Source organism: Leiobunum rupestre, chromosome 9 (genome assembly GCF_980474605.1).
Source record: "Leiobunum rupestre chromosome 9, qqLeiRupe1.1.hap1, whole genome shotgun sequence".
NCBI lineage: Eukaryota > Metazoa > Arthropoda > Arachnida > Opiliones > Sclerosomatidae > Leiobunum > Leiobunum rupestre.
The window spans coordinates 15,394,954-15,467,042 of NC_143392.1; the positions used below are offsets into that span (position 1 = coordinate 15,394,954).

At 34.7% G+C, this 72,089-nt stretch overlaps 1 protein-coding gene across 1 annotated transcript; it reads right to left on the minus strand.

Annotated features, from left to right (window-relative positions):
• Nucleotides 1-4,585: 4,585 nt before the first annotated feature.
• On the minus strand, nucleotides 4,586-37,720 carry Cad74A (cadherin 74A). Its single transcript, XM_090157729.1, has 35 exons — nucleotides 37,526-37,720; nucleotides 24,462-24,686; nucleotides 24,310-24,393; nucleotides 23,116-23,405; nucleotides 22,896-22,994; nucleotides 22,680-22,814; nucleotides 22,482-22,607; nucleotides 21,915-21,993; nucleotides 21,530-21,864; nucleotides 21,299-21,466; nucleotides 20,236-20,484; nucleotides 20,043-20,104; nucleotides 19,714-19,966; nucleotides 18,827-19,069; nucleotides 17,603-17,984; nucleotides 17,392-17,537; nucleotides 17,182-17,329; nucleotides 16,794-17,024; nucleotides 16,500-16,657; nucleotides 16,284-16,436; nucleotides 16,102-16,224; nucleotides 15,355-15,544; nucleotides 15,058-15,284; nucleotides 14,804-14,998; nucleotides 14,628-14,738; nucleotides 13,679-14,054; nucleotides 12,637-12,749; nucleotides 11,000-11,170; nucleotides 8,951-9,039; nucleotides 8,796-8,888; nucleotides 8,605-8,737; nucleotides 6,702-6,858; nucleotides 5,604-5,631; nucleotides 5,503-5,532; nucleotides 4,586-4,942 (listed from the first exon to the last, which is right to left on the minus strand). The coding sequence occupies exons 2-35, from the start codon at nucleotides 24,508-24,510 to the stop codon at nucleotides 4,858-4,860; spliced, it is 5,511 nt and encodes a 1,836-aa protein (XP_090013855.1). The 5' UTR covers nucleotides 24,511-24,686; nucleotides 37,526-37,720; the 3' UTR covers nucleotides 4,586-4,857.
• Between the last annotated feature and the right edge of the window lie 34,369 nt (nucleotides 37,721-72,089).

Here is a 72,089-nt window from a genome sequence, read left to right on the forward strand (position 1 = left end):
TTACGTCTGACACCGTGCTGCCTTGCTCGGGAGTAGTGGTCGTTAAAGGCGTTGCTTCGGTTACGTCTGACACCGTGCTGCCTTGCTCGGGAGTAGTGGTCGTTAAAGGCGTTGCTTCGGTTACGTCTGACACCGTGCTGCCTTGCTCGGGAGTAGTGGTCGTTAAAGGCGTAGCTTCGGTTACGTCTGACACCGTGCTGCCTTGCTCGGGAGTAGTGGTCGTTAAAGGCGTTACTTCGGTTACGTCTGACACTGTGCTGGCTTGATCGGGAGTCATGGTCGTTAAAGGCGTAGCTTCGGTTACGTCTGACACCGTGCTGCCTTGATCGGGAGTCATGGTCGTTAAAGGCGTAGCTTCGGTTACGTCTGACACCGTGCTGCCTTGATCGGGAGTCATGGTCGTTAAAGGCGTAGCTTCGGTTACGTCTGACACCGTGGTGCCTTGCTCGGGAGTAGTGGTAGTTAAAGGCGTTGCTTCGGTTACGTCTGACACCGTGCTGCCTTGATCGGGAGTCATGGTCGTTAAAGGCGTAGCTTCGGTTACGTCTGACACCGTGCTGCCTTGCTCGGGGGTCGGGGTCGTTAAAGGCGTTGCTTCGGTTACGTCTGACACCGTGCTGCTTTGATCGGGAGTCATGGTCGTTAAAGGCGTAGCTTCGGTTACGTCTGACACCGTGCTGCCTTGCTCGGGAGTAGTGGTCGTTAAAGGCGTTGCTTCGGTTACGTCTGACACCGTGCTGCCTTGCTCGGGAGTAGTGGTCGTTAAAGGCGTTGCTTCGGTTACGTCTGACACCGTGCTGCCTCGATCGGGAGTAGTGGTCGTTAAAGGCGTAGCTTCGGTTACGTCTGACACCGTGCTGCCTTGCTCGGGGGTCGGGGTCGTTAAAGGCGTTGCTTCGGTTACGTCTGACACCGTGCTGCTTTGATCGGGAGTCATGGTCGTTAAAGGCGTAGCTTCGGTTACGTCTGACACCGTGCTGCCTTGCTCGGGAGTAGTGGTCGTTAAAGGCGTTGCTTCGGTTACGTCTGACACCGTGCTGCCTTGCTCGGGAGTAGTGGTCGTTAAAGGCGTTGCTTCGGTTACGTCTGACACCGTGCTGCCTTGATCGGGAGTCATGGTCGTTAAAGGCGTAGCTTCGGTTACGTCTGACACCGTGCTGCCTTGCTCGGGGGTCGGGGTCGTTAAAGGCGTTGCTTCGGTTACGTCTGACACCGTGCTGCTTTGATCGGGAGTCATGGTCGTTAAAGGCGTAGCTTCGGTTACGTCTGACACCGTGCTGCTTTGATCGGGAGTCATGGTCGTTAAAGGCGTAGCTTCGGTTACGTCTGACACCGTGCTGCCTTGCTCGGGAGTAGTGGTCGTTAAAGGCGTTGCTTCGGTTACGTCTGACACCGTGCTGCCTTGCTCGGGAGTAGTGGTCGTTAAAGGCGTTGCTTCGGTTACGTCTGACACCGTGCTGCCTCGATCGGGAGTAGTGGTCGTTAAAGGCGTAGCTTCGGTTACGTCTGACACCGTGCTGCCTTGATCGGGAGTCATGGTCGTTAAAGGCGTAGCTTCGGTTACGTCTGACACTGTGCTGCCTTGCTCGGGAGTCGTGGTTGTTAAAGGCGTAGCTTCGGTTACGTCTGACACTGTGCTGCCTTGCTCGGGAGTCGTGGTTGTTAAAGGCGTAGCTTCGGTTACGTCTGACACTGTGCTGCCTTGCTCGGGAGTCATGGTTGTTAAAAGCGTATTTTCGGTTACGTCTGACACCGTGCTGCCTTGATCGGGAGTCATGGTTGTTAAAGGCGTAGCTTTGGTTACGTCTGACACTGTTCTGCCTTGCTCGGGAGTCGTGGTTGTTAAAGGCGTAGCTTCGGTTACGTCCGACACTGTGCTGCCTTGCTCGGGAGTCATGGTTGTTAAAGGCGTAGCTTCGGTTACGTCTGACACCGTGCTGCCTTGCCCAGGAGTAGTGGTTGTTAAAGGCGTAGCTTCGGTTACGTCTGACACCGTGCTGCCTTGCCCAGGAGTAGTGGTCGTTAAAGGCGTAGCTTCGGTTACGTCTGACACCGTGCTGCCTTGCCCAGGAGTAGTGGTCGTTAAAGGCGTAGCTTCGGTTACGTCTGACACCGTGCTGCCTTGATCAGGAGTCACGGTTGTTAAAGGCGTAGCTTCGGTTACGTCTGACACCGTGCTGCCTTGCTCGGGAGTCGTGGTCGTTAAAGGCGTAGCTTCGGTTACGTCTGACACCGTGCTGCCTTGCCCAGGAGTAGTGGTCGTTAAAGGCGTAGCTTCGGTTACGTCTGACACCGTGCTGCCTTGATCAGGAGTCACGGTTGTTAAAGGCGTAGCTTCGGTTACGTCTGACACCGTGCTGCCTTGCTCGGGAGTCGTGGTCGTTAAAGGCGTAGCTTCGGTTAATCCAGACGCCGTGCTTGAAATAACGGTACTGCTTCTTTCGCTAGATGATGCTTCCGTGAATAAGGTAGTCATTTCAGTCGGTGTATCTGTCATTTTGGTTGGCTCAGTAAAATTACTTTGACTGGTTGAAATCGACTCTGTTGTTATTTCCGATTGAGCCGTAGTAAGATTTTCTCTTTGTGTTGTAAATTTGGTAGTTTTCGCAATTTCGGTTGTGTAAATGCTAGTACTTGTTTCCAATTTTACGTCACAGTCTGTGCCACTCCACCCTTTAAAACAATCGGAGATATAAGCTTATCGTTAATTGCACGCAAAATAGTTTACCAGTTTGACATATTTTCTTTCCTGTTTCTTTGTCGCATGTATAATTCGTGTGTCGGCTCTGTTTGGGGATACACTTTACGTTGCATTCTGGCCCATAGAAATTCTTCTCGCATTCAACTGACATCCCAAATCGAACACTGCGTATTTTATTTGTTAGGTAAACTAAACCACGAATTTATTCATATGAACAGAGAATATGTAGTTGCAACTAGGAGCAAGAAACGCAAGAAGAACGCAGCTAGCCTTTAAACACGCTAACGCAGGGATGTGTACAAATTTCATTGGACGAACCTTTACGGAAAGGGGGGAAGACAATTTCCGGATTTTCCCCTTCCGATGGCAGCAGGCGCTAAAGTGTCTAACCAATGAAAAATGTACACAAACAAATACATTATTTTTGACGGGTTGCGTTCTCCTTGTGTGGGGTGTTGTGTTTGTTGCTCCTAGGCTGCAACTATGGCCTCGGTTTTCATGACTCCCGGGGGAGAGCATGCTATCGTAGCGCGATAAAATGGGAAATATTGCATAATAATCAGCTAGGCTTATACCTAACGCACCATTTTAGACGCAAAAAATATAGCGACTTTTAAAGCCCTTCATGCTACTTCCTAAATTACCGTTAACCTCAACAAGATTTTACGGAAAGGGGAAACGGAAGAACTGTGGGAAAACCCCTCCAATCAGTGAGGATAGAACTTGCAAACTCAACGCAAAAGTAGTGGTTCTGAGGTGCCACCCAGTTCTTTAAGCTGGTATCTAAATTTCTAATCACTCTGGCACCTCACCCAAGCCTGAGGCATTCACATATTCTCTGTTTAGCAGAATTCATACTAGACCAATTTTTTATAATATTATATTTATTAATCTTACCTCGATGCTCGGACGATTGTTGCTGTAACCTCAGAACCGGCCTTCACGTAGACATCAGTCGCGAGGTTATCTCTAATATGTCGACTAACTCCATTTTCAACAAATCCATCAACGAAAACTTTCACTCTGGCACCTCCCTGAAATTATTTCATTTCTGAAAAACTGCCATAATATATTCACGTATTTAATATTTACAGGCCACATATGTGTAACGTAGTTTTGCTTATTTATATCAGGAAAATCTTTAGCAAAGTCGACGTAGGAGCTTGTCAGATCTTCCAAGAGTAAAGTCTGATACCTGCATATTTCGTCTTCAATGTCCACTCTTTATACGTTAAATATTAATATTAAAATTTATCATTCATAGGTATATTTATTTTCTAAATACTTACGTTTTTAATCCATCTACACAAATGGCTAAACTATACGTGCAATATTTTCCGCATAAATCAGGGTAATTCCATTTGAAAAATTGAAGCTCAAATTTTAAAATGGCGCCACCGTGGACCAATTGTAAAATCTGAAAGAAAATATTTTAAAACTCCGGAACTACGAATTAACTCTAATTTTGTCTAATACACTTACATAAGTTAGACATAAAATTATTAATTCTGTTTTCGCCATATTAAACGTGTGTTTTCTTCTAGTTACTCGGTTAAAATAAACCGAAATATTTTCAATAATAAATTTTCCGTCCTTTGAAAGGTTTATCGTATTGACATTGTCACGGACATTTCCGTTCTTATCTTTTGGGGAAATTTCACTTAGTAGAAAAGTCTTAATTGAACGTAGGAAAACTTACAATTAGTCTTATCTTCGAATCTGTCAGTGGAGTTTATCAAAGAGTTTATGAACTTGAAATAAATGAATATCAACGAAATCTTATTATTCTTCCAACTATAGGCTTAATCAGTAAATTGCGAAATAACAACAATGATTAACAATGATAAAACGGTATTTATTAGATACACATAATTCGCGCGCCGAAATCACTTAATTACAAAAATAACTATACAAAATGCCGCGATTTATAAAGTTCAATGAAATTGTTTTTGTGTTTGAATAAATTAAGTTATTACCGCTTAATTGATCAAATCACCTTTGACGTGTGTTCACCCGTGTTAGCGTACTATTATTAGACTTAGTTATAAAAACCATTGCCAATTATGTATTTTTGGCATGTAATGTTTAGGGTCCCTCTATAGCAATTTCTCACCACGTCTTTCTTGGCACCAATGACTATGAGGAATGTGATCCCGCTAACGGAGGGTTGGAAAGCTTCTGTAAGACTGGGCGTCCAGCGGCACTGGGTTGGTCTCTTGCCAGTCGTATATTCTTTGGTGCCTGCCAATAGTAAATACCATCCGCAATGGTCGAAGGTAAGCATTTATCTTTAATCATAAGTAACATAATAACAAAAAGTATGACAATTAACGAGATTTACAACCAAACTGATTTTCATAGTTATTGCGTAATCAAAATGTTTTCTCAGCACAGAGCCCTCTAGTGTCTAAAATACGCGAGACTTCCGTTAAGCCGAAATGTCTTGTTTCCGATAGATAGGCGGAATACTAGGCTAAATTGATCAAAATTAATAAAGTTTTCTCGGCGCCGCGAGCTCATATTTTTTTTTATCACGCGTGATTCGCACGCGGGTTTAGAAACAAAGTCAAAGACCCTCGCGACTCCAAAACGTGCTCCCCGATATTAGGCTTAAATTTTTTCAAAAAGTAGTCATCCAAAATGGTAAGTCGCGAGTCCAAGTCACAGCTTGAAGAGAGTATCAGTGCCGAAAAAAGGTTCGGTTAGGAAATTAGCATTAAAGCAATAAGAAGTGTCATACTTATTGTTATTATGTTACTTATGCTTTATTTCATTTTATCAAATGCGTAATGTGTACTTACGGAGAGTGACTAATCACTACGGATGCGTTGCTGGAAACAAATGTAAGATTAGTTTCTAAATGGGCCCATTTGGCTTTGATTCAGCTAAAAGCTATACTTACGAGGGAATTACAGGCCCCATTGTGTTATCTGCAAAGCAATTGGGTGATTTTTGCATTAGTATCAAGCTATATTTGGCTTTAAAGCGCTAAGCTTCAAGCGTAGGTTTCCAAAGGCGCTTGAAATACCGAAAAAGTTTAGCTTCTGCGTATTAAGATCAGCGAACGGCCAAACTGTTACGAAAATCATACGATCAAATGTCCAAATTTGAATCTAACTGGAATAAAGGTACATCCAATTCGGTTTCGTTCAAATAATTTTGATCAAATCGAAATAAAGTATAATTTTATGCATTATAATTGGATCAAATATAAGATATTTTTCGAACGAAGTTCAATTGAACCAATTTTGGATATAATTTTCTAATCAAATTTGATGGGACCAATTTTGGATATAATTTTCTAATCAATTTGATGGGACCAATTTTGGATATAATTTTCTAATCAAATTTGATGGGACCAATTTTGGATATAATTTTCTAATCAAATTTGATGGGACCAATTTTTGATATAATTTTCTAATCAAATTTGATGGGACCAATTTTTGGATATAATTTTCGAATCAAATTTGATGGGGCCAATTTTGGATATAATTTTCGAATCAAATTTGATGGGACCAATTTTGGATATAATTTTCGAATCAAATTTGATGGAACCAATTTTGGATATAATTTTCGAATCAAATTTGATGGGACCAATTTTGGACATAATTTTAGAATAAAATTTAATGTCACCAATTTTGGAAATAATTATCGAATCAAATTTGATTAGACCAATTTTCGATATAATTTTCGAATCAACTTTGATGGGACCAATTTTCGATATAATTTTCGAATCAAATTTGATATGACCAATTTTCGATATAATTTTCGAGTCAAATTTGATATGACCAATTTTCGATATAATTTTCGAATCAAATTTGATGTGACCAAATTTCGATATAATTATTTGAAATCCCGACTTTTTATAGTTTTCGAACGCCTTTGGAAACCTTTGGTTTAATGGTTTTGAGTTAGTTTTCAAATTAGCGATGATGTTGGAGTTATTTGGGATGGGGAGTATTTTAAATAAATGAGAGATATTTCCACGTTCATAGCTTACGTTTCTGAAGTCGCGCTGCTTTCCGTTTGAACCTAGAGAATAACCAACAAACTAAGAAAGTAACTGCGGTGGCCACTACGGCGATCAAAGCGGCCAGAATGATTATGAAAAGCTCTGCCCAGTTGATCGCGTACGGCGTTTTACTTGAAGCGCAAGACTGTAAACAGAATTGAGTCGTTAGTTTCGACCTTGCTTGCTTGACCTTGGACAATTATCTAATGGACCCGAACCATAAGCAAACATAAGTATATGTATTTGTACCCCGCTGCTCCGCCTTAAGCACTACAGCGGCCACCTAAAACAACCAGCCCCGGACAAAAGTGCGCTTTGCGAAACAACGTTCGGCCAGTGAGACAGCCATTTTGACCGCCTCACATATAGCAAACAAACGCCCTCATCACGGCCCAACAAAAGGCGACACCATGGGCTGCCCGAGACCCACCCTCGCACAGCTGAGGACTAGAGTGGCTTCCTCTTCCACTGCAAACTACCCTCCTTAGTAGGTCACAGAATGACGAGTGTGGAACACCCATGAGGTTCCAGTGACCCAGCGCCTCGATCACATGACCTTGAGAGCCGGGTATGGAGCCCCCCACAGGCTCCAGTGACCCCATCACACCACTAGATAGGGACAGTGGGAAACCATAAGCAAACAGTTAAACCAGAAGTAAATGAACTAGAGATCGGCGGAACAAATAAATTAACCGGAAAAATTTCGATTAAGGGGGAAGACTACTGTGGCCATTGTCTACTTTCGCGCTATTTCAAGCTGAACTCTTTTAATTTTTTATTTTAACTTATAAAATTAATATTTTAGTGTAGAACAGCCTCTTGTTTAGTGCTTAAAATAATTTTTACAATTTTAAATTTAAAAGTAATTAAGTTATTACGTTTTAATTCGGACCCCCGGAGCTAAACAGGTTGGGCAAGCGCCCAAACTACCCTTTAGTTAGGACCTTATATCTCGTTAACTATTAATATTAGAATTATCAAAATTATTTTAAGCACTAGAGGAAGATTCAGCCAAATAAGAAAAATTTAATTCCCCCTTAATCATAAAAATATTGGTTATCTGTTTATTTATGAACATTTTATACGAATAAACAACGATTTAACATGCAAAAATAATGGGTTTGTTCGGATATATTTTGGATAATTGTCGGTTATAAATAAATATAAATAATTGGATAATTTCTTATTCAAACGCCGATCTCTAAAATGAACCGAAGTTATCGAAATAGCACTCAGAATCGGAGGGCGTTTTCTTTATGAAAATGATGAGAAAATCGAGTCAAATAAAAGCTAATTTCCACCCCCATCTTTTGACGCGATAAATTGCACTTGGGAATTGTGGGTATAGCTATTTCTATGTATAAAAAATAGTTTCATGAAAACGAAAACTTTTTTTTCTGCCTAGGAGCGCGCTAAATTTCAAATTTGAGGTCAAAAGAAAACGCCTCCAACATGGGGAGTATAGCAGTCTGATATCTTCGGTTCATTTACTTATGGTTAAACTGAATCGCGAAACGTTTTCACCCAAATACAAAGCGCGTGCGTTAATGATATTAATCTTAAAATTAATTAAACTTAATGGCTTTAAAAGTCGCTCGATGACTTAGGCCTAAGGTGGTGCCTTGGGTATTAGCCTAGCTGATTATTATAACTTCAGGGCTGATATAATAATGAGAATAATATGGGAATTTGATCGAAGCTGGACCTTCTCTACTAGGGTTACACCCCCTTTAATATTTGAGTGTACTGAGTGGAAATCTTTCCAGTATCGAACACCGTGGCGCTACAAGCTGCGCTGCTATAATGAAACCAAGCGCGTAATCTTAATTCGGATTCAGAAGTTTATTTGTCCAAGATATGTCAGCCCAAGTACGCGTTAAATGATTCTGACCTCAATCTTCACCACGCTATAGTTTTTGAACAGAACGTCCAGTTTTGGCGACGTTTTCACGTCTAATACTTTGAGGACCTTATCCGTGGGCAGGACAAGGTCGTTTTGTATCACTTGGAAGCAGGAACCCGTGCTAAGGAAATGTACATTAGTCATTTATTAACTCTGTACGTAGGATTTAAATCAGGTACCTTTCAAAATCCAAACTTCCATCTTTTCTGGCGTAGTATTGAGTATCGTAGATGTTGACCATGGCTGGTTGGGGTAATGCGGCCCGAAGTTCCCTGGTCAAAATAAAAGATTTAATATTACCGAAAAGAACGAGTAATCTTTATTTGACCAATACCTTTGAAACCTAGATAAATTATCCTGAACTTCATTAGGTTGCTTTCCAAACACAAATTTCATTAAATCTCTGTCGTGCAGAACATAAACCTATTGGGAATATAATATTTGATAAAGTTGAACTACCTTCAAATAGCTATTATCAGAAGTATTTAAAATATTTTATAGTTAAGTATCCATCTCTCTTGAAACATGGACCTTTGTAAGCTCAGACTGAAGTGTTAGAATTATTATACTAGAAAAAGTATTTTTATAAAGAATTAGTAAATATCTCTATGGAGTGTAATTTCTATATTGTACATCATCACACGTGGTAAATGTAAAGCCAAAATGCAGTGTACACATTCGCGGTTTGATGCCAATAGTTCTTTTTATAAAATAACCTTGGCCATCTTGTTGAAATGTTGCCTCACCGCTTCAGTTGTGGATCCGTTTTCTCTCCCACTAATGAGCTTATGAACTCATTCTTAGGCATTGGCTGAACTATTCCAGGGCAACATTTCAACAAGCTGGGCGAGCGTAAAGACATTTTATAAAATCAACTATTGACCTTTCTATAAAGTACCATTTGCCTTCTTGTTTAGATGTATCGGGCGCGTGACTCGTGACGTTTCATCACTTGTGACGTAGAAGTGACGTTTCATCACTTGTGACGTAGAAGTGACGTTTCATCACTTGTGACGTAGAAGTGACGTAGAAGTGACGTTTCATCACTTGTGACGTAGAAGTGACGTTTCATCACTTGTGACGTAGAAGTGACGTTTCATCACTTGTGACGTAGAAGTGACGTTTCATCACTTGTGACGTAGAAGTGACGTTTCATCACTTGTGACGTAGAAGTGACGTAGAAGTGACGTAGAAGTGACGTTTCATCACTTGTGACGTAGAAGTGACGTAGAAGTGACGTAGAAGTGACGTTTCATCACTTGTGACGTAGAAGTGACGTAGAAGTGACGTTTCATCACTTGTGACGTAGAAGTGACGTTTCATCACTTGTGACGTAGAAGTGACGTTTCATCACTTGTGACGTAGAAGTGACGTTTCATCACTTGTGACGTAGAAGTGACGTTTCATCACTTGTGACGTAGAAGTGACGTTTCATCACTTGTGACGTAGAAGTGACATTTCACTATGATAGCCAATAGACGCTAGAATAAACTTTATTTATGTCTTATTAAACTGGTTAAAAAGTTCCACGCGCGTCTTGATATTTTAGCGCCAATGGGCTCGAGCGATTTCGCGCGTGCACCCTGAAATCATAAGTAACATAATATAAAAAAGGATGACACTTCCTTTTGCTTTAATGCTAATTTTCTAACCGAACCTTTTTTCGGCACTGATACTCTCTTCAAGCTGTGACTTGGACTCGCGACTTACCGTTTTGGATGACTACATTTTGATAAAAATTTAAGCCTAATATCGCAGAGCACGTTCTGGAGTCGCGAGGGGCTTTGGCTTTGTTTGGAAGCCCGCTTGCGAATCACGCGTGATAAAAAAAACATGAGCTCGTGGCGCCGAGAAAAACTTTTTTAATTTTGATCATTTTAGCCTAATATTCCGCCTATCTATCGGAAACCAGACATTTTGGCTTAGCGGAAGTCTCGCGTATTTTAGACACTAGAGGGCTCTGTGCTGAGAAAACATCTTGATTACGCAATAACTATGAAAATCAGTTTGGTTGTAAATATCGTAAATTGTCATACTTATTGTTATTACGTTACTTATGCTGAAATAAATAAAATGCGCGAGCCTTTTACGCTAAAATATTAAAGTGCGCGTGGAACATTTTAACAAGTTGAACAAGACGAATTGAAATTCGACGAGTCGCCCTTCTTATAAAGATCGAGCCTTCAAAACTGAACTGAACTCCTACGTACCTCGTGACGAAAGCGGTACATTAAAACAAGATCGGCAAGCGTAATGACTTTATAGAAAGACTTATTAGAAACTGCCTAGCGTAGATAGTTACTTCTCACATAAGGAAATATTATATATACTTCTACTATTAGGCATAATAGTATTATGCGATACTAAAATGTGGGATACTCGCTTTAATGTTCGCCACCGCAATATTGAGTTTACTGGCCGAGCTTTGCGCCTCGATTTTAACGTTGAAGAAACCTCCGGCAAACTTGCCCAAGGACTGGCTGACTTTGACGACGCCCGTCTTGGGGTTAATTTCGAAGAATCCCATGATCTCCGTAGCCTCTTTGGACGCAAACTGCAACGACAAACAATTACTGTTACATTGTTTGACCTAGTCAAGATCTTTTTATTGGTAGGTCAGCGCACTCTCGGAATTTTGAGCAACTCGTTTGTCAGTTTCAAGCTGGGAAATAAATTATCACTGTACTGTTATGTGCCATCTATAGGCTTCGAGGTTAGGGAATATAGTGCCATCTGCCTTAGTATCCGTCAACTGAAGAAGAAATAGCAGACGACTTTTCAATGTCTAGAATTTTCGTTTGAAATATTTCATGTTTCATATATTCAATTTAAAACTCGATCGGTAGGCAGCGATACTTATGACCAAAATTTAAACTACGCACGAAGCCTATATTGGTACTCCAAACTACATCGAAGAAATTTTATTAAAATTATTTTATTATACCAGAAGTAAATGAACCGAGGTTATCGAAATAGCGCTCAGAATCGGAGTGCGTTTTCCTTATGAAAATCGAGTCAAATAAAAGCTAATTTCCATCCCCGTCTTTTGGCGCGATAAATTGCACTTGGGAATTGTGGGTATAGTTTCTATGTATAAAAAATGGTTTCATAAAAACAAAAATGTTTTTTTTTTCGGCCTAGGAGCGCACAAAATTTCAAATTCGAGGTAAAAATGTAACTTCATAAGGAAAACGCCTCCAACATGGGGAGTAAAGCAGTCTGATAACTTCGGTTCATTTACTTCTGATGATACTTATATAAATATTTTGTCTTCCTAATTATTCGCATTAATACATGTTTATATAATCAGAAATAATATAATAAATTAATATGTTAATTTTATATAGAGGCCACTCCATAGTTTAAGTCTGTCATTATTTATGCGTTAAAAATCGTATTAGTTTCACTAGCGGTCGCTAGGTGGCACGGTGAGACACACGAATATTTTCCCCTCTACGTACTCTCTTCCCTCCCCCAGCAGGAGCAGACTTTGCTTGTGGCGATCGGGCTACAATAGACTGTAAAATAAATGGGGGTGGAATTTTAAACCGTCATTGCCACTTAAAAACTGGACAGTAGCCAGGGAGGGAACACCGGATGGTTGGTATTGGAGCATGCGCAGAGACCAATTTTTGACTGTCGCCGAGTAACAAATAACTTAATCGTGATCTAAGTAAACTGACCGTTATATTTCGGGAATAAAAGCTAGACAAAATGGTTGTTTAACTGTAAATTTACCTATAACTTGAGCTCTTTAAATTAAAATACAAATTATTAATTGAGATTAATCTTAATAGACGTGAAAAACGGTTGAAATGACTTCAGTGACAATTAAAGTCGCGAAGCCGGGAGGCTGGCAGCCCTGCTGTCACGAAACGTTTCCCCTTTTTTCGTACCCCCAAATTCAAAAACCCTTCAGAGGCTGGGAAGCCGTTGGAATTTATTTTACCGTCTATTCTATAAGACAGAGATAGGTGAGTTCGCTAACCTCTCACCATAAGATCCTGTAACATTACGTACTTGGGTGTAAGACGTGCTTTTGACGCTGTATGTGACGTCACCCGATGAGTAGTCAGGGTCGACGGCTTTGACGGTTATAATTTCGGTGCCTACTTCCGCAGTCAAACGAACTCCTACAATCATCATCGTAATAGCAGATCAGTTATTTAGTTCAATGTACTACCCGAGTGATTTTCACCGATTTCGTCTAAATTCGGGTGATAAGTAGACTCATACGTGTATAATATTATTACATAAGTGTGACACTTCCAATTCTTCACATGCAAAAGTTTAACTGAGAGCTATTCACAAGACAGACTTCATTACGGGCTTCGTCACAGTTTTGCGTCCACTTGCTAACGCGTCACACGTAGCCTTTGACAGCGCCTCGCTAGAGGGATATTTTCTACCTGTGATGACGTCACTCCGTTACTAGCTCTTTGTAAAATATTCCCCAAAGTGACAAACTTATGGAACAATATTAAAGACTTATGGTAGACTTTATGTTACTTGAAATGTCCCAAAAGGAAAAGTTTCGACGGGCTTTAGATTTGCCATGGCAACCAAAAATGTATTTGATTACTTTAAATCTACTTTTCCCCATGGAAATTAACATAGAGAAATCATTGATTTTTAGAAAAATATTAAATATTAAAAAAAATGTACATTGGGTAAATTTTGTCAATTTACTTGCATATACCTAATTTACACATTTTACTAATATTTACCGAAATGAACATTCATATACCCATTTTTACCCATTTTAAATAATATAACCCAAATTTACTTGTATTGCTTATTTTTTCCTAAATGTACACGCATTTACCCAAATTAACCTGAATTTACCCAATTTTTTTAATCAAATTTATTTTTTTAATGTTTAAAAAAAATTAAACCGTTAAATCTGAGATTTAATCAAAAACATTTTTGGTTGCCATGGCCAAACTTAAGCCGGTCGAAGTTTTTCGTTTTTAGAAATTTCAAAATACATAAAGCACCCCGAATTTGAACAAAATCGTTGAAAATCACCACTAAAATCCTTGTGAATATAATCCAAACTTACCAATGTCGTACATGCTTTGTTCAAAAACGGGAGGATTGTCATCGATATCTTCCACTTTTATTTTAACTTGGATCTCGGAGTGGTCTTTAGGGTCGTATTTTTTACTGTGCTCGCGGTTAGTTTTGGATGGTTTGTTGACCTTGATGGTCAGCAGATAGTCCCCTTTCACTTCTCTGTCGAGCCTGTTCTTAATGTACAATTCTCCTTCGTTAGTAAAGGTTCTTCGAACGTCAAAGACGTCATTTTCGTTTCCGTCCACAATGTGGTAGTCTATTATGGCGTTGTCTCCCTTATCCGGATCGTAGGCTTGCACTTTTCCAATGACGGTTTTAACCGGTGTTTCTTCCTTGACCACGATGTCGATTGGAACTGAATTCTGTACAAGGGACAAGCTTGGTTTCAAAGACTGATTATTGGTGGTGGTGTGGGAATAGACCATTCAATAAATGCCACTCTATTTTTGTTTCTCCTTTTACGCGCATGCGCGAGTCACTGAATAAAATAGTCACGTTTTGCGTTAGTTTTATTTGTAAAGCCGGCTGCTCACATGAGACGCGAGGCGAGCGACGTGACGTGAAATTAGAAAAATTCCTAATTTACCACACGCTTGGCTTGCCCGTGCGCTAGCTTGGTTTTGAAATGACGCATGCGTGTGCGCTCAAAATGTGTGCATCCAGCGCAGAGGTAAAGTTGATAGCACACGCATATTTTTTCCTTTCGGGAGATATTGAACGAGCTTTTCTATATTTTGAAATATTGAGCAGCACGCGCTTAAAATATATCGTTTTTACATGTATGTCCTAGCTCTCTGTATTACTACTTCTATTCAAATCGCTGAACAGGTTTTATTAAAGTGTCTATTGCTTAGCTTACGTCCTAGTTCTCTGTATTACTACTTCTAGCCAAATCGCTGAACAGGTTTTATTAACGCGTCTATTGCTTAGCTTACCTCTGGTCGTTTGAATTTGGGTTCGTTGTCGTCCACGTCCAGAACATAAATGTACAGTACTTGGTGGGCTTCTTGAGGTGGGTATCCGAAATCTTGAGCGACCACTATCATCTAGATATGTAAAATAAATGTTATTTATTTTTACATCTGTGTAACTAACGTTGGTCGAGGCATACCGTGTAATTTTCTTTTCTCTCCCTGTCGAGTTCCGCGTTTGTGGTTATGATTCCGGTTACGGCGTCTATAACAAAGTCCCCATTCGATGAATGTTCATCGTCTAAGAATCGGTAACCGACTCGACCCTTGGTGGTGTCCACGGTGTCGGGGTCAAAAGCTATTACGTGAAACACCACGGAACCGATGGTCGCGTTCTGATACGAAATTAATAAATTAGTTGGGGTTCCAACGTTTCAGACAATAAATTGAATACCTCGTGTACGTGAGCCGCCTCACCGGCTGCTGGTTTGACAAACTGCGGTACACCATCGTTCGACGATACGTCGCCGATTAATATCATAGCAACTACGTCGGTGGACAGTGGAGGACTTCCGTTATCGGTAGCTCGGATTGAAACCATATAGGCTTCTTTCCTTCCTTTGCCAGTCAGAGGTCGCACCACCGACACCATTCCGGATTTTGAATCGATTGCGAAGAACCCTGTCCGGGATAATAACGTCATAATTAATCCAAAATCTCTCGTGACAAAATGGGCCATGTTGAAACATACGAGAAAGCCCTTCATTATCGTCATAAACCACGGAGTAACGGACATCACCGTTCCTTCCTTCATCGGGATCCGTAGCCCCTACTGTTAGGACACTAAAACCGGTTGGAACATTCTCTGGTACAACTGCCGTGTACATGGGTCGGTTAAAGAGTGGTGGGTTATCGTTCTCATCCGTCAGTTTTATTACGACCTAAAGATTAATTATGTCTTACTAAAAGATTCAGTTTGAATAAAAGGTTTTATTTAGTTTGGGCTATTTTAAATTTTAACTTAAAATGGTGGCTTATACCAGTTATTATTGTGAATTTTAACCTTTTAGTTGGGTAAAATTTTTATTTTAACCAAAGTATTGGGAAAATACAACTACCCGTTTCTTAGGGTTAAATGTAGTTCTTGACCAATTAATTGGGTAATATTTACATTTTACTTAAAATATTGGGTTAAAAAACGAATCGATATTTTGTGGGTCACAATAGCAGTTTAATCCTTCTTTTGTGTTATTTTCAATTTAACCACTTTTTTGGGTTATTTAGTTTCTATACCCAACCATTTGGGTAGTTGTATTTTGACCCAAGCTTGAGTAATTTTGGTAACCCATTTTTGGTTGTTTTAGGTTAATCCAAAATAATGACCATAGATTTGGGTCAAATGTGACCCAATTTCGGTTAAATTTTACCCAACCTTTTTATGCGTGTAAGTAATGTTTGCCATTTGGAATCGAGGGACGTTTTTAGTTTTTTTTCTCACCAAAACAGAAGTTTTCCTTTGACTTTCAGTATCGAATGGGCTGTCACTAGCCGTTACTAAGAGATTATACACTGCCTGCGTTTCTCTATCCAAACTGACTCCATCTTTTACTTGAATGGTACCCTGTTGGAAGACACACTATGAGACTACCGCCTATTTGGTGTCTTAGCAATAGGCTATACCTTTATTTCGTCTATAACGAAAACGTCGCTTCCGTCTCCAGATAACGAGTACCGGATGCTACCAAACTTCTTTTCAGAGTCCAAATCAGTGGCGTTGACGGTAATTAAAACAGCTGGATGCTTCACAGCTTCTGATACGATCGTCTCGTATGACTGCAATTTACGAATAATAAGGGCTGTTGTCTACGACCACATGTCTTAAACTCTAATACGTACATCCTTTGAGAACACCGGACTGTTGTCGTTTATGTCCGTTATGTTTACAAGGACGTTCTCGATGCTGTTTCTATTTTCAGCCGACGCTATTATTTGGAAGGATATGAACTGGTCGGCCATTTCTTCGTAGTCCATACGACGACTTAGCGTTACTGAACCTGATAATCGGTTTGTTAGTCGTAGAAAAGTCTCTTAACATATAATAATAATAATAATAATAATAATAATAATAATCAGCAAGGCTAATACCCAAGGCACCACCTTAGGCCTAAGTATTCATCTACGATTATCTACCTGTTCTGGGATTGAGTTTGACGTAACCAGCTCCGGAGGAACCCGGTGCGATTTGGAAGTTGGTAACTGGCTCGTGCCTGACCGGATCGTAGGCGGAGATAGTCAGCAAGACGGATCCGATGGCCCCTTCTTCGGGAATGCTGAGTTCGATATTCGGACTGGTGGCGGACCAAGGTGATGGAAAGATAGGATTTGTTTCCGTCAACGATTGAATGTAGATGGTTAAATCCGCTGGAATATGTTAGAAATACGTTAGAACAAGTCCATTTGTCAAGTATTCCGCTTTTCAAAGAGCGCCTGTGGTATTAGCTAACATTCCAAATGGAGGAGCGAGCTACAAAATATGGTTTTGCCCATCTCTGCAAGTGTTTCGGTAATATTTTCTTACCAGTCGCTTGTTGCTTTAAGTCTTTTTCGTTTGGGATTGCGTTCAGATCCTCCGCCATTAGAGTAACTGAGATGACAGCCGCAGCGTGGTAATCCAATGGTTTGTTAACAATCACCTGACCATTCGTATTGTTGACTGCGAACGATGTCTATAAGTAGAAAGAGTTAATGTACTTATGGTCTTTATAGATTAATTTTAATACTTCAATACCTTGAAGTTCTTTTGGGCGCTGGGTGATACGACAGTACCAGTTTTGTCCCGAGCTGTTATGGGCTCTACAATCGAGTACTTCAGTTTGGCGTTCTCATCCGGATCATTAGCGTTTATGGTAATTACTGGGTCACCAGGTTTCAAACCTATCAAATCCGATATTAACTTAGACCATTCTACTTAGCTTATTACAGTTTATTGTACCAATTACCTTCCGAAATATACTGGACGTAAGACTCTTGGGTGAAAGTTGGTGGTTTATTATTAACGTCTTCGACCATTACCGTCACGGTGGCCGTGGCCGTTTGTTGCACCGGAGCTCCCATATCGACGGCGTACACGATGACCCTGAAACTATCTCCGAAAACATCTCGGTCTAGTTGCGCCGTGGATGATACTTGAACCAACCCGGACTGCTCATCTACTACAAAGTTGTCTCTGGATCCACTGGCTGTATAGAACCTTATGGATGAGTCTGGACCATCGGGATCGGTGGCGGATACTTTAAATATTTTAGTTCCAGGCGAGGCATCTTCCTTAACGGAAGCCTTGTACGGTTCTCCAAAGAACTCGGGAGCACCGTAGTTTTCTTTCTGCAAGCGTTATTTCAACTTTTAGAATCCGCCATGTATCACCGAAGTTACAACGAGTTTTCACGAGAGCGAAAAGAGAAGTGAGAAGAGCACCGATTTCATTGCTCCAAAAGTGTGAAACGAAAATGAGAAGAGTGCCGATTTCTTTGCTCAAGAAGAGCGAAAAGAGAAGGGAGAAGAGTGCCGATTTCATTGCTCCAAAAGTGTGAAACGAAAGTGAGAAGATCGCCGATTTCTATGCTCAAGAAGAGCGAAAAGAGAAGGGAGAAGAGCGCCGATTTAATTGCTCCAAAAGAGCAAACGAAAGTGAGAAGAGCGTCGATTTCATTGCTCCAAAATTGCGAAAAGAGAAGTGAGGAAAGGCGCTGATTTCATTACTCAAAAAGAGTGAAAAGAGAAGTGAGAAGAGCGCTGATTTCATTACTAAAAAACAGCGAAAAGAGAAGTGAGAAGAGCGCTGATTTCATTGCTCAAAAAGAGCGAAACGAAAGTGAGAAGGACGCCGATTTCTTTGCTCAAGAAGAGAGAAAAGAGAAGGGAGAAGAGCACCGATTTCATTGCTCCAACAGAGCAAACGAAAGTGAGAAGAGCGTCGATTTCATTGCTCCAAAAGAACGATAAGAGAAGTGAGTAGAGCAACGATTTCATGGCTCAAAAACAGCGAAAAGAGAAGTGAGAAGAGCAACGATTTCATTGCTCAAAAAGAGCGAAACGAAAGTGAGAAGAGCGCCGATTTCATTGCTCAAGATATCCATTTTAGGCCTAATAGAATATTTTTGCGTCGATGCTCAGCGTCTCGGCGTTTTTGCTCTAGTGAAAACCAGCCTTTATTCAAATCTTACTCGAACTTTGATGATTAGTTTGGTTTCGGATGTTAAAGTGGGATTTCCCGAATCCGTCGCCTCGATTGTTAAGACAATTTGACCGGATTTGTCCGGCGTCTCGTCGTACTTTAAGTAGTTGCTCAAAGTAACCTCACCGGTTCTTGGGTGAATACTGATCGGGCTGGGTTCGTACAACTCTCCGCTTTTGATTGTATAAGTAACTTCTCCTCCTCCCTGAGTTGGACCGTCGATATCCGATGCCTAAATACGAGAAGAGACAATAAAATCATCCACTTTTCTTACAGGATTCCCGTGATATCTTACAGGATTTCAGTGATATTTTACAGGGTTTCAGATATCAGTGATATCTTAAAGGGTTTCAGATTTCAGTGATATTTTACACAACTTCCGTGATATCTTACACGATTCCCGTGATATCTTACACGATTCCCGGGATATGTCACAGGGTTCCAGGGATATCTTACAGGATTATCGTGCTATCTTACAGGGTTCCAGTGATATCTTACAGGATTATCGTGCTATCTTACAGGATTATCGTGATATCTTACAGAATTATCATGCTATCTTACAGGATTATCGTGATATCTTACAGAATTATCGTGCTATCTTACAGGATTATCGTGCTATCTTACAGGATTAACGTGCTATCCTTCAGGATTATCGTGATATCTTACCGGATTCCAGTGATAACTTACAGGATTACTGTGATGTCTTACAGGAATATCGTGATATCTTACAGGAATATCGTGATATCTTACAGGAATATCATGATATCTTACAGGAATATCGTGATATCTTACAGGAATATCGTGATATCTTACAGGAATATCGTGATATCTTACAGGATTATCGTTATATTTTACAGGATCCCCGTGATATCTTACCTTAATAAACAATGGCGGGGTGAAGTTGTACACTTTCTCTTGAATCTCCCTGATGTACTCTTCATTTTGGAAAACGGGGTAGTTATCGTTCAAATCCAGTATTTGTACGAAAATATTAACGGAGGTAATTTTGCCATCCCCATCTTGAGCGTCGTAAGTCAGGGAATATCCTTGTTGAACTTCGTAGTCCAAACAAGACTTCTCGGAACATTCCGCAACAGTGATAACCCCATTTTCGGGATCGACGGTAAACCTACATGTAGATAAGGAAACCCGCTAAGTCAAAATTCACGCGTCGAGAGGGATTGAAATAATTAGAAGGAACGTACTTGTCCGATCCTTTTAAGGAATAGCTAATGCGTCCGTAACTTCCACTATCGGCATCCGTCGCCTGGGAGGGATTTTAGAAATTAGTGAAAACTAATTAAATAATCCATCGGCGTGGCCCCTCACTTCCGATGCTTATCGCTTAGACAAAGCGAAGGGTCCTAATGAATATATTTGCCAAGAGAGGGAACTTACTCGCAGGGTAAAGATCGGCGTTCCCGAAGGGGTGTTTTCGGGGACCTCGACTTGGTACTGTCTTTGGGTGAAAACTGGAGCATTGTCATTGGCGTCGAATAAATTGATGGTAACGTCGGCGAACGTCGTGGTCATATTTTCCTGTTCGGCTTTTATCTGTTGAAGGGATCGAAACGAATTGTAAATTCGCCTCTCCTTCCCACAATAGGCTTGCCTAATCTTTTCCCAAACTTCCAATAATTTCGCTTTCTGATTTTGGAGAAGCCAAGCTAATCAAATACATTATTCATAACGTGATATTGCTTTTTATGTAAAGTATAATTTTGTCGAAACCCAAATTTCTCCAGTACATTAATTTTTACGAACTGACGTTTTTTGTAAAATGTAATTTCTTAAGAAACATACATTAATTTCTACAAACTGACAATTAATTAACTGAACCCTCGAGGGTAAATATGAAGTTGCTTAAAGGGGAACGGCCAAGCTTTTCCAAATATGGCCTTATTTCCGTATCAAAAGATTAACAAGATGTTCAATATACTAACACGTACCTTTTTTTGTCTTGAAAAAATAGCTTTTGGCCCAAAAAGTTGATACGAAAAATAACGCCAGGTGTTTGGGTTTGAATTTTCGCCGCCATCTTAGGGGCTGCCGCCAGCGCCCCTAACCCCGTATGAGCGATTTGCGAACTATCCTAACTTTTAACATCGCACAATTTAAGCTTAAGTCTCTTATAACTGGAACGCGCCGCACGTGCAAAACATATTTTTTCGTCTTCAGCAGCGCGCGCTTTTACGTTGTTTTTCAGTCTCACCGACGTCTAACCAGGTGTCGCGGCGGACGCGCGCTTTTCGATTTCACGAATTTTCTTTATTTTATTAGAAATTAACCACTCAATATTTTTGATGCGGTTTTCGCCATAAATTTTAGTTTTTAATGGGCTATAGGGCTATCTAACTGGTTAAAGCTAGACCGTTCCCCTTTAAGAATTAATTAAAATATATTAAACCACCATCGGTTAAAATTCAAACATTACGGTATATATTTTCTAAAATATAATTACCCTAAATTGAAAAAAGCGCTTATCAGGGTCCTCGTAATCCAACTTGGACGCGTCGATGACTTTAATAACAACTGGAGTCCGACCAACGGCCATCGTTGGAAAGATGGAGAAGGCTCCGTCCGAATTGTAAACATTCTCGATTGTTAGCGAAAACTTGGCGTTGTCTCCCTGTAATCACACGATAGATTAAGTTCCGTGTCCGATTTAGTAGCTAGATTAACGAATACTTACGACATCCCCGTCGCTAACTGATATTTCCAGTCCCGGTAAGGGGGTGTTATTCCCGATGTCCTCCGACACGGTCAGATTGAATTCGTCCTGATTAAACACGGGTGGCTGATCGTTAACGTCCCCGACCACGATGGTCACGTTCGCCAAGGAGGAATCCCCGATGGGTTTACCATCCACGATCTCCGTCGCTTTGATTTGAAACAAGTAGAGACCCCCGTTGTTTAAGATTTCCGGATCTTCTCGATCGAAGGGGAGACTCGACGTCTCCAAGACGGCGGAATAAACACCCTTCCCGTTATGAGTCGTCGGTGAGATGGAAATGTAACCTTTGTGATCTGGAATGTTCGTTTTAATAAAATGCATACGTAACCTTAATGTAACCTACCATTCTCGGTGGTTATTTCTAGAGGTCTGTATTCACCCGTATCTCCGTCTTTGGCGAACACTTTCAATATTTGAGTACCCTTATGAAAATGAAGTTCTTAATTAATATCGTGTATGTTAATTTTACTTACAAGGAGACTACCCGAGGTGTTACCCACCAATTTTGTTCAAACTCGGGGGATTGGTAAACCTTCGTGTAACTTGAAAAATCCTAAAGGGATTTTATTCAATGGGCAACAGGTTTGCCATGGCAACGAAAAATGTTTTTGACAACATAAAATAACATATGTTTTTGACCGATTTCCCTGTAAAAAAAATTAAAAAATTGATCAAAATGTGACCAATTTTGATTGTTTTCGTCAATTTTTATCAATTTTTTTTATAATTTTGGTATTTTCATTTTTTTTTTCTATTTTGTAAAATGTTTCACAGGGGGGACCCTTGGAATGGGAAAATTTCAATTTTATGTTGTCAAAAACATTTTTCATTACCATGGCAAACCCGAGTTTGAACAAAATCGGTGTGTAACACCTCGAGTAGTCTACTTGTTAGTCTCTTATTATCATACCGCTGAGTTTTCTTGAACGGTAGCCGAGAAGGGGGCGTTGGTAAACACCGGAGGCTGATCTTGGATATCCTTAACGGAAATGATTACGGTAGCTGTTTGATTTAGTCTCTTGTAATCGGCCAAATCCTAATCAAATCAAATAGTCGTTATATAAATAGTTCCTGTCAGTTTTTTTAATTTTTCAATTTCTTCTTTTACCTCCGCGTATAACACCATAGTATAACTGGTTTTGACTTCGTAATCTAACTTCTCCTTTAAGATTATTTCGCCTCTGTAACTTCCTTTAAATAACCTCACCAAATGAATGTTGAACTTATCGCACGCTTCTGGCGACTGCGGGGTGTGTGTGTTATTTTAAAATCAATCGATTGTGATAAAATCAGTCGTTAAAAAAAGGTTTTTAAAAATGTTTACCGCCGATTTGAGGCATGTGAGTCGAATATCCGAGTTGAGTCCCTCGTCGGCGTCTTTAATTAAGATGCCGGTGTAGATGACTGAGCCGGCGGTCGTGTTCTACATTTCAAGAGTTCAAGGAAGGAAGATTAGATTTTCCGATTCCGCCGGGAAATCGATTTGCCATTACTCTTTTATTTTTATATTCTATATTAAACCGTGTTTTTCCCTAAATACTTACTTCAGGCATTGAAAATGAATAAGGAACGTTTTGGAAAACGGGGGGGTTATCGTTGACATCGACTACCGTGATTTCGCGTTTGACGGAAACAGTGTTGGAATCCTTTCCTTGAAAAGCCTGGTCGGAAACGCTGGCTATGACGTCGATGGTCTGTTCCTTCTCCCTGTCTAACGCCTTTATCAGGGTGACCACTCCCGTGTCCTTGTTGACCGAGAAGGAATCTCCGCTGATGTAGTACGACACCCGGGTGTTCTCCGGGTCACGACCTCTTAGCGTATATACGGGAGTGCCTAAACGAATGATAACATTGGTTGCATTCCAAATTTGGCGCTTCAATAAAACCGATTCAAAATTCGATACACAGACTGGACTTGCAAATTACTCTTTATATGGTCTTTGCCGCTTGGGCTTAAAGCGGTGCAAGAAATAAGGATTTACTTTTCATTGGGGCCAAAGCATCGAGTCGAACTATAAATTAGGCCTAACTAACGTTTTTGCGTCCGACATTAAGGAAAAAATTGCGTCTGTAAGTGACTGGCGAACTTACAAGGAGAGTACCCGAGGTGTTTATTGCCGATTTTGTTCAAAGTCGGCCGTAATGTAGACCTATATGAGATATGAAATTTCCCAAAAGTAGACGTTGCACTACCCATTCGATTTGCCATGGCAACTGAAAATGCTTTGGACCACTTAAAACAAAAATAAGATTTTTTACTTATTTTACCCAAAAATTGTAACAATTATAACCCAAAAATGATCCAATTTACCCAAACTTGATGACATTTACCTAAATATGGTCCAAATTACCCATTTCGTTATATTCAAATTAACTGTGAAACCGAGAAAATCCCATGCTTTTTTAAATTGAGATTTTATTGTTTTAAGTGATAGAAAACATTTTCGGTTTCCATGGCAAATCGAATGGGTAGTGCAACGTCTCCTTTTGGGAAATTTCATATCTCATATAGGTCTACATTACGGCCGACTTTGAACAAAATCGGCTATAAACACCTCGGGTACTCTCCTTGTTAGTTGATTTGTTTGGACTTGAGAGTATGGATTGTAGTTAGTTTATTTGGTTAGCCAGTCTAATCTGGTAATCAAATATAGGTTAGTATGAACTCAACCCATGACGAAGTAACCATACCAATTATATCTATATTAAAAAACAGAATTAAATAAATTAACACTCACCAACTGGCGTGTCTTCTTTAATTTTGAATCCCTTCAAATCGCCTCCGGTTACAAATACTGGTTGTCGATTAATTTGGGCTGCCACTGTATAAAGATGATAAACTTAGGGTTTAAAAAAGGGTCCTATTGTCCATGGATAGCGTCACACTTACCGGAACATAGCGTGGCAAGTAGGCCAACTATGAACCCACGAATCCACATTGTGTTTTTTTTTAATGATTTTTTGTGTGGTCGCTCTGTCACGCGTCAAGCCATCTTTTTTGCGGCAAAATTATTTTTAACAATTTCCGACACGGAAGAATAAATTCTGCGCAAACTCTCTCTCTCTTCCGACGTTCTCTTTTTAAAGTTCCTTTTCTTTATCGTAACTCAGTTATCTGCGGAAAAAATAAAAACCAACTCGATCATCGCAGAGCTCGGAGAAAGTGTACCACTCTGTTATTAAAAAGCTTATTCTGTCCTCGGGATTAATTCTCGCTAAGTCAAAAATCTGTTTTTACTCGAAATAATCCAAGCGTTAAGTTTGAAGAACAGAAAATTTCCCGAAATAAGACTTAGGCCTATATAGAACTTTCTAAAGTTCTTGTTACGGTCAATATGAAAGCGTTAAAATTATTTTAAAGGAATCTACTCGATAATTGGAATTACACTGTTGTTAAAGCGATTTAAATTTCTGGGTCGTTCGCGATGGGAAAATTGGAAATAATTAGTTCGTATTTTGGACGTGATAAATGGGTTCCCAGCCACGCTAACTCGCCCTTCTATGTCGACTTCGATCTGATTGAAAAATGATTATGAACGCTTTGATCGGTAGACTTTTCAATTGGCGTTGTTTTTGGCCTTGCATCGTCCCAATTTCCGAAACTTGGTAAACCGGGTTTTGAGTCTCAGGGAATTCCATTTGGCAAATTCATTTTAATTTCATTTTCGTGCGCCGTTATATTTGAAGAGGGTGCCATTTGTTTGTTTATGAAACGTGCGCTGTCGTGTTTGAACCGTTTGACTTTTGTTTTAAGTCGTCTCTCTATTGAAACGTGTTTAGAGTCGCTTTGTTGGCGGGTTAAAGGTTGTAAAATGGTAATTAATTTATAACCAATTTTCACGAATATGAGATGTCATTCTTCCAGTTTTGTGACCCTTAGTTACTTTGGGTCGGAAACGTTTCCAGAAACGTGGATCTTTTCGCGTGGTATCGCGTGTGATTTTTAGGCGTTAAGTTTCAGTTTTGTTTTTCTTTTTGTAAATACTTATTGGTTAAATAAAGTATTATATACTTATAAAAAAAGGAATTATTGTATTTTGGATAAATTTGATGGATTGGCGAAGAGCGGAATAAAATGGAATAAAATGAATGAATAATTTGAAACATACATTCTTATATGGACAGGCTTATACAAATATTAGCAAACAACATGTTGAATATTCTGGTTATTAATGAATTTGAAGATTAGGAAAAATTGTGCAACTCCAGTAAAACATTCGTCTCAAAAAAGCCATTTCTTCATTAAATATAAGTATGATAAGATTTATAAATTACTCCTGTTTCTTAGTACACCATATTAAAACCTAATATGTGCCAAATGTATATCGTTTAATCATTTAATATAATGATAAAATTAATTGTTTAATTTTATCAAAACAATAAATATCCCACTTAATTGGTTTCATAATTGAAATATTGAAGATTCTGTTCTGGCCAAACAAAATAGTTATTAACTTAAATTGATTTTAGCTTTTGAATATTGTTTTTTTTTTCCTTTTTAAAATGAATTTAAACAATGTGAATTACATAAATTGGGTTTAGACACGGGAATGTTGAATTTTTTGTTTTGGTGAAACAACACAATTCCAACGTAATAGGTTTTACCAGGAAAATATGTTATTTTACTTGAAACCAATCTATGGAGGGTTAATAGCCTGATTAACATACCATTGGTTTTTTAGCGCAATCTAGAGTCTGTTATCAGGTATTACCTAGGAAGTACCACTAGAATTATTTTCAGCAATAATTTAATTAATAAATATTACTTTTGACGTTTATAAGATTTCACCATAATAATTAAATAATTAAAGATAATATTAGTACAATACTTTTTCTATTTATTTAAGCTATAAGTATTTATGATGTTTAAAAATCCTTGCGCATTTCAAAATTGGAATTACAGGCTTTGTAATATTAATTACATGTAGTAATTTATTATTTTATAACTATTGAAACTAAAATATTATAAATCTTTATCCTTAGATGAACTGTAATCTTAATTACAGGTAATAATTTATTTATTATTTTATTCATTTCACTATAATAATAACTATTAAAACTAAAATATTAAAAATCATTATCCTTAAACAACCTTTAATCTTAACTACAAATAATAATTTATTTATTATTTTATTTATTTCAATATAATAATAACTATTAAAACTAAATAATTACAAATCTTTATCCTTAAACAACCTATAATCTTAATTACAGGTAATAATTTATTTATTATTTTATTTATTTAAATATAATAATAACTATGGAAACAAAAATGATTAATTTTTATTCTTAGATGGTATTTGCGAAAACGATCTAAAAACTTCAAAACCGAACTATTCATTAACTTAATTTAAATCAGAATATCAAAACAAGGTCTTTCTTTTAACATTCCTAATTTATCCGACTTCGTCACTGAATTCGTTTTAAAACCAAACTGCCCTTCGTAAGAATACCCCGCTATCAAAAACTAGGACAGCGAATATTTTTTTCATTTTCAATCTTTATACGGTGCGCTATAAAGTGAATTCGCCATAATACATTCCATGCAGTTTCTAAAATACCCATTGTGTTTATAGCTTCATTGAGTTTAAGGACGGCGAATTTAATGAGGGAGAAAGCGGGGCGTTTTATTCCGAGTCTACCCTTCAAATATTAAGTCGTTCGCTTTTCTTTTGATTCGATATACCCTCGTTAAAAAAAACACAAGTGGACCGGCTTCTACGGCTGGAAAACCAAACAAATCATACGGTTCCACACATATTCATCCTTGAACTTATTACATTAGAAATTTCATCCACAAAGGATTTACAATTCTAGCTGGATTTAAAGGAAAACTATCGAAGTATTTTGTTTATACAGGGTGTTTCAAAGGGTTATGCAAAAATTTGAAGGAGTTGTAGGGGGTGAGAGAAGTATGCCTGTTGTTTTCCCATTTTCCTACGATGAGTTAAAAGAGCGCCAGAGAGTCTCAAAGTGAGGCCTACTAACCCCTGGAAGTAGGCTGCAACAAACGCAAAACCAAGTAGCAGGGAAATGCCAACGTTAAGGTTTGGGTTCGTGTGATAGGTAAAAAAGGACTTTGTAAACAAACCTAGGTAACCAGCGTAAAAAGTTAAACTTAAACAGTATTTAAAGTCCCTGCTTCTGGTTTTCGGCTTGAGGCAGCCTACTTCCAGTGGCTAGTAGGCCACACTTTGAATCTCTCTGGCGCTCTTTTAACTCATCGTAGGAAAATGGGGAAAAACAGGCATATTTCTCAACTCACCCCTTACAACTCCATCCATTTTTGAATAACCTTTTGAAACACCCTGTATTTTCTTCCCCGATTTTTATTAGAAAAATCTAAAGGCGAATTTCTACGATGGTATATTTTGTATAAAAGCAAATTGGGCCAAATTTTGAAATGTTTATTTTTTTATATCGTTCGAAAAGAGGTGTGGGCATATCCAAAAATTGGCCGACCAGAACTTAAACCCACATCCGGTCATTTTTTGTTTTAAACAAAAATGTGCTTTGAGTAAAGTGATATTGGCGTGTGTATTTAGGAAGGGTATATAACGGTGGTTTATTTCCTGTTGGAATTTTGAAACAATAGCGTCTTGTCTCAATGTCCAGGGGTGTTTTAACAAAAGAGATTGGAACTCCGGGAATCGAGAGACGTACGTTGAGGAAGTTGTCAGGTCTAAATTAAAACTCTGGGCGTCGCGCTCTCGCGCTTCGACTAAAGACGAAATCGCGATGAACCGTGAAGAGATAAAACCTTTCTCGTTAATAAGCCAAATAAGAGCCCGGTATTTCCCTCGATACGCGACTTCTTCAGACTTCTATAAAAAGGGGGTTGTCGAACGGTCGTAGTCGTGCCTACATGGGCGCCATCCTCTCATTTTGAGCGCGGTTTGTCATTTTGAAAGTGAGAGGAGCACAGATTTCATTGCTCAATAAAGAGCGAAACGAAAGTGAGAATATTGCTCAAAAAAGAGCGAAATGAAAATGAGAATAGCGCCGATTTCATTCGTCCAAAAAAGAGCAAAACAAAAGTGAGAATAGCGCCGATTTCATTGCTCAAAAAGAGCGAAACAAAAGTGAGAATAGCGCCGATTTCATTGCTCAAAAAGAGCGAAACAAAAGTGAGAATAGCGTCGATTTCATTGCTCAAAAAGAGCTAAAAAAAATGAGAATAGCGCCGATTTCATTGCTCAGAAAGAGCGAACCGAAAGTGAGAAGAGCGCTAATTTCATTGCTCAAAAAGAGCAAACCAAAAGTGAGAATAGCGCCGATCTCATTGCTCCAAAAGAGCGAAACGAAAGTGAGAAGAGCGCTAATTTCATTGCTCAAAAAGAGCAAACCAAAAGTGAGAATAGCGCCGATCTCATTGCTCCAAAAGAGCGAAACGAAAGTGAGAAGAGCGCTAATTTCATTGCTCAAAAAGAGCAAACCAAAAGTGAGAATAGCGCCGATCTCATTGCTCCAAAAGAGAGAAACGAAAGTGAGGTAGAGTGCCAATTTCATTGCTAAAAAAAGAGCTAAACGACAGTGAAAAGAGCGCCGATTTCATTGCTCCAAAAGAGAGAAACGAAAGTGAGAATAGCACCGATTTCATTGCTCAAAATAGTGAAACAAAAGTGAGAATAGCGCCGATTTCATTGCTCCAAAAGAGAGAAACGAAAGTGAGGTAGAGTGCCGATTTCTTTGCTCCAAAAGAATGAAAAGAGAAGTGAGAAGAGCGCCAATTTCATTGCTCAAAAAGAGCGAAACAAAAGTGAGAATAGCACCGATTTCATTGCTCAAAATAGTGAAACAAAAGTGAGAATAGCGCCGATTTCATTGCTCCAAAAGAGAGAAACGAAAGTGAGGTAGAGTGCCGATTTCTTTGCTCCAAAAGAATGAAAAGAGAAGTGAGAAGAGCGCCAATTTCATTGCTCAAAAAGAGCGAAACAAAAGTGAGAATAGCACCGATTTCATTGCTCAAAATAGTGAAACAAAAGTGAGAATAGCGCCGATTTCATTGCTCCAAAAGAGAGAAACGAAAGTGAGGTAGAGTGCCGATTTCTTTGCTCCAAAAGAATGAAAAGAGAAGTGAGAAGAGCGCCAATTTCATTGCTCAAAAAGAGCGAAACAAAAGTGAGAATAGTACCGATTTCATTGCTCAAAATAGTGAAACAAAAGTGAGAATAGCGCCGATTTCATTGCTCCAAAAGAGAGAAACGAAAGTGAGGTAGAGTGCCGATTTCTTTGCTCCAAAAGAATGAAAAGAGAAGTGAGAAGAGCGCCAATTTCATTGCTCAAAAAGAGCGAAACAAAAGTGAGAATAGTACCGATTTCATTGCTCAAAATAGTGAAACAAAAGTGAGAATAGCGCCGATTTCATTGCTCCAAAAGAGAGAAACGAAAGTGCGCTAGAGTGCCGATTTCATTGCTCAAAAAGAGCAAAAGGAAAGTGAGAAGAGCGCCGATTTCATTGCTCAATTGAGCGAAAAGAGAAGTGCACCGATTTCATTGCTTTAAATGAGCGAAATGAGAAAAATCACTAATTCCTTTGCTCATAAACAACGAAACGAAAGTGAAAAGAGCACCGATTTCATTGCTCACAAAGAGAAAATCGCCGATTTAACCTCTTCTAGGAAAAGAAAAATAGAGAACAGCAGCAATTGGCAATTTCACCACTCAAAAAACAACGCCGATTTCATTGCTCAAAAAGAGTGAAGAGATAATTGCACTGATTTAATCTCTTTAAAAAATAGATTAAAGAAAACAGGACCAATTTCACTGCCCACGAAAAGAGAAGATAATTTAACAGCTCAAAAAAGAGCCAAAGAGAAAGGGAGGAGCGCTGATTTCGCCACAGAAAAATGCGAGAGCTGAGCGGCTCTTTAACCAAAATGCCCATCACTGCACGAAGTTGAGTTGACTTTAGTATCTTCAGTATTCAATGCTACCTTTACCATTTCGTTGAAAGTTCAGTTTTACGAATCATTTAGGCTTGCAAAACTCGAAATAGGATACTTTGAATTGAAAAAGGGAAACTCGGCACGTGAGGATAATTGGAAATCGTTTAAGCTGTCTCGCATAAATGGCTCGTTTTGTTGGCGCGTTAGACATTTTGACATTTCGAAACTTGTTCTCTATGACCCACTATAAGCGCTTCTTTACATATATGCTCCAAACCCCATTATTATGAGTCTTAATTTTGTACTTGATAACTACAAATTAATATCGCTAATGATCATTTATTTACCCCTCCCAATAAGGCAAGAAAAGGTTTTGCTTTAAATATCACAATTTGCTGTTAGGACCTCCTTTTATCAAAATGCAATACCATAAGGTTATAATGTATATCTCTTAAAAGAGAAGTGTTCATCTAATTTATTAAAATGCAGGATTTCATTTGGAGTATATTTCCGGCAAATCGCATCCCGTCTGAAATAACCTCGTGTAGGATGTAAAATATAAAAATTAAACTTTGAAGGGATTTACATTTGCACAGTTAGCGAGGAACAAAAATTGTACGCCAGATTTCTGATTTCCAAATATTTCCGATATTTCTCAAATATTTCCGATATTTCTCAAATATTTCTGATATTTCTCAAATATTTCTGATATTTCTCAAATACTTCTCAAATATTTCCGATATTTCTCAAATATTTCTGATATTTCTCAAATACTTCTCAAATATTTCTCAAATATTTCCGATATTTCTCAAATATTTCCGATATTTCTCAAATATTTCCAATATTTCTAATATTTACGATATTTCTCAAATATTTCCGATATTTCTAATATTTCCGATATTTCTCAAATATTTCCGATATTTCTCAAATATTTCCTATATTTCTAGTGGATTTCTAATATTTCCGGAAATAATTATTTGGATTTATCGCTATTTGTACACCATATTTCTTAAGTGGCTACCCCCTCGACAGTTAGTATACGTTTTCACGCTCATTGTTTATTCCGAAATGAAATTTTAAAATCAAGGTGAGCCTGCGCAGGTATATATTTCAAGCTAGCATTACCAGTAAATGTATACTTCTGTCAAAACATATATTATTTACTTCTGGTAATACCTATACTTTTACTTGGTATAGATTACAATCTTTACGAAAATTATTAGATACAATGTTGCAATTTGGATACAACAAGACTCATCCAGTGTGAATTAAATTGAATCAATCAGAACAAAGTCGAATTTCATATTTTTAACTGGATTAAATATATTTTAATTGAATCGAATACATTATATTTGGATTGAATATATTATAATTTGATGAAATACATTGCAATTGATTTAAATAATTTTTAATTAGATCAAATACATTGTAATTGGATCAAATAAATTCTAATTTTATCAAATAAATTCTAATTTTATCAAATAAATTCTTATTTTATCAAATAAATTCTAATTTTATCAAATAAATTCTAATTTTATCAAATAAATTCTAATTTTATCAAATAAATTCTAATTTTATCAAATAAATTCTCATTTTATCAAATAAATCCGAATTTTATCAAATAAATTCGAATTGGATCAAATACATTGTAATTGGATGTGATGTAATTTGATCAAGTATAACACATTTTGTGTTGTAATTCGATCAAGTATAACACATTTTGTGTTGTAATTCGATCAAGTATAACACATTTTGTGTTGTAATTCGATCAAGTATAACACATTTTGTGTTGTAATTCGATCAAGTATAACACATTTTGTGTTGTAATTCGATCAAGTATAACACATTTTGTGTTGTAATTCGATCAAGTATAACACATTTTGTGTTGTAATTCGATCAAGTATAACACATTTTGTGTTGTAATTCGATCAAGTATAACACATTTTGTGTTGTAATTCGATCAAGTATAACACATTTTGTGTTGTAATTCGATCAAGTATAACACATTTTGTATGGTAATCAAATACAACGGACTTTGTATTGTAATTGGATCAAATACAACGGATTTGGTAGTGTAATTGGATCAAATTGGATCAAATTCGAATTTCGATCCCCAAAATTTGGAACCTATTTCGGAATCTTGTAAGGTAATATAGTACGTTTTCTCCAAAAAACTATAAATAGTACATGTTAGAGGGGCTTACCCTTAGCCCGAAAATAACGATGATCAAAGTTGACCCCTATTTCGACATACACAATCATATCCCCATAAATATTAATCGGTCTATTAAACCCCCTAAAAATATAATAAGGTATTTACGGCCACTTAAAAGACACTTGGAAAGTTCTAGTTATGTCTCTAGAACGAGGAAGTATTTTTGGCACCTTCACGTGTAAATTACGAACTAAAGATTTGTAAATATTCTTGGAACCACCGTCGTTCCTAAAAATAACCAAATGAACTCGCTAAAGCTAACACCCAACAGCTCCTTATAAAAAAGAGAGACGGATTCTCCGTGGCTAATGTACCATGTACGTTAAACCATATTTTCCATTTTCAGTTCCTAATTACACGTATCATCCATGACGCCATAGACGATGTATGGAAACCGCCATTTACTTTAAACGCTTTGCTTAAGTATAATCAGAAGTAAATCATATCTTTCTTTAGAGATAAGTATCCATGCTGCTTGCCACCACCCGTCTACGCAATGTAACCAGGCCACCTGTTTAATGGTAAAAGTGGGGTGGCGGAGTGGTTAGCAGCAAGAGGAGCCGGGTTCGATCCCAGCTTATGGCTTCCGCGATGAGTTTGCAAGTTCTTTCCCCACTGGTTTAAGGCTTTTTCCCCAAGCTCTTCGGTTTCCCCTTCCATAAAAATTTGTTGAGGTTAACGGTAATAGTTAGTGCAGGACTTGCCACCACCCTTCTACGCATTGTAACCCGGCCACCTCAAAACTAGCTCGATGACTTGGGCGTAAGGTGGTGACTTGGGTATTAACCTATAGCTGATTATAATTATATGGCATATGTACCTTAGCGGGTTAGAGGTATAGTGTTCAATGAAAACGGGGTATCTGCCACATGACGAAAGGGTACACCTAAACACGGTTCAAACTTAAACACAGGTATTAATCCACCTAATGACGTAACCGGAACTAAATTTGACCATGTTGACCACGGATATACTCAATATAGTAATTATCCACAAATATACATCATTGACATAATATCTAGATTTAAAGGGAATATAACCTCAGGTATTTGGTGTGGAACACCAACGTTTGCAGCTCTGGCCACTTTTGCCTTTGGCTTTAAAAATGTTCGGCGCCACTGTACAGGCAAATTTGAAAAATTGAAGGGGTCTTCCATAAAGATTGCTTTGCAGGTTATATTCCCTTTAATAATGTTAGAAGTTACTAAAATTATGTTTTTAATTTTTACCACCAGTATTATTCCAATTAACAAAATGTCACGGGTATTAAGTACACACAATCCCCCCCGATATATTAGCTATTTTTTAAATATTAAATTTAAATTTGAACAAATTTCCAATCATCTTGTACATTAACAATTTTTCGAGTTGCCTGGTTTTGTAAATACGGGTAGCGAAACGCGAATACTTTAATTTAAATAAATTTTTAGACAAATTTAATTTTTCGAGTTACCTGGTTTTGGAAATACGGTAGCGAAACGCGAAATATAAATATAAATACTTTTCTTTAGGAAATACGTATTATATACTTCTGATATAAGCAAACCCGTAATGGCTGTACAAACTGCTATGAGGCCTATAAACTTTTCGAAATTTCAAGTTTTCTTGGTTGAACAACTCCTAAAAGGGAAATATCCAGATCCATCTAAAACCCTGCTCTCCGTCATTGCATTTCAAAATAAGTTGACACTTTAGTGAAAGTATCCTTACAGAAGCGCTTTGGCCAAGAGAACAGGGGGTAGACCAGGAGTCTGTGAGAGTACCCGCCCGCGAACGAAGATATTTGACTAAAATCACTCAACCCAAACCAGAGCGACGTCCCGACGTGGCATTTTGACTCGAACGTGGAAACTTAATTTATAAATATGGGAAGTATGTATATAAAATTTTATTTTATACGGGTCCAGGAAAAGTATTAAAAAATATTTATATATTTTTCTTTTTCACCAAATTAATTCTAACGACTTTCTAGCGAGGGTCACCCCAGAAAAATTGCTTAACTCGACCTTGTGTGCTATAATTCCCACCACGCCTGCTTCGTTTGATATCCAGAGCTACTTTGGAAACATTTTACCATTACAATTTTTTATCCTTCGAGCACATTGTTAGATTTAAAAGGGCGGGAGATGTGGGCGCATTCTCTATTAAGTTTTGGTAGATTACATCAGAAAAGTGTCGCCAAAAAATTGGAATTTGAAGTCTGAATTCTCAGCAGTGTAGAAGGCGGGAATAGTTACCGTATTAAATGAAGTCATAGTCGTTAATGTTATGATATACCACCCCCGGGGATGTAAGTTATAATGTCATACCGATATCTCGCTTTGTACCGAGATCTACAGATAGGTCCGTTTCTAAGTTACGAAATGGATGAATGTAGGTTTTCTAATTGGTGGGCATGGAATGGTCCGAAGGACAGAGTTGATGGATTTTATTTCAATTAAAAATCGAAAACAATTAGCTAGATTCTTCACCGTGACATTCGGTTGCCAGATTTGGCGCGTATGATAAATATTTCGTTATACATAGCGTTGATTTTCGATTCTATTTAAGATTATTCCGTACTAATTACAAAAATTTTGCTTTCTGCGTGTGAAATGGTTTTGTAATTAGCGATATTGGTAAAATAGTTGTGGTTATATTTATTTTAGAATTATATTTTATTAGATTGTTAATTTTTAGCATTATTTTAGAAATTTCTCAATTTATGTATTTAAAGGTTTATATAGTTCTTTATTTTTTAATTTGTGTTTGCATTTATTATTAACGCTCTAAATGGTATTTAATAGCCCTAATCAAAGTTAATTTTAAGGTATTTATTGATACCTAACAGAAATTTAAATTTAACTTTATTTTAAGAAGTTTCTTTAAACACGCACTTAAATTATGGATTTAATATATTTAAGGTTTTTAAATTCCCGAAATCTGTATGAATTTAATCAGAAGCAAATAATATATCTCTAAGGAGGGAAGTATGCATCTTCGTATATACTGCTAATATTATTAATTTGAAATATGTACCTTTGTAGGCTCTATAGCTGATTTTTCCAAAAATCTTTTGTGATTAAAAAAAATCATATATTAAAAATAATCATATATTAAAAATATCATATATTAAAAATAATCATATATTAAAAATATCATATATTAAAAAATCATGTATTAAAAAATTATATATTAAAAAATCATATATTAAAAAATCGTATATAAAAAAATCATATATTAAAAAAATTCATATATTAAAAAATCATATATTAAGGTTAACTAGACAATTTCACCATATTTAATATTAATTTAACTTTACTAATAGTCTTGTAATTAATCTGATTTAAATAAAATAAAGACCAAACATGTTTTTTAACCATTTTATAAAGGTTAGGTAACACGCTAAAGTAAAAATTTCTTTAAAACCTGATATTTTTTAAGGTAGGTAATCTTTCAATTTTTCGCTAAAGCAAGCTAGCCTCATTGTACGCTATGTCACAGTTTCTTCTTCAAACTTCGCGTCTTTTCAAGCGAAATTCTATTGGGGTAATATGGCAAAAGTGCACCTCATTCCAAGCTACCGGTTTGACGCCATTTCGAATCCTTCCAGCTGAAGCTTTGCCAGACTTCATTTACTGGGTGCTAAAGCTTCCGTTATTTCAACGGTTAACATCGTGTAGTTAAACGAGTGGTTAGATTGAAACGCGCCATTTCTTATTTAAATTAAAGTTATCATATTTAAGTAGGTCAAGCTCTCTTAGCTTCGAAGTAAATCAGAATCGGAAATCTTTTTTATTTCAATGTTGTTTTCAAAGGAATCGAAACGCGTTTTAACTTCCTTTCTTGTGTACCTGCCATTTATAATCCGCGCGTGATTTCCCTTTCATTGTTGCGTTATAGCTCTATTTCTTTTGTTTTTTTAGGGACATTAAACATTATTTTTGTTAGTTCGGAAATGCGTATTGTGCCTGGGCATAACACTATTTATGACCCGAATACGGTCAACAGAAACAACAATAATTTTGCCTTTTTAAATAATATAGTAATAAACATTATGTAGCCCAAGTTCTGATTAACAACAATTAATGCAATTTAGATAATCATATCAAGTTGAATTAACATCAATAACATTGCTGTTTAGTGGTATTCCTAATATTTAATAATTATTTAGAAAATATAGTATTTGCATATTTAGCTTAAGTTAAAAATTTAAATTAATGTATTTTAGTTTATCAGATCAAGTTGAATTAACATTTATAGCATTAAAAGTATTCCTGATATTTTATATTGATATGACTAAACATTATATAGCTCCAATTAAATTAAAAATCTAAATTTAATGTAATTTAAAATGATCAGATCAATTCTAATAATCTAATGTATGGTTTTTAAGTGTTCTCGTCATATTTAATCTTGATAAAAGTGAATATTAAATTCCATTGTTTTTTAAATAATAAGGGACTTTTAAAAGCGTGTACATGGATTTGAGAAGAAAAATGAATACCTTAAGATAAAGAAAGTATTTTATACATTAATTTGATTATCAAAGCGCTTTAAATAACAAATTACAACAAATATAAAGGTATATTTTGCACGTAATCCAGTCCATAAACCGCTACGCCCACGAAGGAACGTCGACCAAAAATTTAAATAAACCCCAGCCTCAGAAAATTACCAAAGAACTAAAAGCCGGATCAAAACTTCCAACGGGAGGAATTCGCGAAATCTAAAAAGCGACTCTGACTAATACCATAACCCGGTAAGCCTTTGCCGATGGGTCCGCGGCTATGTCGCTATTATACGGGGGGTACCCGAAGGTGGCGAATCCCGTCTTTAGGGATCAAATCGTAGGAAATCACTTGGACTTACCCGAGAGAGCCGTTGGTCAAACGTCATCGATAACTGGCGTCGATTTGATGAAGGAAGAAAATCGAGAGTCATCCGCGACAATTTGACACGTGAACCGTCCCGATGCTCGCGTTCGGCGCGCTAACATCTAATACCCCTTGGAGCGTAGCACTCCGTCACCGTTCCGAAACTACAAGCTCCGGGCGAAGGTAGCCAGTTACTAGCTTCTCAAAAGCGACTCGCTTCTATCCGGTAAAAATCGACGCAAAAAACGAGTCGATGCCCTTCAATGAAACCGGTTTTGCCTTCCACTTCTTCCTACCTGTCCTATACCCGCGCACCAGAACGCTTGTCTTCGCATCTCACCGTATCCACTAGTGTCTTTCTATATACCATAAGTACGTGGAGGCTCCACTAAAATATATACTGACCTTAAAAACGCGTCTTACGTAGATACCCGCACGATTTCAATTTTGCCTCTTTGCCTTCTTTGTACGGCGTTACCTTCTGATATACCTCGGCTAAGAACCACTTCGCAATACGGATTATAGGTATAAGAAATACCTCTCAGATTATCTCCTGCGAAAACTGGCTATATCACTAAGCTGGAGATAGGGTAGGAGTGTTCAAAACCGGCTGATGATGACACGAGTTCAACAAGTAGGCCTACGCGATTCCCCTCATTCTCGTACCAGGTCAAAATTCCTTTCGAATGGCCAATTCCTTTTAATCTTTATAGTCTTTCATTGTCCTAGAAGAATCGTGAAGTTATTGGTCCACTTTGGTAATTGTCTCTTAATCCACGATATAGCTACGTAGACGAGGAAATTTTGAAATTGCATCGTAGTTCCTTCGCTATAAAAAGTCTTCCGCTAGCACCAAATCTATCGTGTCAAATTGATAACCGGTGTTATATCACGGCTAAATAATTAATTACATTTTCGCCCATATTTTTTTGTACGCGTTGCCCTCCAGACTCGGAAAGTATTATTAAAACTTTTCGCCTAGATTTAATCATTCCTAATATTTATTATTATCGCGAGTTTGGGCGTTTTGGTAATTAATTCATAAAATGATGGTAAAAATAGGTATTTTTAGGTTCACTAGGACCTAACGCCGCGCTCTAGATTTGTATTAGGTTTTTGGTGACACGAAATAAAACGCCCCGAGAACTGTAACTCGAAAATAATTTGTTGTTTCCGAAATTCGGCTTTTTTTTTGGTAAAAGAATAAACGTTTCTTATATTTTTATTTTTAGAGGGGAATTGTTTTTGGGTGAAATTATATCAGAGGCGGAATATTTTAATATTATACAGTTTTTTTGTTTCTTTTATAATGTTTTCGCTAATGGTCTTTTGATTGAAGTTTTCTAGGGCTGGTGTTTTATGAATACCCGAAATAGCCGGCGACTTTTAGTGGTTTGAGGGAGAAAAGAAATATTAATGATAACGGGACAGAAAAAAGATTAACCGTTACTAGACACTCGAAATGATTTTCTTAATTTAAATACGAGGTTTTTCCTTCCTAGTTTGATTTTAAATTTTCTAGTCGGAAATATTCGTTATAGTTTGATAAAATATAATCAAATCGATTCAAAATTGGATTTTTCGATTTCAGAGCACATTTTGCGTGTTGATTTCAAGATTTCAGAGCACATTTTTCGTGTTGATTTCGAGATTACAGAGCACATTTTTGCCCAGATTTCGGAATTTTTAAGTGTAAGGGATTTTTAACAATGTCTGATTAGGGTTGGACATACGGATATATATTTTTTTAATAATAACCATAATAATCAGCTAGCCTAATACCCAAGGCACCACCTTAGGTCTAAGTCATCAAGTGATTTTTAAAGCCATTAATTCAGGTTGTCGGGTTACAATTCGTAGGAGGGTGTGGCAAACCCTTCATGCCACGCGAGCCAACAGCTCCCTACACTAACTATTACCGATAACCTCCACTAGTGAGCCTCCTATCTTAATTCATTTTAGTCGTCACTGACTAGTGGGGGTAAAAAGGGGGTTATAAAAACAAGAAGGACAGCCGACATTTTGCTTTACCCGTCGGAATTAAAATAGGAATTTTTTATCACTTGAGTTACATGACTTTGGCCAATCACATTTTTTTTAAAATAAAATAGGATTGATCAATGATGAATTTGTGATAATACCATATTCACCTTTATTTATGATTATTTAGGTAAATTTATTTCACTTGTCAAATTGATTAGTGAGCCCCCAGATTTCGATGAATTTTAGTATAATCAGAGCATCTATTTTAGTAGTCAAATGCCGTGACTATGTCCAGCCCTGTGTCTGACCACATGGAGCAAACGTATCTTTGATCTGAACATCTGCGTTTGTTTTGAATAAAGGAAATAGGCGCTTCAATAAAATCATCCCCACTGTCTCGCTCATTCTAAAACGTGCTGCCAGAACTTTGAATTGAAAAATAACCACCTTTGGCCAGTATAAAGAGAAAACATAGAAAAACCACTTGTACATCCCGTAGTGGTAGCACACACACTATATTTGACTTTGACGACGATTTTATTGAAGTGCCTAGTTAGCTTTAATACCCGGCTTCACCCGGGGTCTTAGTTTTAATGAATTAGATCTGATTTGTACGTAAGAAAAGTAGATATGGGAAGCAAAGAGGTGAAAGTCCAAAGTCGAGTCAAATGAAATTGAATTATGAGTTAAATTGAATTAGTTTAATAACCATGTCAGGTATTTGGAATTAGGCGCGTTTAGTTGGAAATCAGGCCCTGAACAATGAGTTAAAATTTAGAAGCTCTAGAGCTAACCGTTCTCGAGTTTTTAGGAACATGACATACAAATAAAAAATCAATAAAAGGACAAACATTAAGACTTATAGTTACAGATTTATTTACCAGGATGCAAATATCTCCTTATTATCATTCCTTGACTCACACTTTTGACTATTTGTAGAATCCTTTCATCCCATAATGGTACACATCGAACAAGTTCTACATAAACAAACCAACAAACCAGGCGATAAAAATACCAAAATACGAATTAAGATCAGCCTGAAACAAATGTGTATCACACGAATTTAAACCACGGGTAACTCCCAAATGATCACCTTCTGCCAGAAATCGCGGAAGTACTGGTACAATAATTCCGTAGTTGGTAGATAAGACACGACAGTTATGGCGTTATATTCGTGAACGGGAGAAACTCGAGTGAAAACAACGACTTAATATCTTAGCGAATCGAATTGGGTATTCAAAGAAATCGTTAGTGAGAATGGATTTATAATATCCGAAACAAATAAACGGCGTGAACAACAAATTGAGCAAATTGGAGCTTCTTCCATTTTTGACCCACTTTTAAATCGAAAGAAAAAGTGATATTTATGAAAGGGTATTTTTCGATTATAGAAAATAAAATTTATATCAAAAATAAAACTTTTTATTTCGTTCTAACTGAAATTTTAATTCGATTATCTAGATTTTATAGTTAAGACACGATTCTCGAATGCTTTTATTGAGCTACGTCGATCAATCGATCTACTTTCTTTTTCCTTTCATTTTGTTTACAAGTTCGGGTTATAGCTGTACAATTTCATTAACTTGTATTCAAATATTGGTTTTTTTTTAACTATATTAAATAAGTGATTGTATTCCATAAAAAATAAAAAATAAAGTTCGGGTCTAAGTATAAACCCATATGTGTACAGGGAGTTCACTTTCTAAAACCCCATTCTTGCTATTAAATTGTACCTTTAATATTGTAGAATAAAATTATTAAATGAAATATTTACCTACAAGGAGACGACCCGAGATGTAACGCACCGATTTGGTTCAAACTCGGGGGTTTGGTAGACCTTCATTTAACTTGAAAAACACTAAAGGGAATCGTCTCCATAGGCAACCGTTTGGCCGTGGTAACCAAATATGTTTTTGACAACACAAAATGGAAATTTTCCCATTGAATATAACATGGGAATCTGACCAATTTTAAGGGTACCCCCCTGTAAAAATTTAACCAATTTTTAACATTTTCATTATTTTTTATTTATATTTTCTATTTTTAGCATTTTTAAAAATTTAAATTTTTTACGGGGCTACCCTCAAAAATGGTCAGATTCCCATATTATATTCAATGGGAAAAAATAAATTTTGTGTTGTCAAAAACATTTTTGGTTTCCATGGCAAAACGCCTATGGAGACATTTCACTATAGGGTTTTTCAAGTAACATGAAGGTCAACCCGAGTTTGAACAAAATCGGTGTGTTACACCTCGGGTCGTCTCCTTGTTAGTGGAAAATGTGCTATTTCATTGATTTTCCTTTTTGGTTATTTGAAAGAACAGTTACATTTTGTGTCACAACTTTGAAACCTAGTACCTAATTTAAAAAATGTTTTTACAATTTTATTTATCTCGATATAGTTTGTCATTGGAAATTATAAAGATAGATGTTGCTGTGGTAAACTACGTAATGAAATTTTGGTTTACGAAAATCATGTAAAGCTTTTTTGTTCTACCTCAATCGGAAAAATTGTTTTTGAATTTTCCTGACATCGGATTACTTTTACTAGTCACGCAAGATTCCCTGGGGAAATAAGCTACTTAATTATTTAAACGTTTATTGCCGTTGTACAATAGGCAGAAAATAACAAACATGGAGAAAATGCGGAAAATAAATTGAAAGTAATGGGTCGATTTTTCGTAGCTGGCGCCCTCTTATGCCAGTCTCTTTACTTAATGAAATAATAAACAATTATTATTAAATAATAAACATTTAAAAATCTGTTCTTTTTTATTCGTTTCACAGGAAGAATATAATCTAATATTTTATTTATTTAATACATAGTGGTTTTGGAAAAAGCTTTATTGCAAAGATCATAGGTAGATGGCGAAAGTATCTAGAATTTGACAGTAACCTTAGAATCGACGTTAGATGGCGGTACCCAAGCAACACAAAGTTAGTTTATTCTAAGAAATATGTGGCTTTTCCCAGATTTTGAGTGTTATTTTTAAACTAGCCCTATCTAAACCGCATTCCAGAAAGCGTTTTAAAAAGTAATGTTGCATTGTTCTTTAAAATCACCAAATATGAATTTATTCATAGCCATTTTAGTGGTCTATTATATGGAATTCGTTCTTAACAATAACGTAAACGATGATTTTTAAGATTGACAAAAAGGGTTTGCAAATATGGTGAGAGTTAACCGGTACTGATCTCCCCGCAATAACCGTTCCCTTTGGTATTCTTTCATTTTCATTGTGGGTAATATATTATATATGAATAATGTACTTTCGCATTCTCAAGAAGACTTTTCAAAATTATTTTTGCAAGAAAAACTTTGGTATTCTTTCATTTTCATTGCGGGTAATATATTATATATGAATAATGTACATTCGCTTTCTCAAGAAGACTTTTCAAAATTATTTTTGCAAGAAAAATAGTGCAAGGTAAATACATCATATATACACTTTTAAAATGTATTACATATTAAAATATGATAATTAAATTCATAAGTCTAATTTTTACATTTTACATAGTGTTGAGGTGTTTCTTTGCTTCTGATTCACGAAAGATGGCTCTCTGATCTTAACCTAATTAGATGTTTAGGCTTAACCAAATCTATATTAAAACCATATAATTGACCAATATCAAAATCACGTTTTTGAGCCTGACAGTACCTTTACATTGTAAGATATAGCAGGCGTATTTACCTGCTTTTATACCCTAACATGACTGCGTATTTTCACGCACCAAATAAATTTTAAGATCCACAAATTTAATTAAATGTGTCCTCATATTTATATTTCTTAAATTCTGGGAATTAAACCTATTTAAAAACGTTTATTCCCATTCGACCGAAATCCCATTCGACCGAAAGAATTTTAAAATGTAGCCCAATTGGCGGGGTGATTTGGTATTTTATTTATAAGGTATGTACTATCGAAGATCCATGTTTAGGTTAGGTTAGGTTAGGTTAGGTTAGGTTAGGTTAGAGTTGGTTAAGTTTACTATTTCAGTTTTGGTTGTATCTTTCTTTTTATTAAGACGGAATAAATAATTATTATTGATGTATAAATACCCTCCTTTATTAGCTATCCGCTCCATTGCAAACGACTTCAGTAACTAAATTGAAAACATAGCAAAAGCCAATTTATATAGCAGCGTTCGGTCGAATGGGACACATAAAAACCGCACGTTTCGGCGGAATTCGGTCGAATGGGATTTCGGTCAAATGGGACTAAAGCATTTAAAAAAGCTAATAAAATAAATTACATCCCAAATTTCTTACAACGCCATGGTCCTGAACTTTTGAAAGTTGAAACCTTGTGCTGTTGCCTAGGCAACGTGGGGTCCAGATACGAGAGAACCTAGTGGCCACAATTGTCAAACTAAAATGGTAGAAAATAATTGAAGAAATTTCTTTATAATAGTGTAGGTATGGTTTCAAATGTTTAATTTTTAAGGCCTTGATGGATGATGGATACTTCTCTCATAATATTTATAATATATACTTATGGTATTACTTAATATAGTGATTAAAGCCGCCTATTGTCCGCTCTGTTTTAATTGTTCATTTACATGATGGTATTATTTTTTAGCAACGCATATTGTTCGTTTATTTATCATTCTAAACTAGTTATTCAATCTTTTAACGATATTTATTTTTTGGTTCTTAACCTTATTTTGCTGGCTAACACTGAATTGGAATTGAAATGGCCAGGGCTGTACGGTTTTTTTTCAATATCCATATTGAATTCGTAATTACACCGAAGAAATTAGTACATAATCTTTTAAATTACACTTTTAGTATTGTAGAGGTCGAAGTTTGTAGCTGACACGCCTTTTAAAACGATATGAAACAACGCCCGAAATCGAAACTGGCTTTTTTCGAAAACATTCTTATTAATACAATAAGAGTAACGATAATTTGGTAAAAACGTGTTATATTAACTATAAACAATTCTGACACCGTTGAACCTAAATTTATTTTTCTGGAGCATGTAAGTATAATAAAAATACAAATATTTACCATTTTATTTTTGGTAGTCGAGGGGCAGTAGTGTTCACTTCGATTATTAAGTTTGCACCCTTGATCGATTAAATCCGATTAAATCATGATTAAAATGATTAAATGTAATAAATCAGGATTAAATCAAGTTAGATATTAAGCTTATTAAATCACGATTAAGCTGAATAAAAAACAAATATATTTCAAAAATTAGATCGTGATTAAATCGATTTAATCACGATTAAGTTGATTAAATCGCGCATAAGCTGATTAAATCACGATTAAGCTGAGTAAACCATGATTAAGTTGATTAAATTACGATCAGGCTGATTAAAAAATAAACATTCGAAAAATTAGATCGTTATTAAATCGATTTAATCACGATTAAGTCCATTAAATCACGATTAAAAAGTTCAATCGTGATTAAACAGATTAACTTGGGATCAAATTAAGATTAAATCATGATTAAATCAATATTAAAAGATTAAATCATGATTAAATCAATATTAAAAGATTAAATCATGATTTAATCAATATTAAAAGATTAAATCATGATTAAATCAATATTAAAAGATTAAATCATGATTAAATCAATATTAAAAGATTAAATCATGATTAAATCAGATTAAAAATGTATTCGTGTTTAAACCAGATTAAAAATGTATTCGTGTTTAAATCAGATTAAAAATGTATTCATGATTAAATCAAGATTAAAAATGTATTCGTGATTAAATCAAGATTAAAAATGTATTCGTGATTAAATCAAGATTAAAAATGTAATCGTGATTAAATCAAGATTAAAAATGTAATCGTGATTAAATCAAGATTGAAAATGTAATCGTGATTAAATCAAGATTAAAAATGTAATCGTGATTAAATCAAGATTAAAAATGTAATCGTGATTAAATCAAGATTAAAAATGTATTCGTGATTAAATCAAGATTAAAAATGTATTCGTGATTAAATCAAGATTAAAAATGTATTCGTGATTAAATCAGATTAACTTGGGATCAAATTAAGATTAAATCATGATTAAATCAATATTAAAAGATTAAATCATGATTAAATCAATATTAAAAGATTAAATCATGATTTAATCAATATTAAAAGATTAAATCATGATTAAATCAATATTAAAAGATTAAATCATGATTAAATCAATATTAAAAGATTAAATCATGATTAAATCAGATTAAAAATGTATTCGTGTTTAAACCAGATTAAAAATGTATTCGTGTTTAAATCAGATTAAAAATGTATTCATGATTAAATCAAGATTAAAAATGTATTCGTGATTAAATCAAGATTAAAAATGTATTCGTGATTAAATCAAGATTAAAAATGTAATCGTGATTAAATCAAGATTAAAAATGTAATCGTGATTAAATCAAGATTGAAAATGTAATCGTGATTAAATCAAGATTAAAAATGTAATCGTGATTAAATCAAGATTAAAAATGTATTCGTGATTAAATCAAGATTAAAAATGTATTCGTGTTTAAATCAGATTAAAAATGTATTCGTGATTAAATCAAGATTAAAAATGTATTCGTGATTAAATCAAGATTAAAAATGTAATCGGGATTAAATCAAGATTAAAAATGTAATCGTGATTAAATCAAGATTAAAAATGTAATCGTGATTAAATCAAGATTAAAAATGTAATCGTGATTAAATCAAGATTAAAAATGTAATCGTGATTAAATCAAAATTAAAAATGTAATCGTGATTAAATCAAAATTAAAAATGAATTCGTGATTAAATCAAGATTAAAAATGTATTCGTGATTAAATCAAGATTAAAAATGAATTTGTGATTAAATCAAGATTAAAAATGTATTCGTGATTAAATCAAGATTAAAAATATAATCGTGATTAAATCAAGATGAAAAGAATAAATCGTTATTAAACCGGATTAAAAATGTAATCGTGATTAAATCAAGATTAAAAATAAATTCGTGATTAAATCAAGATTAAAAATGTATTCGTGATTAAATCAAGATTAAAAATGTATTCGTGATTAAATCAAGATTAAAAATGTATTCGTGATTAAATCAAGATTAAAAATGTATTCGTGATTAAATCAAGATTAAAAATGTATTCTTTATTAAATCAAGATTAAAAATGTATTCGTGATTAAATCAAGATTAAAAATGTATTCGTGATTAAATCAAGATTAAAAATGTATTCTTTATTAAATCAAGATTAAAAATGTATTCTTTATTAAATCAAGATTAAAAATGTATTCTTGATTAAATCAAGATTAAAACTGTATTCTTGATTAAATCAAGATTAAAAATGTATTCGTGATTAAATCAAGATTAAAAATGTATTCGTGATTAAATCAAGATTAAAAATGTATTCGTGATTAAATCAAGATTAAAAATGAATTCGTGATTAAATCAAGATTAAAAATGAATTCGAGATTAAATCAAGATTAAAAATGTATTCGTGATTAAATCAAGATTAAAAATGAATTTGTGATTAAATCAAGATTAAAAATGTATTCGTGATTAAATCAAGATTAAAAATATAATCGTGATTAAATCAAGATGAAAAGAATAAATCGTTATTAAACCGGATTAAAAATGTAATCGTGATTAAATCAAGATTAAAAATAAATTCGTGATTAAATCAAGATTAAAAATGTATTCGTGATTAAATCAAGATTAAAAATGTATTCGTGATTAAATCAAGATTAAAAATGTATTCGTGATTAAATCAAGATTAAAAATGTATTCGTGATTAAATCAAGATTAAAAATGTATTCGTGATTAAATCAAGATTAAAAATGTATTCTTTATTAAATCAAGATTAAAAATGTATTCTTGATTAAATCAAGATTAAAACTGTATTCTTGATTAAATCAAGATTAAAAATGTATTCGTGATTAAATCAAGATTAAAAATGTATTCGTGATTAAATCAAGATTAAAAATGTATTCGTGATTAAATCAAGATTAAAAATGTATTCGTGATTAAATCAAGATTAAAAAGGTATTTGTGATTAAATCAAGATTAAAAATGTACTCGTGATTAAATCAAGATTAAAAATGTAATCGTGATTAAATCAAGATGAAAAGAATAAATCGTTATTAAACCGGATTAAAATTTAAATCATGATTAAACCGGTTTAAAAATGTATTCGTGATTAAATCAAGATTAAAAATGTATTCGTGATTAAATCAAGATTAAAAAGGTATTTGTGATTAAATCAAGATGAAAAGAATAAATCGTTATTAAACCGGATTAAAATTTAAATCATGATTAAATCGGAGTAAAAATGTAATCGTGATTAAATTGGATTAAAAATTTAATCGTGATTAAATCGGAGTAAATATTGAATCGTGATTAAATCGGAGTAAAAATGTAATCGTGATTAAATTGGATTAAAAATTTAATCGTGATTAAATCGGAGTAAATATTGAATCGTGATTAAATCGGAGTAAAAATGTAATCGTGATTAAATTGGATTAAAAATTTAATCGTGATTAAATCGGAGTAAATATTGAATCGTGATTAAATCGGAGTAAAAATGAAATCGTGATTAAATTGGATTAAAAATTTAATCGTGATTAAATCGGAGTAAATATTGAATCGTGATTAAATCGGAGTTAAAATGTAATCGTGATGAACACTATTTAAAACATTTAATCGGTCTAAATCCGAAAGAGGGGTGATCTGCCTCTCGTTGGTATATTAAGGAAATAAAATAAAATGTTTAATGTGCAAATCAACAGTACAGACCTTCAAGAATGTGCACAGCAATTGTACAATATTTAGAAATTAATATAAGGTATAATATCACAATATTTAAGCATTCATAAATTATAAAAAATCAACTTAAATGTATACATTATGACACTTCAATTGTTAGGCTTTAAAAAATCTTGGTATATACAGGAGGAAATGTGTGTTTATAATAGTATATTTTACGCTTCTATTCGATAATTCATAATTGTTTTACCGAAGCAAGCGCTAAGGTTTGCCTTTAAAACTATTTCAATTTTCACTAAGCCTTGGCTGCACCTCATAAAAGTCTGGCCTCGGAAATTTGTCAGAGCATCGTTATCTGGCAGCTTCAAAGATTAAAGGGGAACGGTCAAGCCTTAACCAGTTAAATAGCCCTATAGCACATTAAAAACTAAAATTTATGGCGAAAACCGCACTAAAAAATATTAAGTGGTTAATTTTTAATAAAATAAAGAAATTTCGAGAATCCGCCGCGACACCAGGGGGCCTATTCTGTAAATATTCGAAATCCAATTTTCGATCGAAAACTAGATTTTGAACTTTGAGATCTCGACGAATGGTATTCGGTAAAGATTTCGAATAAGCATAAATCAATGCAAATTGTCGAAGTCGATCTCGACATGGTATAGGGTATCGAAATCGAATTCCCGTTCGAATGTTTACAGAATAGCCCCCCTGGTGAGAAGTCGGTGAGACAGAAAAACTACGTTAAAGCGCGCGCTGCTGAAGACGCAAAAAAATTGTTTTGCACGCGCGGAGCGTTTCAGTTATAAGAGACCTAAGCCTAAATCGCGCGATTTTAAAAGTTAGGATAGTTCGCAAATCGCTCATACGGGGTTAGGGGCGCTGGCGGCAGCCCCTAAGATGGCGGCGAAAATTCAAACCCAAACACCTGGCGTTCTTTTTCGTTTCAACTTTTTGGGCCAAAAGCTATTTTTTCAAGACAAAAAAAGGTTCGTGTTAGTATATTGAACGCCTTGTTAATCTTTTGATACGGAAATAAGGCCATATTAGGAAAAGCTTGGCCGTTCCCCTTTAATACAAAATCTTGGAGAGTTTTCAGTCCAAAACCGAAATAGAATATCATTTACTTACAAGGAGTGTAACCCACCGATTTTGGTCAAACTCGGGGAATTGGTAGACCTTCATGTAACTTGAAAAATCCTAAAGGGAATTTATTCAATGGGCAACCGTTTTGAAATGGCAACGAAAAATGTTTTTGACAACAACAAATGGAAATTTTCCCATTGAAAATAACATGGGATTCTGACCTATTCCTAGGACCCCCCTGTGAAAAATTTTAACTAATTTCAAAATTTCGAAAATGCCAAAATTTTGAAAATGCCAAAAATAGAAAAAATTGATAAAAATTGACAAAAAAAAACATCAAAATTGAACAACGTTTGATCAATTTGAGGTCAAAATCCCATGTTATTTTCAATGGGAAAATTTTATATTTTGTGTTGTCAAAAACATTTTTCGTTGCCATGGCTAAACGGTTGCCCATTGAATAAATTCCCTTTAGGATTTTTCATGATACATGAAGGTCTACCAATCCCCCGAGTTTGAACAAAATCGGTGGGTTACACTTCGGGATGTCTCCTTGTTAATACTATTATATTGCTTATGGTATACATTTTTGGGATTTAATTGTGTTTGTCGTTGTTTCCAATGCATTAACTTACAGAAGCATTAATTTCAAAGGGCGTTACGCGCCATAAACTATTGTACGTTGTTATTAAGAGGGAAAGAATACCAAAGAGGGTTGTTGTAGATTTATACAGTTTCTGGCGGGAGGCGACGGAAGCGACCGGATGCGAAATTTCTGTGATTATAATCGCGACAATTAGTCTTGTAAATTTTTACCAACCGCAGAGCGGATGGAAACTTTTACTTTCATACTACGGTGGGTCAACGAATTGCGTGATTATACCACCAAGAGCGATTTTTATTGACTTTTAGGGTGAAAAGTCTGTCCTCCTAGCTTAGAGATGGTTCGTTTAAGGGGTTTTCCCCCGAGCTATTCGGTTTCCCCTTTCATAAAATCTTGCTATGGTTAATGGTAATAGTTAGTGTAGGGATCTGTTGGCTCGCGTGGCGTGAAGGGCTTGCCACCACCCTCCTACGCATTGTAACCCAGCTACCTGAATTATTGGCTTTAATATCGCTCGTAACGGCACACTAAATATATTCGTCACCTTCTTCTAAACAACTTACTAGATTAATCCGAGGAGGAAAACTCCTATCATACTAAACCCGTGGACTACTTACACCCAACGGGACTCGTAACGGCACACTAAATATATTCGTCACCTTCTTCTAAACAACTTACTAGATTAATCCGAGGAGGAAAACTCCTATCATACTAAACCCGTGGACTACTTACACGCAACGGGACTCGTAACGGCACACTGAAAATATTAGTCACCTTCTTCTTAACAACTTATTAGATTAATCCTAGGAGGAAAACTCCTATCATACTAAACCCGTGGACTACTTACACGCAACGGGACTCGTAACAGCACACTAAATATATTCGTCACCTTCTTCTTAACAACTTATTAGATTAATCCGAGGAGGAAAACTCCTATCATACTAAACCCGTGGACTACTTACACCCAACTGGACTCGTAACGGCACACTAAATGGCCGCGTTCAGTAACGCTCAACGGACGGGAAATTGCTAATTAACCGTTGATCTCCGTTTGCAATCATGACGCCCCGTCTGTTGAACGCATTTTTATGATTGTGGTAAATTTGATAAAATATCGTCTGTCGTGTCGTCTGCAACTAGCCTTCCCGCGTGCTGTGACGTCACGATTGCGTTTATCAACAAAATAACCGGCTCTTCCCGCCACTTATTTCGTTGATTCTCAGTTTGCAAACGTGACGTCAATCCCGGAAGTGAAAAAAGTCGTACAGTAGCGAATGCGCATTCACAGCTCCAACCGTTTACTGTTACTGAACGCGGCCAATATATTCGTTACCTTCTTCTAAACAGCTTACTAGGTTAATCCGAGGAGGAAAACTACTATCATACTAAACCCGTGGACTACTAACACCCAACGGGACTCGTAACGGCACACTAAAAATATTCGCCCCCTTACGACAGTTGATAAAGTTTGGTGGCGCCATCATTTGTCCGTTACGGTAAACCTTTAACCTACCATCAAAATATAACTATTCACAATAGTTCGTAAAATACTTAATATTTTAAATACATTTTAAATGAGGCAGTATCTTTTGAATTTCAGAAATTTGCCGCGCTAGTGAGGTGAGGTCACTTGAAATTCAGGTCGACTTTTTAAATCAAACTGTGGCCCTTTAAATCTAACAAGACCTTTCAACGCTCTTATTCGTAATAGTTTCTAAAATATTTTAACTAATCAATAAAAACCTTTAAAGATTATAAAAACAAACAACAGATGTCGTATCACTCGACCTTTAAGAAACTATCCGCGTTTCTAGTAGGATAATTTATCTATGTCATCATACGAGTCCCTTTGGATATAAGTAATCCAAGCTCGAAGTACAGATATGTCAGAGAGTAAAATGGGAATTTTAAATTAAGCCACTGGCTCCACAATTTTCAAAACACTTTTATACTCCCGTTATCAAAATACTTTTATACTCCCTTTATCAAAATACTTTTATACTCCCTTTATCAAAATACTTTTATACTCCCTTTATCAAAATACTTTTATACTCCCTTTATCAAAATACTTTTATACTCCCTTTATTATTGAGGGTGAATTAGTTAAGAATGTTGATAAGCTTGAGACAATCCAAGGTCAAATATTGGGATGGAATGAATATTGTCTTGAATATTTAAGTCAAATCATAAGTTTTGCGATTTTCCAGTTTCTTATTGTGGGTGGATTTTACTCGTACATCAGGGTGGTTATACTTTATGGTCTTTATGGGTGTTTATATTTTGAATTTATAAGTGACGTGTCTTCGTGAGCGGACCATCCCAAATTTTGTTTTCTGTCTTGGAGCATCCCACGGATTAAACTTTCGATTTTCTTTCAAACAATTGATCTCTAGCTAGTCTAGGGGCCCATCTTCTATAAAAGGGAAAAAAAAGATTTCTTTTAAAGGTTTTTTATTCCTCTTCGGTTCGAAGTACGCGCTTAAATCGATTACAGTGCTTTTAAACAATGAAGAGGAACCGTAAAAATTGACTCGATACGCCCGCTAAAGTATTATTTATTGACGTGCGGGTCAAATCCGTCGTGAACTTTGTCTCTCATTTTTAAACTATTTTCTCCACTTCGGTATAAATATACAATTTTAAAAGATAACGTTTATGAAATATAAAGATCTCTTTTTTTACCAATATTTTTTATTATTTAATAACGTTAAAAATGTGTTTGATCCGAAAGGTTAAGATCGAAAAATCCGAATATTTGGGAAACGGTAACCTTATTTATTAAAATGAAATTTTGGAAATAAACGATGATTTTAAAATATTAATATGTGGAAATAAACGATGATTTTATAATATTAATATGTGGAAATAAACGATGATTTTATAATATTAATAAATGGAAATAAACGATGATTTTAAAATATTAATAAATGGAAATAAACGATGATTTTAAAATATTAATATATGGAAATAAACGATGATTTTAAAATATTAATATATGGAAATAAACGATGATTTTAAAATATTAATAAATGGAAATAAACGATGATTTTAAAATATTAATATATGGAAATAAACGATGATTTTATAATATTAATAAATGGAAATAAACGATGATTTTAAAATATTAATATATGGAAATAAACGATGATTTTATAATATTAATAAATGGAAATAAACGATGATTTTAAAATATTTATATATGGAAATAAACGATGATTTTATAATATTAATAAATGGAAATAAACGATGATTTTAAAATATTTATATATGGAAATAAACGATGATTTTAAAATATTAATATATGGAAATATTTGGTAATATTAAAATATAAGTATATGGAATCATTTGGTAATATTAAAATATTAATATATGGAAATATTTGGTAATATTAAAACATTAATATATGGAAATATTTGGTAATATTAAAATATTAATATATGGAAATATTTGATAATATTAAAATATTAATATATGGAAACATTTGGTAATATTAAAATATTCATATACGGAAATATTTGGTTATATTAAAATATCCTTATATCGAAATATATGGTAATATTAAAATATTAATATATGGAAATATTTGGTAATATTAAAATATTCATATATGGAAATATTGGGCAATTATAATATAATAATATATGGAAATATTTGGCAATATTAAAATATTAATATATGGAAATATTTGGTAATATTAAAACATTAATATATGGAAATATTTGGTAATATTAAAATATTCATATATGGAAACATTTGGTAATATTAAAATATTCATATATGGAAACATTTGGTAATATTAAAATATTCATATATGGAAACATTTGGTAATATTAAAATATTCATATATGGAAACATTTGGTAATATTAAAATATTCATATATGGAAATATTTGGTAATATTAAAATATTCATATATGGAAACATTTGGTAATATTAAAATATTCATATATGGAAACATTTGGTAATATTAAAATATTCATATATGGAAACATTTGGTAATATTAAAATATTCATATATGGAAACATTTGGTAATATTAAAATATTCATATATGGAAACATTTGGTAATATTAAAATATTCATATATGGAAACATTTGGTAATATTAAAATATTCATATATGGAAATATTTGGTAATATTAAAATATTCATATACGGAAATATTTGGTTATATTAAAATATCCTTATATCGAAATTTATGGTAATATTAAAATATTAATATATGGAAATATTTGGTAATATTAAAATATTCATCTATGGAAATATTGGGCAATTATAATATAATAATATATGGAAATATTTGGTAATATTAAAACATTCATATATGGAAATATTTGGTAATATTAAAATATTCATATATGGAAACATTTGGTAATATTAAAATATTCATATATGGAAACATTTGGTAATATTAAAATATTCATATATGGAAACATTTGGTAATATTAAAATATTCATATATGGAAACATTTGGTAATATTAAAATATTCATATATGGAAACATTTGGTAATATTAAAATATTCATATATGGAAACATTTGGTAATATTAAAATATTAATATATGGAAATATTTGGTAATATTAAAATATAAGTATATGGAATCATTTGGTAATATTAAAATATTAATATATGGAAATATTTGGTAATATTAAAATATCTATATATGGAAATATATGGTAATATTAAAACATTAATATATGGAAATATTTGGTAATATTAAAATATTCATATATGGAAACATTTGGTAATATTAAAATATTCATATATGGAAACATTTGGTAATATTAAAATATTCATATATGGAAACATTTGGTAATATTAAAATATTCATATATGGAAACATTTGGTAATATTAAAATATTCATATATGGAAAAATTTGGTAATATTAAAATGTGTAGATGGAAATAAATTTTTGATATTAAAATCGTAAATTTAGTTTTGTATATGGAAATTAATCTATGGTATTCAAATATTAAATTTAGGTTGTAGATGGAAATAATTGATGCTATTAAAATGTTCAATTAAATATGTAAATTTAGATTAACTCATGATATTAAGATATTCAATTTAGTTTGTAGATGGAAATTAATTGATGATATTAAAATATTAAACTTAGCTTGTAGATGGAAAATAATTGATGATAATAAAATAAAATATTAAATTTAATTTGTAGATGAAATTAATTGATGATAATAAAATATTAAATAAACTTTGTAGATATAAATACTTTATGATTCTTAAATATTAAATTAAATTTGTAGATATAAATAATTAATGGTATTAAAATATTAAATTAAGTTTGTGTATGGAAATAATTTTAGATACTAAAGTAATAAATTATTTATTGAATTATAAATATTATTCGAAATATTATGAATAAGGGAAAAATAAAAATTAATTTGCGTATATAATTCAGCCCTAAATAATTCCTTTCCGATTCTCTTCTAATTTCCGGAATTTTCAGGCGTTTTTCCTCCGGTAATTACGCGTGAATTTACCCGTGTAAATGAAACTGTTAATAAAATAAAAGGGTGTAATTAGACTCTCCGGAGGGCGTAGTTATTTCAGTGTTTGATATGACCGGATCGCTACAATTTCCTTCAAATCAAAAATTCCTTTCATTTCCTGAAGGTAAAAAAAATCGAACTACTAAAAGTAAAGTCTTTTAAAATATATTTATTAAATAAAATTTAAAAAAAAGACTAGTATACTTCCATTTTTAATTTTTAATAGAAATTGGCGTGTAGCTCATAGTGGAAAAGCACTTCCTACGAAGCCGAATTTAAATCAGTTCCGAATTGATTCGCGACTTTAAAGAAAGGAGTTTTTCCTTTTAAAGAATATGTCGCCTTCGGAATGTTTTGGGTTCTAAAGATAGCGACACCCGTCAGTCGCGCGGGGGTTCCAAAACTGATTTTAATTACTCCACTTATTAGTTCGCGAAATTTGTTTTTCCATCGACCGTTATTGGGTATGTTACCCTATGCCGGATATCGTTCGTGAAGGCTCCTTTTACGGTGGCGTAAATCTTTTTACATATCCGTATTACATATCTAATTTATATTCGAATGTCTCAGAAATTCCCTATTATAGGTTAAGTTAATGAACTCCTCGAATTTTCGTCTCGAATGCGTTATTTGGGTGACGCTTTTGAGGCAGCAATAAATATATGGATGTCAATTGTACCATTAAATATTTTTCGGAATCATTGATTTTGACCCTGGATTGAAAATTTGCGCCTTTGGTTCCTTAAACTTAGTTTGATTAAATTTAAATTTAAATATTTATTGATGGAGCTAAGCGAGGTCTATTTCAATTAGGCCTTTGGTTCCTGAAACTTAGTTTGATTAAATCTAAATTTAAATATTTACTGACGGAGCTAAGCGAGGTCTATTTCAATTAGGCCTTTGGTTCCTGAAACTTAGTTTGATTAAATCTAAATTTAAATATTTATTTGACGGAGCTAAGCGAGGTCTATTTCAATTAGGCCTTTGGTTCCTGAAGCTTGGGGACTAAACCACCTACGACGTTAGTGATGATGTGCTAGCGGAATTGTCACATTTCACACTGTTTGTGTTCATACTCTTATTTTTCAATCATTTGGCTGGTGTCAAAACATTGATGCTTTCACCATCTTTTCCAAGATTTTCATCTTGTCATTTTCAATGATGGTGTCCTTGACCTTTTTCACCTTCAACGTGAAGTCTGCAATTGGACTTGTTAAAATTTACAATTCTTCATATACTCAAAAATTGATACGTCGAAAATACAAGGGGAATGTGCTAACCACCTTATATTTCAAACACTATATTTTGGAATACCATGAAAAAAACTACACTGCAAGGCACTATGCTAATTTTTCTATGGTTAAAATTTGGAGTTGGATTTAAAATTTCTAAGTTATCTGGCTAATCTAGTGGTAGTTTTCGTGCTTCCAAAAATCTACTACTAACATTTCACTCGGTAAAATATATATACAATTAAATATTTTTCGGAATCTTTTAATTATATTCTGTATTGAAAACATACGCTTTCGGTTCCTTAAAACACAGTTTTATTCATTCAAAATTAAAATGTTTATTAAAATTAAATTGCAAAAGATTAGAGCTCGGGGTTTGGATAAGAAATATCCGTTTTATTTGTTTTAATCCATAACCGAAAATTATCCGAATAAAAACTTTTGCATATTAAATCGTTTTATAACTGCGAATAATATCCATAAATAAACAGTTATGAATAATCGAAATTTTGGTGGTTAATTTATCTGTTCCGCCGAGCCCTAAAAAGATGGACAGTTTGTTGGCTAAAATGATTTGCTGCATTCAATAGCCATACATGTAGTTCTATTTGGCTATATGACTTCTGGGGCTTCAACAGCCAATGCGAAAGACGTTAGTATTTAGGGGTATATTAAACTCATAGGATCTTTCTTTAAGTCCCACGTCATCATCACTGCCTATAAAGCCGTCCATGCCACAAGGACAACTGGGATATAAACTAACAATAAGAAATCATCCACAATACCTTTGGGGATTTCCATAACCAATACAATAGTAAGATTAGTACGGAAAAGCCAACAATTTAATTTCAATTTTAACAATTTATTCGGAATCTAAGATTTTTTAATTTACTTTAATTTCATTTTAAGCAATTAATTCAGAATCTAAGATTTTTTAATTTACTTTAATTTCAATTTAAACAATTAATTCAGAATCTAAGATTTTTAATTTACTTTAATTTCAATTTAAACAATTAATTCAGAATCTAAGATTTTTAATTTACTTTAATTTCAATTTAAACAATTAATTCAGAATCTAAGATTTTTTAATTTACTTTAATTTCAATTTAAGCAATTAATTCAGAATCTAAGATTTTTTAATTTACTTTAATTTCAATTTAAACAATTAATTCAGAATCTAAGATTTTTAATTTACTTTAATTTCAATTTAAACAATTAATTCAGAATATAAGATTTTTTAATTTACTTTAATTTCAATCTAAACAATTAATTCAGAATCTAAGATTTTTTAATTTACTTTAATTTCAATCTAAACAATTAATTCAGAATCTAAGATTTTTTAAATTACTTTACTTTTGGTTAATTATCTTTTGGACCCAAGCTCCCACCCCAAAACATTGCTTCGCAAGCCCCAAGTTTCAATTCTAATCATGCCTAAGTTCAAACGTGAAAGGACAGAAAGTGCCCCTGGCGATTGTGGGCACCTGGTGACCCTAGAGTTATCAGTCAACGAAAGCAAAATTTATCCGCGGTCACGATTATCCCTTAAGATTTCTAATTCAACGCCTCCTAATCACGTTTAAGCGTTTTCTCCATATCACACCTGCGCCATCACTGGCGAAGAAAATGAAAACCCGAGTCTTTTCATTGACAATAATTTAAATTCAATTTCCCTATCTATTAAAGATGGCGTACTTAGATGCTCTTAATAACTCCTCCACCGTTAAACGTTGATGAGAAATGAAAACAAGACCTTTAATTGTTCTATATTTGGGTATATCCCAGTATCGAAAGATATTTAGGTTGAAGGTCGAATAGGGGTCGAATGTCGTCTTCGTGACGGTATTGTTTTTATCTTACGCGACGACGCGAACTAAATAGAACGCTCAATGAAAATAACAACTTTCTGGAACATCTGATAAAGTGTCGTCGATGTGCTTTTTTACACGTACGGAAAACGCCATTTTTAACTAGAAAAAAATATTTATAATTTTAAATTTAACAAAATTTCTGGCGTCTGTACAAGCGTGAAGAACCCAAACGAGTGTAGAGTAGGTGGCTATCTCGATTTTCGAGGGGGAAATTTCAGACCCACGACGATTTTGAAGCGCGTAATACCGGATTTTAGAAAGGAAGTTAAGGAACGGGTATAGTTTGCTTGTCTTCGTCTTAAGGAAAAATACGCGCTTAGAAAACGGAACGCGAAAAACGGGTCAGTGGTGGATTCGAAGTGTTCCAGTCTGTAACACCGAGCCATGGTCGACGTCACCCACTGTCTCAACCAATGGCTTTCCACCCCCTTTCCAGTTGCTCGGCTTTTTTCGGCTGAAGGGGGAGCGAAAACATAACGGTGTTCTGGTGTCTAGTTAGGCGTGTGCAGTAGGTTAGTGGCTTTGATTGAAGCTAGCGTTAAAGGATTTCGGTCCGTGTCTTTCGCTAATTCCTCCGGGGGAACTTCTCGCAACGGAGAACGCGTGCTAGCCGGTTAGCAGACTCTCGATTGTGAATCTAGAATCGTTCACGTATTTTTCTCGTTATTTCGCAGCTCGTTTACCCGGTTTTTCGGGGGAGTCGCTTAAATTTTGCGTGAAAGTTATACCTGAACTTTTCTCCGAAATTCGCGAAGCAGACTTCGAGATTGAACAGTGTTTTTTTGGAATAAAATCTACAGGATTTACTTCGAATTTCCGTAAGTTTTTCAATCTCACTACTCGTTTTTATATCCGACTTTTCTCTTTGGCGGCATTTGGAGTGGGTACTTGTCTCGGTACTCGCGATAAGGAACGTTTTTCTCGGGTTACTTCCGAAGGAAGGGAAGGGTTTTATTCCGGTGGAGGTATCGCGTTACGTTGATATTTTTAGACCAGACGCCAAGTGATGTTGTTATAGACTTAGGGATTCCGTTAGCCGTACTTACGGGGAGCTTAATGAAGATTTAGTATCACTCGCGAAGGTTGAGAGTAATCTTGAGTCCAAGTAGCCCCCGGAGAATGCGGTGCTTAGATAGAAATATAAGGGATAATATATTATATTAGTTACCTAAGACATTCGGCTATACCGCTTTGTGTATGTGTGTGTGTTTTAATAATTATTTTCTATAAAATTACTGACGATGGTATAATAGTTAAAGTTGATGTTATAGATTGCATGTAGACTGATATAATTTGTACCCTTAAGGTGTCCTACAACATTGGTAAACTTTATAGTTGACGTAGTAGATTAAATTCTGACCCTTAAGGAACCCTTAACGTGTCCTTAAGATGCTCTACAACCTTGTTAATCTTTATAATTGTGGGGGTAGGTTAAATTCTGACCCTTAAATTACCCTTATGGTATCTTACAACTTTGCTAATCTTTATAGTTGACGTGGTAGATTAAATTCTGATCCTTAAGGAACCCTTAAGGTGTCCTTAGATGGTCTACAACCTTGCTAATCTTTGTAATTGGGGGTAGGTTAAATTCTGACCCTTAAATTACCCTTATGGTATCTTACAACTTTGTTAATCTTTATAGTTGACGTGGTAGATTAAATTCTGATCCTTAAGGAACCCTTAACGTGTCCTTAAGATGCTCTACAACCTTGTTAATCTTTATAATTGTGGGGGTAGGTTAAATTCTGACCCTTAAATTACCCTTATGGTATCTTACAACTTTGCTAAGCTTTATAGTTGACGTGGTAGATTAAATTCTGATCCTTAAGGAACCCTTAAGGTGTCCTTAGATGGTCTACAACCTTGCTAATCTTTGTAATTGGGGGTAGGTTAAATTCTGACCCTTAAATTACCCTTATGGTATCTTACAACTTTGCTAATCTTTATAGTTGACGTGGTAGATTAAATTCTGATCCTTAAGGAACCCTTAAGGTGTCCTTAGATGGTCTACAACCTTGCTAATCTTTGTAATTGGGGGTAGGTTAAATTCTGACCCTTAAATTACCCTTATGGTATCTTACAACTTTGTTAATCTTTATAGTTGACGTGGTAGATTAAATTCTGATCCTTAAGGAACCCTTAACGTGTCCTTAAGATGCTCTACAACCTTGTTAATCTTTATAATTGTGGGGGTAGGTTAAATTCTGACCCTTAAATTACCCTTATGGTATCTTACAACTTTGCTAATCTTTATAGTTGACGTGGTAGATTAAATTCTGATCCTTAAGGAACCCTTAAGGTGTCCTTAGATGGTCTACAACCTTGCTAATCTTTGTAATTGGGGGTAGGTTAAATTCTGACCCTTAAATTACCCTTATGGTATCTTACAACTTTGTTAATCTTTATAGTTGACGTGGTAGATAAAATGCTGATCCTTAAGGAACCCTTAAGGTGTCCTTAGATGGTCTACAACCTTGCTAATCTTTGTAATTGGGGGTAGGTTAAATTCTGACCCTTAAATTACCCTTATGGTATCTTACAACTTTGTTAATCTTTATAGTTGACGTGGTAGATTAAATTCTGATCCTTAAGGAACCCTTAAGGTGTCCTTAGATGGTCTACAACCTTGCTAATCTTTGTAATTGGGGGTAGGTTAAATTCTGACCCTTAAATTACCCTTATGGTATCTTACAACTTTGCTAAGCTTTATAGTTGACGTGGTAGATTAAATTCTGATCCTTAAGGAACCCTTAAGGTGTCCTTAGATGGTCTACAACCTTGCTAATCTTTGTAATTGGGGGTAGGTTAAATTCTGACCCTTAAATTACCCTTATGGTATCTTACAACTTTGTTAATCTTTATAGTTGACGTGGTAGATTAAATTCTGATCCTTAAGGAACCCTTAACGTGTCCTTAAGATGCTCTACAACCTTGTTAATCTTTATAATTGTGGGGGTAGGTTAAATTCTGACCCTTAAATTACCCTTATGGTATCTTACAACTTTGCTAATCTTTATAGTTGACGTGGTAGATTAAATTCTGATCCTTAAGGAACCCTTAAGGTGTCCTTAGATGGTCTACAACCTTGCTAATCTTTGTAATTGGGGGTAGGTTAAATTCTGACCCTTAAATTACCCTTATGGTATCTTACAACTTTGCTAAGCTTTATAGTTGACGTGGTAGATTAAATTCTGATCCTTAAGGAACCCTTAAGGTGTCCTTAGATGGTCTACAACCTTGCTAATCTTTGTAATTGGGGGTAGGTTAAATTCTGACCCTTAAATTACCCTTATGGTATCTTACAACTTTGTTAATCTTTATAGTTGACGTGGTAGATTAAATGCTGACCCTTAAGGAACCTTTAAGGTGTCCTACAAACATGCCAAAATTTATAGTTGACGTGATGGATTAAATGCTGACCCTTAAGGAACCTTTAAGGTGTCCTACAAACATGCCAAAATTTATAGTTGACGTGATAGATTAAATGCTGATCCTTAAGGAACCTTTAAGGTGCCCTCTCGCTATTATCTCGTGAAATGTAATGAGCCCAAAAATACCTCGGTGACTTATGTATATGACATTGTCGTAGTGACCCGATGACCCCAATAGGTGACAGCTAGGATCTCGACTGTTTCTTTCATTCGGGCCATTTCCGTCAGAAAACCCATTCGTAAACAAGCGAGGGCCCATACTCCTCGCGAAATAAAGAACCCTTTCTTTTTCGGTATAAAATGGGGCGGCGTGTATAGATAGCCCGATCGTGCATCAGTCGATCACCCCCGCATCAGCAGATCACAGACGTAGCTCTTGTTCTCGGCGAGTCAGTCACCCTCTCTCTTCGGCGGGTGGCGCAAAGACCGTTCTTCAGGCCTGCTGGGAGCTACACGCATCTTAACCAATTATAGTCCTTTTCTTCTCCATTAAATGAAGCACGACTCATAACACACGCCATTTGCCCCTTATTAAGCCTCTTTTATTCATACATTCAACGCGGCGGCGTTGAACGAAATCTACTTAAACAACCTTTATTGCAAACGGAATGTCTCTTAAAAAAATATTGTCCCCATGTGTCCCTCCGTTTCAAAATAAATCGAAGCCTTTCTGGCTTTAAAGGGAGTATAAACTGTAAAATAAAATAATCCGTAAACACGGGCTACGATTGGTTTTTACCGTTAATAGCGTTAATCGTAGAGGTCGGGGATGGTTAACATTTATTCAATAGATAAAGCTCTCAAAATTATTCGAAAAACGTTTTGATCAAATTATTTATATTTCTGTATTATCCGATTAATTTTTTGATAAATTTGTAAAATTAATCGGAAAAACGACGTTTTTTCGATAAAAAGCTCAAATTTTACGAATAATACATGTTTTTTAATCATTTTCCGAAATATTAACCGGTAAATTTCTTTGTTTACATTTTTTCCTGAAAAAAATCAATTTAAACATGGATAATGATTAACCGTCCCCGACCTCTCGTTAATCGTCGTTAGCTTTTTTTTTAAACGTGGAGGCAGAAATTTTAAATTCATTGATCCACCAGAAACATATTACATACGTATTACTATAAGTAACATAATAACAATAAGTATCACACTTAATAATAATAATAATAATAATAATAATAATAATAATCAGCTAGGCTAATACCCGAGTTACCATTTTAGGCCTAAGTCATTGAGCGACTTAAATTGCCATTAATTCATGTGGACGGGTTACAGATGCGTAGGAGGGTGGTGGAAAGCCCTTAATGCCCAAATCATATAGCGAATTTTATTGCCTTTAATTCAGGTGGCAGTTCCTATTGTTTTAAAGCCAATTTCCCAATTGAACCTTTTTTCAACTCTGACAATCTCGCCAAGCTCCAACTTCCCCGCCAACTGACAAGGACACGACCCGAGGTGTAACGCACCGATTTTGTTCAAACTCGGGATTCTAGTACACCTTCATGTAACTTGAAAAAACCTAAAGGGAAATATCTTCATAGGCAACCGTTTTGCCATGGCAACCCAAAAGGTTTTTGACAACACAAAATGGAAAATTTCCCATTGAAAATAACATGGGGAATTTGGTCAATTTTTGAAAATTCTAAAAATAGAAAATAAAATTAAAAAAATAATGAAAAAGTTCGAAATTGGGGTAGTCTCCTTGTGAGTAGCGAGTTATCATCCTTAGCAGTAATATATTTCGCCTTGGTCATATTTATACACTAGGGGCCTCTGCGCTGAGAACAAAACCTAGATTGCGCAATAGCACTAAAAATCAGTCCGGTGATAATTTTTCTTAATTGACATACTTATGTCTATTACGTTACTTATGGTATTACTTCTAGTTCAAAAATAAATTTCTAACTTTATTACTTTCAAATCTAGTTTAAGAATAGTATTAAAATTTTATTTTAATAGCGGGCTTAAAGAAAAAAATTTATTGGGTTTGTATTTGCATTGTTCTTAACGGTCGTGCGCGGTCTGACCCTTCCCTGAAATGGATCCAGTAGAAGGTCGTGACGATACCCTTTTTCATTAGAATACCAAATTAGATGAAAATAGCCAACTCCAAAGTCCGGGTCTGATTTTTAACGCGTGGTTTCAACGCTGCGTGATTTACTCCAGAAACATTGCCGTTTCAAATGGACCGGAACGATATGGGTTCCTTTTTTTAAAGGTTTCTGACGCTTACTCTTGTTTCTCCAAAAACAATATTAAGATCGTTGATTTATTATAAGCATATATTATATGCAAATCGCGATGTTATTTTCTTTGATAGTTCCATTTACTTGTTTTATTTAAAGGGGCCATTGCGATACGTTTTCGCTATTTTTAGATTCGTTACATTTATTCCGGAAATGGATATAAGGACTCGTCCGTTCTAGTTTGGACCTTGCCTAAATTGGAAACTATTTTTTTATCGAGGGAGTTTCATCTGGAGGGGCTTTATATAACGGTTCTTACGTATGTACATTTTAATGAATAATTTACTTTTGAAATTCCCGAGTTGCGACTTCGTTGTTAACTTAGAACAAAAAAAAACTACCTTAGTTTGACGTAAATTTCATCAATTTTATTTAAAAACAATACTGGATTTAATACTAATATTTTATATAGTTCAATTTTAAATGTATTAACTTTGTTTAAAATTGTCTTAAAACTGTAAGAAAAATAACAATTTATGAATAATTGAAATTAGATATCTTTTAGAAAAATTCCTTAATTCTGTATTATTATATATTTAGTGAAATTGTGCTCGTAAGGCTGTAAAATTATGTTTAAAAATTACCAAAATAGAAATAAATTAAATTTAGTAAAATTATGTCTCTAAGTCTGTAAAATTGAATTTAAAAAGAAATAAAAAATATGAATAAATAAAATTGGGTTATACATTTAGTAAAATTATGTCTCTAAGGCTGTAAATTTTAATTAAAAAAATTAACAAAATGTGAATAAATTAAATTGGATTATACATTTAGTAAAATATCGCCTCTAAGACTGTAAAATTATATTTAAAAAATAATTCTATATATAATGTATTTTAAATTAAATCCCGAACAGCTCGAGTAGGCGTGTTACAGTAATTTATAAGGTCAACACAAACCCACAATAATAAACTGGCAGATAATCTGAAGGTTAGACGATACAGGGGGACCTTCATATTTTTTCATCGTCCCCAAAAACGCAGAGAGGGGGGGAGGTGAAACTGACGCGGAATTTGACATTAAAGCTTCAATTAAAAAAAACGAGATCAAGAAACGTAAAAAAACCGGCTTTTTATGCGTCGATACGTATTCCCTTAATTAGAGTTTTTTGGGTTTTTAACAGATGACGTTCTTATTTTATCCAGCTCATTTTAATAACCTTATCTGAATTTTTTTTAATAATCGCGACCTATATTATGTCCCCACGTGTATTTTTGTATGCCGGAGACAAAGACAAAGATGAATTCGTTTAATTTCTTTTCTCGTATAAATATAAAATATTTATTTTCTAACAATGAGTCTCTCGATGGCACGGCTCTTTTTCTAGGTTATCGGCAAACTATCTAGACCATTATAAATTTGCTTTTTTAGAAAGAAAGGGTTTTTTATGTATTATTAAGTGTAACATATAGCCTGGGCGGATGTTCTTCACATACTCCATCAATTCATATTCGTGATTTTTATTCATTTTTTATTTTATATTTTTTTGTTCTAAACTCCTTCCCAAACGTCCATCTTCGATTTTTAATCTCGAAGGTTTGGTGCTTCCGCTCCCGGTGGTCTTTCAAGCGTGCAATCTTAAAAAGTTTCGTGGCTTGGAGTATTTTTCGTACTGAAATAAATATTACATCACATTGCATATCAAAAATTTAGAAGTTAAATAAAGAATATAAAAATTTCTATTAATTTATGTTGAGTATATTTTTATCGTTGCTCTTAATAGGCCTTTTAATAAAACATCTTCAAGGAAATCGCCAACAAGTAATATATCCGAGAGTCAGGACCTACCAATTTCTGTTTAAATAGTGCTTGTTGAAATAATGGAAACTTTTCATCTGTAAACAGAACGTCGTGTTTTTTCTAAACCTTAAAATTTAAAAAAACCGCTACCTGGATAAAAGGCAACACTTATGAACAGTTTGCAATATTTCAACAAGCACTATATAAACAGTAACTTACGGGTCCTGGCTCTCGGAAACATTACTTCTGGGCGATTTCCTTGAAGATGTTTTATTGAAGGGCCTATTCTCATCATAATAAATAATAAAATTATCCTAGGATATCATTGGTTCCCTAAAACTGTAGCGCCTTTGTATTAGCTGATTATGTTAATGGGTAAATGGTATATTTTACAGCAGAAAAGACTTCAATTAATTAAGTATTGTCAAAATGGTTAAATTTGTGAATATAATATTTTTCAAACAGTCAAAAATGTATTTATTTCAACCGGCAAGTTTGTTAGTGATAAGAACTCCAGCTAGTGGAAAATTCGACTATGATGCCCGTGGATGGTTTTAACATAGTCATTCTATCTAAGTATAAACATAAGTAACATAATATCAATAAGTATGACACTTCCTATTGATTTAATGTTAACTTCCTGACTAACCATTTTTTCGACACTCACATTTTCGCCAAGCTCCGATTTGTACTTACACCCGAACTGAGTAGTATCATCCTTAGCAGTAGTTTATTTCACCTTGGACATATTTAGACACTAGGGGGCTCTGTGCTGAGAACTAAACATAGATAACGCAATAGCTCTGAAAATCAGTTCGGTGATAATTTTTCCTTATTGGCATACTTATTATTATTATGTTACTTATGGTATAAATAAATACATTATTGGTTAAATTGTAAAGCAAAAAATATATATTAACTTTTTAAAAACAATATTTTATAAATTTTTGCAAACTGTCAAGTTTTTACACAATGCAAGTGACGTTTCTATTATCCCACGCAGATAATTGAAATATTTCGCTATTACAGATTTCCACATTTATTCAAAAATAAATTCACTTCTCCATTTAATAGATTTAAAGACATTTTACAAGATCCTAAACTAGTTTTTAAGTAATAGAAGTGAAGAGAAGCACATTGTGAAAAACTAAGTGAAAAGAGACTTAAAACGGTTTTAAAATTCACAATTTATTTATTTAGAAAATCCAACGTTTCGGAGGAACTGTTCCTCCTTCTTCAGGGATTTTTACAGACTTGTATTTTCATTTAAGTAATAGAAATGCTTTGAAAATATATTTTCCAATAATTTGAGACCAGGTTTCCACGTAATTGAAATGCTTCGCGAATAAGTTTTCCAATAATTTCAAACCGGATTTTATCGTAATTGAAACGTTTAAAGAAAATCTTTAAATATATATCGCCTGGAAGTATTTCAAATAATTTTTTTGACATTTCCTAAATATAATTTCATAATTCATTGTGTTCAATTTCCACGTCCTTAAAACACCCCGTAACTACTTTCTTTTTAGATTATTTTCTCAATTTGAGAAAAACATTACACTTCTCTCCTTTTGTACCCTACATTAGGATTTCACAGACAAGTAAACTGCTCCAAATAAAACGGTTTCATTTCATTCTGACAAAAACGAAACTCATACAGACCATTTAATCCCGAATAAAAAACGATTATCCGAAATTAGTGTAGGAAAAATAAACATTTAAAAGCTCGCGTTTGCGATTCGATTTACGCGAGTCTAGGGAAGCGTAGAACCTTTTAATAATCGCTTATTTGACAAAATGCTTGGCTGATTCTTTTCGAGAGACGGTTTTTTTTCGTATTAGGAGGAAAACCTTTTTTGGGGAAACGTTACTTCCAGGCGATTTAATTTTTTGGGGGTGAATTTAGGCGGTGCAAATCGTGAAACGTTAAGCTTCGAAAATTGTACAGAAGGTGAGGAAAACTCAATTCAATCGTTTAGTTTTTTCCCCTTTTATTTTTAATCCAAAGATTTGATCGTGGCGGGGTTGTTCTTCGCTGTGTACGTCGTGCGGCGAATACCAAATGACATTTTGATCCCGCATTTCTTTTCGTTTGTTCGGCTATTCTTAATGTCTTCTCGAGGAAGAATGAAGGATTTCTTTTGTTTTTTCACTCTACTCTTTTGTTTTTCCTTAATTAGGGAAATTTTCCTTCCTAAAGTATATTATACCAGCACGAAAATTGGGTTATTTTGTTTTTCGTAGCTTTTTTTATCAAAATAAAATTTGGCTCTTCCTATTGAGAGATTTCTGAGAATTAATCGGGGTTTTTAAGTATAAATAATAAAAGTTTTGCCTTGTTTAACGAAATTAAAATTTTAATTTGGCTTTCGAACTATACTGTTTCTTAAACCATTATCACACTAGATCTTAAAATCCAGTTTAATTCGGTTTCAATACCACATTAACCAATGAAATGAAAGAAACTTTCTATGAAAACTGGTTTCGAACGACAGTGTGAAAGTCTTAAAGTATAGAACCTTTAAACAAAATGATTACAGACGATTGCATAGATTAGTTTCTCGAAAACTGTGGCGATTTTTGTCACGGGTAAATGGGAAATTCACAAATCACCCAATATAAAACACATTATCTTAGTAGTTTGAACGTTTTTCAGTTTACGAAAACGTCAAAACCAACCGCTTAAACATAATGATTTAAAATTTCTTAGAAATAAGGCTAGGTTTGGAGGCATATTCATTGTCGTGTATACAATAAGCATATATGTCTTGCACTTTCCGCGTTAAGTACGATACACCTTGAACTAATGAAGATAAACATTCCTTGGAAATTGCCTCGAGAAACGTTCGTCGTGACCTACCTAAGGCCCTTTTCTTATATTCTTATAAGCTCCCAGGTACCAAACACAACCTTCTTCAGTTCACACGTTTCCCAATTCGTAATCCCTTTTAGACCCCAAGACACGTAGCTCGGGTATTGCTAACACAGAAGAAATTTCCTTATCCCTTCTCTCAGTCTAGACCACTCACTGTTAAAGCTTTATTACTTTCTCAGTCGAGCAGTTAAAAAAACCACGCGTGGTCTTCCCTAAATCAAGATTTCAAGAAAAAATGTTTCTAGAAAGAAAATTCCCGTTAGATATACGCCTAAGTTTCTTCGTATAATTTTACCGCAACACTGAAAAATGTTTCTAGAAATAAAATGTCCGTTAGATATACGCCTAAGTTTCTTCGTATAATTTTACCGCAACACTGAAAAATGTTTCTAGAAATAAAATGTCCGTTAGATATACGCCTAAGTTTCTTCGTATAATTTTACAACAACACTGAAAAATGTTACTAGAAATAAAATGTCCGTTAGATATACGCCTAAGTTTCTTCGTATAATTTTACAACAACACTGAAAAATGTTACTAGAAATTAAAATGTCCGTTAGATATACGCCTAAGTTTCTTCGTATAATTTTACAACAACACTGAAAAATGTTACTAGAAATAAAATGTCCGTTAGATATACGCCTAAGTTTCTTCGTATAATTTTACAACAACACTGAAAAATGTTACTAGAAATAAAATGTCCGTTAGATATACGCCTAAGTTTCTTCGTATAATTTTACCGCAACACTGAAAAATGTTTCTAGAAATAAAATGTCCGTTAGATATACGCCTAAGTTTCTTCGTATAATTTTACCGCAACACTGAAAAATGTTTCTAGAAATAAAATGTCCGTTAGATATACGCCTAAGTTTCTTCGTATAATTTTACAACAACACTGAAAAATGTTACTAGAAATAAAATGTCCGTTAGATATACGCCTAAGTTTCTTCGTATAATTTTACCGCAACACTGAAAAATGTTACTAGAAATAAAATGTCCGTTAGATATACGCCTAAGTTTCTTCGTATAATTTTACCGCAACACTGAAAAATGTTTCTAGAAATAAAATGTCCGTTAGATATACGCCTAAGTTTCTTCGTATAATTTTACCGCAACACTGAAAAATGTTACTAGAAATAAAATGTCCGTTAGATATACGCCTAAGTTTCTTCGTATAATTTTACAACAACACTGAAAAATGTTACTAGAAATAAAATGTCCGTTAGATATACGCCTAAGTTTCTTCGTATAATTTTACCGCAACACTGAAAAATGTTTCTAGAAATAAAATGTCCGTTAGATATACGCCTAAGTTTCTTCGTATAATTTTACCGCAACACTGAAAAATGTTTCTAGAAATAAAATGTCCGTTAGATATACGCCTAAGTTTCTTCGTATAATTTTACAACAACACTGAAAAATGTTACTAGAAATAAAATGTCCGTTAGATATACGCCTAAGTTTCTTCGTATAATTTTACAACAACACTGAAAAATGTTACTAGAAATTAAAATGTCCGTTAGATATACGCCTAAGTTTCTTCGTATAATTTTACAACAACACTGAAAAATGTTACTAGAAATAAAATGTCCGTTAGATATACGCCTAAGTTTCTTCGTATAATTTTACAACAACACTGAAAAATGTTACTAGAAATAAAATGTCCGTTAGATATACGCCTAAGTTTCTTCGTATAATTTTACCGCAACACTGAAAAATATGGGAAGTTAAGACATACTCGCTATGAAAGTATCTCTTAAAAATTAATAAGATAGCCTCGGAGGTTTTCTTTGTTACTTTATTTTCTACGACGTGGTGGGCTGTTATTATTTAAACAAGAACCACAGATTCTTTTGTTATTTCTTAAGTTTCCATCTTTTTTAATTAAGTACGCTGGAAAGTTATTCTTGAGTGAAAACTGCAGCCTTTGGAATGACAAAAACTTTAATGCGTTTTGTGTCGACTGACGCAGTTTTTCGAAAAGAGGGTCGTCAAGTCATTTTTAACAGTTCGGCCTTGACATAAATGTTCTCGTAAAGGAGGGGACCCGTTCTGGTAAAACTGGTCCTGAACTACCTTGGCTATGGAGCCGAGTTTTATATTTGACGTTCAGTCATCAATTACTATAATAAATGCTATATATTCCCCACCTTAGGCTTATTCGTCAAGTTAGATTTAGGTGCTTATATAGAAATTCGCAGAATTTCGACAACATAACTTGATTATATTACCAAAAGGGGGGTTGATTATATTGATAATCTATGAAATACTGACTAAATTTATATGACCCAGCTTTAGCTGATTCGTCAAGTTAGGTTTACGTGCTTATATAGAAATACGCAGAGTTTCGACAACTTAATTTGATAGTATTCTTGAAAGGGGGTTGATTATATTGATAGTCTATTAAATACCGGTATTAAGGTGTGGAATTAAGTAGGTTTAAAATGCGCTTTATTTCAAAGCAGACTGTACTATATCTTTGTCGTTCTTAGAACTGGCTTTCAATCACGACTCGAACTAGGTAAGGAAGTGAAAGTAGATTTTCCGCCGATTTTAAATTTTTTCGAGTTTTTTTTTAAATGAAGAAAACTTGAATCAGGATATGGAAAAATATTGCTTTGTTCAAACGCGACCAGTCTTATGTAAGAATTTAATTAGAACTAGTTTTAGACGACACGGTTCAAGGCAGAGTTCATAACGAGCGTAAACATATTTCCTGTACATAAACAAGTATTTAGAAGATGATATTTTCGGTATTACCTAACAAGCACACTTTTATTTTTCAGGAGTAATTCAAACCCGTTTTAGTCTAAAGTTCAAGGAATTTTACGCTTAATTGGCAAAGATGTCAATCAAATTTCAATTAGAAGGCTAAATTTGTAACTTCCTTGTTCAAAAATATTTAAATTAATTTTAAATAACGCTTCAGTGCTTGCTATATTTACAAAATCCTCCTCCGTTTCAAAAGAACGTTACCAATTAACAAATTTAAAGAAATAATTGTAAGACAAATATTTTTTGCAACAATTCTTTAAATAAAACTCTTTCCTATATCGAAAGACGTGCAATTAACATTTTTAGTATCGTCGATAACTTTTATTATGTAAATTTATTTAATTAGCTCTTCGCGCAGTAATCAGCCACAAATAAGAACAATTTTTTTTTTTCAATATTTCCTTCTAAATCTTTCCTCTAACGCTGTCTTACTCTTAAGTATATTTAAAGGTTACAAAGTTTAATGAGGTTAAAAGCAAATCTTGATGA

Bases quoted from the DNA above. Each gene is read 5' to 3' on its own strand.
- Cad74A (XM_090157729.1), bottom strand. From the start codon at position 24,510: ATGTGGATTCGTGGGTTCATAGTTGGCCTACTTGCCACGCTATGTTCC. The intron at 14,739-14,803 runs GTATGCCTCGAC...TTACATATCTAG, and splicing joins AGAGAAAAGAAAATTACACG to ATGATAGTGGTCGCTCAAGA. The intron at 8,889-8,950 runs GTATTGGTCAAA...TATTTTGACCAG, and splicing joins AATTTATCTAGGTTTCAAAG to GGAACTTCGGGCCGCATTAC.